Below are 71,216 nucleotides of genomic sequence, written 5' to 3'. Positions count from 1 at the left end.
TGATTTATTTATTTATCACTGGGTATTGGGATGTCAAACATTTGGTAATTCATACATATAGTCTTAAGGAGGAAGGGATCTTTTATATGCACCATCCCACAGACAGGACAGCTGCAGCACATACCACGGCCTTTAATATACCAATCATGGTGCACTGGCTGGAACGAGAAATAGTCTAACAAACCGACCGGCGGGAATCGATCCTAGACTGACTGCACATCAGACGAGCGCTTTACAAGGTATATATATATATATATATATATATATAGATATATATATATATATATATATATATATATATATATATATATATATATATATATATATATACTACTTCAAAAGAAGAAACGCAAAAACCACATTGTCGTAAATTTGGAGAATTGATTTAATTATTGAATGGTGAGTCCGATAATTACCAAATGTTGCAGGATTGTTCACAATTCACTCTAGTCCATTGTGAGTAAGTGATAGGACACACCACCAAGGTCAAGGTCATCTGGAGTCAATACCGGGTGTGGCCTCCGCGTGTGTTTGACAAACTGCCTGGCACCGCCTGCCCATTGAAGCAACCAGAGTACGGATGACGTCCCGGGGGATGGTGGCCCACTCGGCCTGCAAGGCTGCTGCCAGCTCGGGCAGGGTCTGGGGCTGTGGTTGTCGCTGTCGGAGGCGTCGGTCCAACTCGTCCCATAGATGCTCAATTGGGTTCAAATCCGGTGATATCGATGGCCAAGGAAGGACATTAATGTTGTTGTTCTGTAGGAAAGCCATTGTGAGACGTGCTGTGTGAGGCCTGGCGTTGTCATGTTGGAACACTGCGTTGGCGTTGGCCATAACTGGAACGATGTGTGGCCGGAGGATCTGGTCAATGTAGCCCTGTGCATTCAGGTTGCCCTGCACCTGGACCAGGTCAGTTCTGCCAGTGTGTGAGATGGCTGCCCACACCATGACACTACCCCCGCCGAATCTGTCCACTTCCTGCACGCAGTTTGCCGCATAACGTTCACCACGACGCCTATACACGCGACATCTTCCATCATGACGTCGGAGCAGAAATCGGGACTCGTCACTGAACCACACCTGTCTCCATCGCAGTTGAGGCCATTGTCGATGAATCTGGCACCACTGCAGTCGGAGTCGACGGTGTTGTGGTGTTAAGATGACACCTCGAACTGGACGTCTGGCACGAATTCCTACCTCACGTAGGCGGTTCCGTACGGTCTGGTCGGATATCCTGGGCAAACCTGGTATTGCTGCGGCTGTGGAGGTGGCAGTAGTCAATCGTTCCCGAAGGTGGCGTACCCGGATGTAGCGGTCCTGCCCGGGGGTAGTGACCCGTGGTCGACCGGATCTAGGGAGGTCACGTGTTGATCCATGTTGCTGGTAACGGTCCCACAGTCTGGAGATGGTGCTTGGGGACACATGGAATGCCCTGGCAACAGCCTTTCTGGATTCGCCTGCGTCTAGTCGGCCGATGGCATTGTTTCTCTGCGGTTCACTGAGACGTGGCATGTCCTGGATTGTCAACTGTCGGCCAGATACAGAGGCCAGGCAAGCGAACACCCTGCACTTTTATACTGTCGGTGTTCATGTTGCACGTGCAGACAACGCACGTGCAGTGGTGACATGGTTTGCACGTGGCTGCGTTTTTGCGAATATTCACATTTTGGAACTTTATTGTACAGTAGCTGCGTTTTATCGAATGTAACCGTGGGAATGTGTTTGGGACATGCAATGACCTTATATTCACAAAGCATGAACCGGTAGGAAACATAAAACCGGAGTTATAACCCATTTTTACCCTTTTGCGTTTCTTTTTTTGAAGAGTATATATATATATATTGTTTGGCTACATAGCAATATATATATATATAGAAAGAACTTCGTTCAATTTTAGCTGACGCTAACTGTTTATAGTAACATACGTTAGTTGAAGAGGAATGTGCACAGCAAATGATAGATGAGAGATAGAGACTGCTTATATTCAATTACGGTTCAAGCAGGCTACGAAGCCATCTTAGTCCTAAGATCATCTTAATTCCATAACTATCTTATACACTAAGGTGATCTTAGCGCTAAGATCGCTTCGTGGAGCTGGCCCCTGGACGGTGGGTTAGTGGTTAGTGAAAGAGAAGATGGTGTAGTGGCCTTATACCACTGTCCATTGAGTCATTAAACTAGCTCTGGTTAACCTCGACATAACCGAGGCCGGTATTGGAATATCACTAGACGAAGCTGTAGGTTGGACCAGTTCCCTACCATCTGCTTCGCTTGCACTAGCTCGCATGTCTTCTCCGAGACTCCCATAGTGCCATTGAGTGTCAGATTGTGTTCCAGATCGTAGAAGTACTTGTGGTCGACCATGCTGACAATGGCGATACTGAGGTCCCCTCGTTGAGCACTCATACAGATACAACCGAAAAACCAAATAATGGCATATCGGAAGCGATACGAGGTCCAAAATGGCACTGAAGGTAAAGCAATATACTTGACATATATATGTATACATACATATATATATATATATATATATATATATATATATATATATATATATATATATATATATATATATATGTATGTATCTATGTGTGTGTGTGCGTGTGCGTGTGCGTGTGCGTGTGTGCGTGTATGTGTGTGTGTGTGTGTGTGTGAAACTTCAATAACTTCACCTTCAATCTTTCCAAAATTTCGATCTTTTGACCTGAAGCGACTGTCCCGGCCGAATTGCTGAAACATTTGCTAATTTTGATATATAGTCTTAGAGGATACCCGCTACATTTTTCTATGAATAGCGAGGGATCCTTTATATGCACCATCCCACAGACAGAATAGCACACACCACGGTCTTTGATATACCAGCCGTGATGCACTGTCAGGAATGTGCAGATAAAACCCGCTGCCGCCACTTCATGAGGGGGGAGAGAGAGAGAGAGAGAGAGAGAGAGAGAGAGAGAGAGAGAGAGAGAGAGAGAGAGAGAGAGAGAGAGAGAGAGAGAGAGAGAGAGAGAGAGAGAGAGAGAGAGACAGAGACAGACAGAGACAGAGAAACAGAGACAGAGAGAGAGAGAGAGAGAGAGAGAGAGAGAGAGAGAGAGAGAGAGAGAGAGAGAGAGAGAGAGAGAGAGAGAGAGAGAGAGAGGGTGAAGAAGAGAGGAAAAAGAAACACAGCCATATAAAGAGAAATAAAGATACCGTTAGAGAGACGGGGGAGGGGGGGGGGGAACAGAGCTAGAGAAGATCTATACAAGACAGAGATACACACAAAGAAAGCGATACCGACAGAGTGATAGATCTATACAAAAAAGTGAGAAAAAGATAGATATTAAATAGACAGTGACACAGGCATAGATAAAATACCACGTATTTTGATACTTGAATGAAACAAAAATCGCAGTGGGACAACTGAGTAAATGTTTCAACATGGCGTAGCCGTTAACTTGTCTATAATGACGATGCCGACAGTTTTGAAGTAGATTTGCATAAAGCATGATCAGACAGGGCGAGACACTTACACTATGTGTGTACACATACAGCACTACATACATATATATGTATAATAAAGTGGGGGTTTTTTTTACAAACGTTCCATTTCCTTTAGTTACATGTATGCATTTTGGGGTCTAATGTGCTCTGCATAACTTCATGAAATTACTATCTTTCATATGTTGTAGATTCATAACTATCAGGTATCCTCTCCATGAAGAGATTTTCGTACTACGATCACTTTAGGTGCATATAAGGTAGCAATGCATTTAAGGTGATCTTAGGGTTAAGATCACTTCCTGGAACGGGGCCCAGGAGCGCTCACATTTCGCTTTGATTTCATTAAATATGATATCTTAGGATTCATAATTCAAAAAAATATCATCATTTGAAAATACTTAAAATTTTAACCCTCTGGTTGACAGAAACATCACATTATAATATTTTAATCAACTCCATATAGGTTGATTTTTTAAAGGTTTTTTTTTTAGTATTGCAAATATGTTACACGTTATAGATCATTACATTCTTATACATGTAGTATTTAGGATATTGTGACTATAACATCAATTGGATGTGATTAAACATACAATGGTATTGTGACTATAACATCAATTGGATGTGATTAAACATACAATGATATTGTGACTATAACATCAATTGGATGTGATTAAACATACAATGTAGTGCAAACTGAATCTTGTGTACGAGGACGTGACATTATACATATTGATACACATGCACATATAAACTGGGAATTAATTAAATAAACTTACCTTCTTTAGGCCGCTCTCCATCCGGTTGGATTATCAACTTTTCACCTGTTCAAAACGTTAAAGTAAAATATGTAACACATTATATAATACATTATGAATGGAAAGGCGGACGGATGCATGCATGCAAACTGAAATGTATTCAACAATAAAATGTATTAATTAATTTGCACAGAGTGAAAATTACAGTAGGAACTGTTGCATTAAAGTCATGTGACACATGTTTTAGTAATGCATTAAAGTCGTGTGACACATGTTTTAGCAATGCAAACACCGACAGGTGGCGCTGTGGACAGTCTCTGTTAGTAGGTCAAGTAGTTTCTGGATGATCCATGCTTCATTATGCATGTGCATACTTAGCTACAGATTATTGTGACCATCTTAAACGTGGAAATATACTGTAATACACTGCGGAGGAAGTCTTAGTTTGTGGGCAATGTAATACATTTCTTGTAGTTAGCAGAAAAGACATAAAAACTAATTTTTAAATGAGAGTAACTTTTAACGGCAATAAAGCATTTCCTATAGGGTAGCTATCCACTTAAGGTGATCTTAGCGCTAAGATAGCTTCGTAAGACGGGGCCTTGGACTACAATACACTGCGGGGAAATCGTAGTTTGTGAGAAATGTAATACTTTTTTGTAATTAGTAGTTAAGACATAAAAAAAAATCGAAGTAACTTTTATAATTGCAATAAAGCATTTGATCGCTGTTTAGATAAGTATTATTATATATAAAATTTTATCGTTTCCAATGATGTACCTTAGTTTTTAAAAAAGGAGAAAGAAAAATGTATTTAAAAAAATTTGCAATTGTTTTACTAACAAGGGATACAAAGTCGCTTGTCAGAACTCTTGCACCAATGAGTATTGAAACAAATCAACTTCAAGTGTGTGACTTATAACATTAAAACTATAATTAAATTGATAGTATTTGGTGTTTTATATCATGATTTATCCTATAACTTACCAATAATATCCATGCCATAAACCCATGTGATATATAGAGATTATTAAATGCGATCGTGTGTCGTACTTATTTTATGAAACGAGTGTCAGGATTCTTGCATTGCCCGAGCGAGAGCGAGGGAAATACATGAATCCTGACACGAGTTTCGTAAACACGCAAGTGTAATACTTTCTTTATTATTCACATTATTGTTTCTTGTGAATAACAACGACTGTGTCAACACATTTCCAACGTAACTATAAGGAGATTACGAAATGACATTACTTTCAAAAATGGTGTCTTTTTGGTATGCGACGAAACCTTCACTTTATAGGAAATTGCATCTGATAACCAACCAATGATAAACCACACAAAAGTTACTATGAACTTTACTACTTTAATGAAATATACAATGTAATTATAAATTTCACATACTCAGAGCTACAACTGTGGAAGCAAGGCCATGTTATGATGTCGCTTCCTAAAATTACGTCAGTGGTCACGTGATTACTTGTTATTACACGTGTCAGAATTCAGATCATACACTCGAAGACTGTGAACACATTTCAGCACTGCCATTTCAAAAAAAGAATAAACTTTCTGAAAACAAAAGGAGTCTGTTTTAGGTGCTTGAAACAAGGCCACCAGAGAGAGAGAGATGTGTCTTCGAAAGGCCACACGCAGTAAATGTGAAGGTCGCCATCCTACAATGGAGGTGCATACACTAGGGACTTTGAATCCAACATCTCATCGGATCCAACGGATGATACAATATTAAGTACTGTATGTTCACATGTTGATGTTCCATTTTGCAAAGCCTTCATCAAGTGCAGTTCTTCAGAAAACAGAACGTGATAATAAGAGTGAATTCGATTCAGTCACAACAAGTTTATAAAAACTTCTATGTGGATGACTTTGATATCTGTCTATTCTTGAAAAAATGCTATTTGTCTGGTGGATGATGTTATGAAGCTCTGTAAGAATGGAGGTTTCCACTTGACAAAATGGGTCAGTAATGATGTTACGGTCATGGAGTCGGTACCAGTGGAAGAAGGAGCAAAAGGAGTAAGACATTTGAATTTAGACTATGAGGCTCTGTCATGAGAACGTGTTCAGTGGTCAGTGGACTGGGATTCAAAATCAAGGTTAAAGTATAATAGGTCAATGGGAAGAAATATATTGTCTATTATTAGCTCAACATATGATCCTACTGGGTTTATGTTCCATATATATTAACAGCTGAAGTGATTCGTCAAAGGTTGTGTCAGCAAGCTACTATTACCATTGACACACAAAATACGGTTCTTTCCAATGCGTGTCAATGTGTATCATTGCATACTGATCCGCATCAGGAATCGCTGTTGACACACTGCCGCTCAATGCAGATCAAAACGGACAAAATATGCTTGTGAGAGGTCGTATTGTGGGGAATTTACGTCCTACAATAAATGACGTTATACATTCTACAGGGTTGTGGGACACTGGGAAGTTCCTTCTCACGTTAAAAAACCCCATAAAAAATGATGAGGCACTATCCAAATAGAGCATGTCGATAACAATTCCATCATTATGAACAACACTAGCCTTCACCTTCACGTACAAGCATGGTTTCTATTTTTTTAAATTATGAGCTTGGTGTGTCACTTCCTTGTGGCATAAATATTATGTAAAAAAAAATCAGTCATTTTCCACTTCACACAATGCCACCAATTTTTCAAATGAAATACCACATGACTTGCATCATGTGATCTTAATGACCCAAACTGAACCGTATTCGCAAATGTTCCGTACTGTCCTGTAAGCGTGTTGCTCAATCCACATACATATGTGAATTGAGACAAAAACAGATCGACACGGTTTGGTACCCATATTTGGTGTGTCATGACCTGTATCCTATCCGGATCAAAACGAATTGATTCGTTTTGAAGTTTGGTGTGTCGACGCTATAAATATCCGGTAACAAATTAAAAGCTTAGTTACAGTGGCATTCAGAATTATCTCTTCTATCAACTCTTGAAATACCAAACCTAAAGACTTTTGGAATTTGGCTTCTTCTCAGATACATGTTTTCTAGGCTGCCAGTGATATTGGTTACGGTGTGGTGGTTTATTTACGATTGACTGATGATAGAGAACAAATACATTGTTCATTCTTATTGAGAAGGTTAAGAGTGGCTTCTATTCTCTCAAAGGGATAAATATTCCACGTATGGAGCTTACTGCAGAAACTCGAAGTGTACGGACAGCTATGTTAATTCTTCAGTCGATGATGTTATATGTTGGACTGATATCATATCAGTATTATGTTATATCTTGATTGAAACTTCCGGGAAAATATCTGCCCGGTTCCCCCTCCCCTAACCCTAACCCACACCCTCACCCTCACCCTCACCCTAACCCTAACCCCTAAACCTAACCATAACCCCCTAACTAAACATAATAAGGGGGGGGGGGGGGGGCGGATATTATACCAAACTTCCAGATTTCATACATTTGTAGCAAATCGTCTGGCTGTCATGCGAGAAGCTTCTAAAACCCATCAGTGGAAGTATGTGGACTCGAAGAAAACTCCGTCAGATTGTGCTTCACAAGGTACCACTCAGTAAGCTTTTGAAAAACAAAAACTTGGTTTTCTGGGCTAGACTTCCTGTGGCAACCTGATACAGAATGGTCGAATTCTGATGAAATTCCTAGTTTTAAGTAATGAAGACCCAGAAATTAAAAGGGGTGTGCATACAGCAGTGGTGCATCAGTCTGTTCAAACTATGAGTTATCTCATTTAGCTGCCATACGTAATATTCATGTTCAAAAGTCGGCAGCAAAAGGAAATTCTTGAAAATATCAAGGCAAATGAGTCAGATTCAAACAAGCACAAGATACTTGATGAAGTGAAAATACAAGTTATAAAAGACAGTCTATTCAGTTGTCCAAGGATACATTTTATCAAGCTGATCCAGTACGAAACAATAAACGTTTCTTTAAGGAAGAAATATGTGCCCTGACCTGTGATCAAGATTGTGAATCAAAGGTGTATCTGAAACAGATCTATTACAATTTATAGCTCAGATCCAACAATTGTGGATGATCTTGTAATAGTCGTTGGCCGCCTTATGATTCATTTGTATCTTAGGAGGCGAAACATCCAGTCATTATTTGTAAAGAGCCCCATCTGTCAGAGCTGATTTTGAGACTCACAAATCAGGGCCCATATTTTCGAAGCGATCTTAGCCTACGAAATCGTAAAACCATCGTAAGCTATGACGTCACTATGGCAGGTGCTGTAGTGGTGTCACAACCTACAAAGTTTTACGATTTTCTAGCGATAAGATGACTTCAAAAATATGGTCCCTGTGGAAGATCTTGAAAAAACAAATGTTATGTTGACTGTTATTCGACAAACGTATTGGATAACTGGTGTTAATTCAGCTATAAAGTCGCTTGTTTGAAAATGTATTGTGTGTCGCAAGTATCAATTATTATGCAGTCCGACAGAAAATGGCAGACTTGCTTAATGAAAGAGTAACTCCAGATCAACCGTGCTTCACTAGTGTCGGAATGGAATATTTTGGTCCAATAGAGGTAAAATGGGGATGTACTCCACAAAAGCGTTATGGTGTTTTATTTATTTAGTGTATGAAACGTCATCAGTCAACTTCATTGCTGTATCTGTGACCTATGCAATTTGAAGATAATTTGTTCAGGAACTTTTTTGTTGATATGGAGATTTTTATTAATACGATGTATTGGTTTCAAACATAATAGTATGTATTTATATGAGTTTTATCATTGTTTATTATAATATGTCATGTTCAGTTTGAGTTACACACACATTAAATACAGACTAGTGTCTTAATGGTGTTCGCCGATTCGTGTTCAGGAGAGGTGTTGTCAAGAGAATTTTGTCAGACAATGGAAGAAACCTTGTTGGAATTCATTGTGAAATATGCCAAGAAATAGAGAAATGTAATCTGTGTAAAATATATTCGAGTCTCCAGCAAAAGGGCACTGATTGGGATTTTAACCAACCTTCCGGCTCATGTTGGTGGTGTTTGTTCGCTTTATTCACTTCTTCAGCAACAAGTTATCAGACTCGATGTTGAATCTTTGCAAACCCTGTTACGAGAGGTGGAAGCTATTCTTAATGGACGCGACCCATTTCAATAGTACCAAATTAACCAGAAGACTTAGAAGTACTTACACCTAATCACCTATTACTTTTAGTACAACGTTCTAGTCGGGATTCTCACAGGGCAGGGAGCGGGGTTTTTAACTTACACCTAATCACCTATTACTTTTAGTACAACGTTCTAGTCGGGATTCTCACAGGGCAGGGAGCGGGGTTTTTAACTTACACCTAATCACCTATTACTTTTAGTACAACGTTCTAGTCGGGATTCTCACAGGGCAGGGAGCTGGGTTTTTAACTTACACCTAATCACCTATTACTTTTAGTACAACGTTCTAGTCGGGATTCTCACAGGGCAGGGAGCGGGGTTTTTAACTTACACCTAATCACCTATTACTTTTAGTACAACGTTCTAGTCGGGATTCTCACAGGGCAGGGAGCTGGGTTTTTAACTTACACCTAATCACCTATTACTTTTAGTACAACGTTCTAGTCGGGATTCTCACAGGGCAGGGAGCTGGGTTTTTAACTTACACCTAATCACCTATTACTTTTAGTACAACGTTCTAGTCGGGATTCTCACAGGGCAGGGAGCTGGGTTTTTAACTTACACCTAATCACCTATTACTTTTAGTACAACGTTCTAGTCGGGATTCTCACAGGGCAGGGAGCTGGGTTTTTAACTTACACCTAATCACCTATTACTTTTAGTACAACGTTCTAGTCGGGATTCTCACAGGGCAGGGAGCTGGGTTTTTAACTTACACCTAATCACCTATTACTTTTAGTACAACGTTCTAGTCGGGATTCTCACAGGGCAGGGAGCTGGGTTTTTAACTTACACCTAATCACCTATTACTTTTAGTACAACGTTCTAGTCGGGATTCTCACAGGGCAGGGAGCGGGGTTTTTAACTTACACCTAATCACCTATTACTTTTAGTACAACGTTCTAGTCGGGATTCTCACAGGGCAGGGAGCGGGGTTTTTAACTTACACCTAATCACCTATTACTTTTAGTACAACGTTCTAGTCGGGATTCTCACAGGGCAGGGAGCTGGTTTTTTAACGCTAATTTATTTTTGGTCGAATATATTTGACATTCAGTTAAAAAAAAAATGTACGTACAGATATCGAAGCAGAATGTGTTGGGTTTTTTTTTTTTTTTTTTTTTTGGGGGGGGGGGGGGTCGGGGGGGTTGTTTTCGTTTCTTTGTTGGTTTTGTTTGGGGTTGGGGTTTTTTTTTGGGGGGGGGGGGGGGGGGGGGGGTTGGATTCGGGGTGAGATGAGGGAAAGGGGATCAGTTTCCAAAACCAGTTTTATTATTCTTAAATTTGGTTTATTGACGAAAAGGTACATCCATAACCATAGGTATAATTATTGTACCAATGCATAAAATAAAAACAATAATCTATAAATGAAGAAATGATGAAGAAAAAAGAAAGGAACAAACAAACAAACCAGTAAATAAATAAATAAAATTATACCTGCAGACATTTGCAACAAGTTACCCATTGCATGCAGTTGTTGACACTTTAAAAACGACTATTATTTAAAGTAAAGCTTGATATCGATTTTATTAACATGTTTTTTGGACCGACAGTGTTGCTAGTATGTGTTGTGCCATATCATAAGGATGACATTAATGTTTGATCCTGCACTGGGATACGAACTCGGCACCTACTACCAGCCTTAAGACCAGTGGCTTAACCAGTACGAGAACAGACTCACCTGTCGTCAGCTCCACTTGTCTGACAATAGGCAGAATGGGGGTGTCCTGCTGCAGCATCAGGCTGAGGGACGATCGGCGCCTTGGTCGTGTCTTCGGAAACGTGTCAGCTAGCGACATCGGCGACGGCGTGCGCATGACCTCGATGTCATTAAAGACTGACATCATATGTATCGATTTCCTCGGTTTGCTGCCCCTTCTGGGGCGGTCCACTGGAGATCTGGGGGACTTTGGAGTCTTGAACTCGGGGATCGGACACTGTGGTTTGGTGTCTGACTCCTCCTTAGGCTGGACGTCTGCCTGGCCTGGAGGAGACTCAGATTTCCCATCAGACTCTGGGGGACGTTTCTCCGAGTCATTCTCTTTGGCTGCTTCTGTGCCGGATGGCTTGGTCTCGCTGTTTTTGGTTTCATCTGGGGATGACATTTCGATGGACAAATTATGCAACTGTTTTTATTGGCTGCAAGAAACAAGTTTTGTTGCTGTTGCAGTTGTTGTTTTGAAACACATTTTTTTAATGAAACATCGATAGTTATGAGAGGTTTGAGGGAGGGGTGTGGGGTTGTTTTATTTTATTTATTTTTTAGAGAGAGAGGGGTGGGGGTGGAGGGAGGGGAAGATACAGGACAGGCAGACAGACGGACAGTCACATCCTACTCTGCCAAGTATCACACCTTGGCACCGAAAACAAAAAGACAATACAAGCACTGGCATAGCCAGGATTTTATACTGGAGGGGACACCAACATTGGAGACAGGACCACTAACACCAGGGGCGTGTGCCTGGGTGGGGTTTAAGGGGTCGAACCCCCTCCCTCTCCTCGCTAAAATATTTTTTCCAAATCATTTCTGGGGAAGCATTAGTCGCTCACCTGTCTCGACCACCATCTCTCCCTTGCATAAATTCCGTCACGCGTGCTTACTACATGTACGCAATGTACTCAGTTGCCTACACCATTTTTCTATTTATACGAAATGTTTCTATTTTTCACCACCAAGTCTGAAACTTGAAACAAACGTTTAGGTCTAAATCAGTTCTCTCCATCTTATATAACATCGTATGTCAAAACAAAATATAATTAAGTTTAAATAATAAACTGGTATACTTTCACTATCTGAGCAATTCCACAAGGACGTATATTTCGCCCAACTTGAGGGAGAACCACATAAATATTTACACTTAGACTGATTATCGTTTCATTATCAATGTATCCTAGCTTAAATGAGAAACATAATCAGTATAACGATCTGGGGTAAATATTAATCAATTATTCACTTGTTGGGCTTAGTTTATATGTATGATGTCGAACGTACGCAGAGGATTGCCATTTTTAAGGTATCTTGCATTAAAATTAAAATTTCTGTGAGTATTTAAGGATTTGTCACTGATATCAATCCCAGTTAGACTTTTATAGAATATTAAACGAGCTTACATTTCGTAGCATGTTTTTGTCCCGAGTGAAACAAATGATCAACTGTCATTAGTTTTAGCGAGTGACACTGAACATTATTTCTGCAGGGACATCTGGGTGTTTTGTCCTATTCCTCTTGTTACATCTTCAATACACCGTTGGTGTTGCCGTTGCTGGCAGTACCGGTTTAAGGATCCACGGGGCCTGTAGCACAAATAACAGCGGGTCCCCCTTCCCAGGAAATATATTTGCAACCCCCTCGGGGAGATGGAGGAAATTATCTGGGGAATATAAATTTACACATCACCGCGGGGTCCCCTGAAGAGCGTGGACGGTAGCACGTGTTACATGTGCCACAACAATAAACCGCGCCCTAGCCCCGTGCTTATAAACCTTAGCTTTAACGTAATGCTATTTGAATGGCGTTGCCATGTCGTTCAAGTCTGAACTTTATTAAAGTCTAGACTTTAAGTTTTATAAGCACGGACCCTGGTTGCTCAGTCATATCCTACACAGGTAAAAGGCATTGTATCCTTAGAAGCCAATAAATAAATAAATAAATAAATAAATAAATAAATATTGCCTCTTCATCAGTGGTATTGGTAAGAAAACAAAATTGGTAAGCGAAAAATGTGTTGGTTTTGTCTTTGGAAATATTTACAAAATATTTACAAATTGTAAAAAAAATACGGAAGATGGTTGGGGGGGGGGGGGGGCCTCTTCGCACCATTATTCAATACGTTTCACTCTCTAATAATATTAATTAATTAATTGTATTTTATAGCATAAGAGTACGAGATGGGTGGGTGGGCAACTACCCCACCCCCACTAAACTAAAAGAGATAACCGCGACGAATTATCTAAAGAACAAAAATAATACAGTTGTCTCCCATAATTAATCTGGCGGGTTTAGTAAAGAACTAACTAAATAAAAGTAAATACTAGTAAGTAAGGAAAGAAAGAAAGAATTTTTTTATTTAACGACGCACTCAACACATTTTATTTACGGTTATATGGCGTCAAACATGGTTAAGGACCACACAGATATTGAGAGAGGAAACCCGTTGTCGCCACTTCATGGGCTACTCTTTTCGATTAGCAGCAAGGGATCTTTTATATGCACCATCTCACAGACAGGATAGTACATACCACGGCCTTTGATATACCAGTCGTGGTGAACTGGCTGGAACGAGAAATAGCCAAATGGGGCCACCGACGGGGATCGATCATAAACCGACCGCGCACCGAGCGAGCGCTTTACCACTGGGCTACGTCTCGCCCCTTACTAGTAAGGAAGTTAAGTGAAGTTAAATTAATCAAGGGGCGGTGCCAATAAAAGAAACGTGGGCAGGCATTACTTACTTATAAGTATTTGACGTTCCTATATGATATAGTATATCCAATTAAGGTTCAAGCACGCTTTCCTGGGAACATAGTCTGCCTCTCTCCCCCATCCCCCACTCCCATCCCCCCCCCCCCACCCCCAATTTGATTAATTATAGTTCGATTGTTTTCTAGATTGCACACAAAAATAGTATATTTTTGTTATTTCCAAAACTTTTACTTTTCTTTTTACGTCAAACCAAACCGAAATTTTTTTTTTTTTATTTTTGGAAGGAGGATGGGACGGATTATATATTATATAGCTGTATTACAATGTTTTGCCACATTAAAATAAAATATGGTCCACTAATTTGGACGATTTGTACGGTCCATCAAAAACAAAACTGAACATAGCAGACATGTTTATCATCAAGGCAGGCAGGCATTGAATTAAAATCTAGGATTTATTTTATAATCCTTTGGTAACAAGCTGAAAATTATGTTTAAAATACTATAAAATACAATAAATTAAAGTTCACCTGCAGTGTTTCTATCACTTCCAGTGGACAGTGACCAGTTTTGCAAGCAATGATGCCATCTTTCTGATGACGTCAGCAATTCATCATGAAATAGCAAAACGAAACTGCGTCATAGTTTTTATGGCGGTAAAACCACGTCTATAAGACGTAATTTCTGTTGGTTGGGGGGGGGGGGGGAATTGGGTTGTTTTTTCGTTCAGTAGCGAAAGGGGGGGGGGAATTGGGTTGTTTTTTCGTTCAGTAGCGAAAGTTGCCAAAAGAACAGACAGTGGACACGTTTTATAATATTAATAACGATAAGGTACTTCACTTAGATCATGTTTAGATAAGAAAACATAACATTAACTTTATTGCATATAAATTTTCCACATATGGAACTGGATACATCATAGGGCCCATCTGTGTCACCAAATAGTCAATGTATGTTTGTGTGCCGCGGTCTTGTTAAACATTCATTCATTTATTCATTCATTCATCCATCCAGTCACTCATTCATTCATTCTGCCATTCCAAATGGTGTTCATAAACGGGAAAACGGTAGATCGAATACGTCTATCGACGAGACTATATTTTTCAAATATAGGTAAACAACAACTTCAACCCATGTTTAGGGGCCGTCCATAACTTTCAACATTTTCACAAGTGTACAAAGAGTACACTTTTGATCACCCCCCTCCCCCCTAAAAGTGTACATCCACACATTTTTCATTTTCAAAAAAGTGTACGCTAGCCCCTTAAACACACACACACACACACACACACACACACACACACACACCTGCGTACGGTTTGTACGCTCGTGAAAACGTTGAAAATAATCTTTTAATTTTTCAATAGGTCCATGTCACGGGGATCCTATAATACCCGTAACTGAATGAATACATTTTTTTATCCAAATATCTCTCCCAACTGTATATCTATTAGATCTCTCTGTAACGGGCAGTGATACCCGCGTGGCTCGTCTAGGTATGATCAGAGATAAGATCTTATATAAAGTATATATTATTATTCACTAGAAAACACAACAAAAACACAATACACTTAGGAATCTGTATTAACCTACGCTGACAAATGTACTGCCGCAGTAGTTAATTAACAACAACAAATAATAACAACCCAGAACTGATCACTTAATTAGTTCATCTCTAGGTGTCTAGTTTACACAATATGCTAATCATTTCACCGTGACACAACACCCATACGTGTGATAATTGAGAAACGCTTCCATGAGAACTTAATTAATAAAGGAATTACAACTCTATTCCTAACTGGTAAATTTTTAATTAACCCTTATCTACTCATTCAGTAACCTTGTAATACAGAATTAATACTGGTACCTATCACAATAAAGACAATAACCTACAGTTTACTAGGTCCTTTAGGATGACTGGTTAAGCTTTATATATATTAGACAGTGAGCCTACAGTTTACTGCGTCAGACTACCGGCAGCACCGTCTAAATAATATTGGTATAATACAGTATTAAAATATTTAAAGTCACATCAATCACATCAAGGTTATACAACAGAGCAGAAATAATATTTACCAAGTCCAAACGGACTAACGTTCCCCGGAGCCGTCCAATATGTTTCTCCCTAATATCTCTAAAACCCTAGCTATTTATTATAAAATCCCAGTATCGCCTGGGGGTACATCGCGGCACCGAATACCTACAAGTGATATTTTCACAGCGACCAAGACGACAATTTTCCTTAGATGGCCAGACTTGCTGACGCCTAGTCGCCAAAATCACGGTTGTAAAAACCGCACTCGCGGAGGTATTACGTAACTACTGGCCACATGGCCTCCGCACCTGGGCTGGGTGTGTTTTAGGCACAGCTCGACCACGGTCGCGCGGAGGTATTACGTAACAAAGTGCTCACCTGGTCTTAAGTGCATATTGGAACTGCACACGGCCCTCTAAAACAATTAATATCGCCACACGCGAAAACAAAATTAAGAGCATGTTCCGTCACAGTTCACTACGACGTACTTCTACTGTGAACATTTTTTACTGTACTGTATTGGTAGACCTAAGACGCTACTGTGGGACTTAAAATTTGGAACATTTAACGCACACGTTCTCCCATACAACAATATCGAGTGCTGTGATCGTTGTATAGGCCTAATAGAGATTGTACCACGCTTTGGTGTCGGTCCCTTTGATTTTACCCGTGGACCTAACGTTTAGCGATTGCGTATCCCATAGTATAGTTCACGGGAACGTGTCTGACCTAACGTTTAGCGATTGCTGAATGGCTGAAGAAAGTTACGCCTACAGGTCACATATAGTTCAGCAGGAAGTAAATTAGAACATTGTTTTAAAAGTAACATGTTCACTAACATTAGAAATTTTAAAAAGTTACAATATAATGAATTGTACCACGCTTTGGTTTCGGTCCCTTTGATTTTACCTGTGGTGTATCCCATAGTTAGACCACGGGCGTGTCTGACCTAACGTTTAGCGATTGCTGAATGGCTGAAGAAAGTTACGCCTACAGGTCACATATAGTTCAGCAAGAAGTAAATTAGAACATTGTTTTAAAAGTAACATGTTCACTAACATTAGAAATAAAAAGTTGACTAACATTAGTAATAAAGTTTACAATATAAATCTGTAAATAAATAAAATAATTATTTAGAAATTTTAAAAAGTTACTTTAAACCACATTTTTTTTTAGTTAGACCACGGGCGTGTCTGACCTAACGTTTAGCGATTGCTGAATGGCTGAAGAAAGTCAGGCCTACAGGTAAATACAATGATAACAAATTAAATATTAAATAGTTTCGATTTCTTTTCCATTACATTACTTTATCAGTTGCAAACGTTTAAAATGGCTGAAGACACCTCCTGTATTGAGGGAGCTAGCCGCGTTAAAATATAAAATAATTATTTTCAAAACATTTTTTTTTTAAATACAACAAATTAAATATTAAATAGTTTCGCCTAGGTCATGGTTGCAACATCACCCACTTTTCTATGTTACACTGCTCAGAAAGCTTGAAATATATGTTAACACCTAAAATTCAAACGTTTCTCGGGGAAGCATACCCGGGCCCACAAATACATGTATTTTGATCCACAGACATTCGCCCCACCCCGCCCAGGCCCGTGCGCGGGGGGGGGGGGGGGGGGGGGTGCGTACGCACCCCCCCCCCAGTCTGCCGAGGTTCTTCCGTGGATGTGTAAAAAAAAAAAAAAAATAGTCCGACGATGTGAACTGAGGCAAAGAAACATTTCAAATAAATTACTTCCCAGAATGCAGGAAAATGTATCACCTGCATTCTAGATTTAAAAACATTTGGGGGGGGGGGGGGGGTAGGGCATGCCCCCGGACTCCCCTAACAACTCCGGCCGTCTTTGGGCCGTCGATTACACACACACACACACACACACACACACACACACAAATTTCTGCATACGGGCCTGCTACGCCCTCGATCATTACTCATTACACCCGTCACTCAACGGCCGCAATAACCGTGGTCTAACTAGACGAATCTCTCGGAAAAGGATGCTGTAATTATAACGAGTAGGCCTGGGTTAAAAAAATATATAATTGAATAGTCAAATTAGACAGTTTTTTGTCCCATATGTATTTTCCCTAACCTAATCATTTATTATGTATTTTAATAATGTACAATATCACAAAAATGTGTGTGAAAATAAAATAACACTTTAATTCACAATTACACTTCGGTTTTTTCTAAATTTAAAATAAATAAAAAATGCATCTCATGTACTTTTTGGTCATTATAAAATGTCCCAGTAATGGATTCACGACTTCACGACTTCAGTACATATTTATGGGTTGTTTGAAAGCTCAAATGTTACTATTTATGATCAGTGACATGCTTATGCAAGGTGACTCTAGAATTATTTTTAAAGTCAACTTTTGTTGGTGTCCCTTATTACTGACTCAACTCCGTTACACATTAAATAAACGAAACTTGGGCAAATCTAGGAAATTGTATTCTGCTTGAAGTGATACCGCAGGAAACATTTTGATGGGAAAGTTTTCATGTAGGAAAAGGTGCCACAGTTTGGAACAAAAAAACAAACAAATTAATTAATATGCAAGATACATCGGGTAAGTGAGTAGGTTTAATCAGTTCACTTAGTTAAAAATATATCATACATGTCAAATACAAATCGGTTTCACACCTGCAATTAACTCACAGACTACGTGATATTGAATAATCAATTATTCAGTCACTAGTATTATGAGTTATCTGTCCATAATGGTCATGTCCCTCAACTCCGTTACCATATTTAGTGTTGTAATGGGTGTCAGTCCAGGCCCGTAGCCAATGGGGGGGGGGGGTGTCTTACTACCCCTTCCCCCGCTACTGGTGTTGTTGTTTTTTCAATATACCCCGGACCCCCCTAAGCAACTCGTGCCTCACTATAAGCCTAAACTGCCCCCCCCCCCCCCCACACACACACACACACACTCAAAATCCTGGCTACGGGCATGCAGTCGTGGCGGAGTTGAGGTTATGCATGACTCTGTCAACTTCATTACGTTTTTTTAATAATGTCCTCAACTCCAAGACGAGTAAAGTTTATAAAGTTCACTATGTACTAATTATTTGAATATAATAATAAAATTACCGTATATGAAATTCAGTGTTCATAGTTTTGTTTATATGCTTCCCAATAATCATATATTTATAATTCAAAGTTGACACTTAATAGAATAACACTCAAAAGGAAATAAACAAAACCTGTGACATATTTGGTGGTGGTTTCTGTTTTGTTTTGTTTTTGTTTTGCTTTGTTGGGTGTTTTTTTTTTTTTTTTTTTGTTGTTGTTTTTTTTTTGGGGTTTTTTTTTTTGGGGGGGGGGGGGGTTTTTTTCGCATGATTCAAGAATATATTTTTTTTTCACAAAGTATTAGATTCTAAGCTACACTTTATACTAGATCCATCTGCCACCACTCTGCTCATGAGCATCAGCATATCCAGACATTTTTTTTTACTAAGAAGTAGAATCTTTTTTTTATTGTAATGTCAAATGTGTTTTGTACCACAACAAAAGGTCTTTACAGAGGGGTCTTATCTGAGAAGGACTATATAGTACATTGTGCAGTGTGTCTGACTGGCCTGTCTAACTGACCACCACCTAGGCCTACATGGTATTACGATTATGGTGTTGGCATGGAGGGAGGCGGCAAAAATATTAGTGGTCTAGGGGCGACAAATACTCACATACGTCTCTGCTTAAATAGGCTACGCAATGTTCCTATTTGAGCATAATTTTCCTCTCCAAAAGCCTGAAATTTGAAACATATTTTTTAAAGAGACATTCCCGAGTTTTCTGCATTGTAAGATGTTTCCGATTAATAAAATATTTCTACGATTAAACTTACATATTAAATATATTTTCTTGTTTAGAATATCAGTGTCTGTATATTCAATGTGGTTCTGGTCGTCTTAATATTTGTAAGAAACCAAAACTAGATTTTGTCTTCAAATAATTTCGTAAGTACGAAAAAATCATTTTTAGGAAATAAAATGAAATTTAACCTAGTACAAATATTAGAACGACCAGTAACACGTTTAATATACAGTCACTAATACAGAAAAATATATTTGATATGTAATTAAATCGTCAAAAAGTCTCTGTTAGTCGATAACATCTTTAAAATTGCAGCAAACTCAGGAATGTCCCTTTAAGTCCATAATTTTTTCTCTTCATAAGATAAGATAACATTTTTTTGTAATAGGGGCGGTATTTTTAGCTCAGTCGTTTGAGTGCTCGCTTGAGGTGCTTGGGTCGCAGAATTGAACTACTTCGGCTGATCCATTCAATTGATTGGGTTTTTTCTCGTTGCAACTAGTGCACCACAACTGGTCAAAGGCCGTGGTATGTGATTTCCTGTCTGTGGGGAAACTGCATATAAAAGATCCCTTACTGCATTAGGAAAAATGTAGCGGGTTTCCTCTGATGACTACGAGTCAGAATTACCTAATATTTGACATCCAATAGCTGATGTTCAATAAATCAGTGTGCTCTAGTGGTATCGTTAAACAAAAAAACCTGTTCCTAATGTAAAATACAAACACAAATACGTTTTAATACTTTCGCTATACTATCAACGTGCATATGATCAAATGCCTTGATACAAATGTAAAACTGTCGCTACCTTTGATTAGGTTTTTTTTAAAAGCTAATATTAAAGTTAAAGTTTGTTTTTGTTTAACAACACCACTAGAGCACATTGATATATTAATCATTGTCTATTGGATGTCATACATTTGGTAATTTTGACATTTAGTCTTTGAGAGGAAACACGTTACATTTTCCATTAGTAGCAAGGGATATTTTAAATACCCCATTCCACAGACAGGATAGCACATAGCGTGGCTTTTGATATACCAGTCGTGGTGCACTGGCTGTTAAGCTAATGAGTCAACGTTGTCTTTCTTTCTTCTTATTTTCGTGCTTATATCCAATTAAGGTTCAAGCACGCTGTCCTGGGCACACACGTCAGCTATCTGGGCTGTCTGTCCAGGACAGTTCGTTAGTTGTTAGTTGGTTAGTGATTAGTGAGAGAGAATAGGGTGTAGTAGTCTTACACCTACCCATTGAGCCCTTAAGAACTCGCTCTGGGTTGGAGCCGGTATCGGGCTGCGAACCCTGTACCTACCAGTCTGTAGTCCGATGGCTTAACCACTACGCCACCGAGGCCGGTGTCAACGTTGTTACGGGACTATAATTATAGCGTAAAAGATACATCCTTAGCATGGTTTCAATATAGAATTCTGCACAGAATCCTGGCGACTAACAAATTCTTACATATGATTCATTATATTGATTCTAATGTTTGTAGCTTTTGTAGCAATTATCCAGAAACACTAATACATTTATTTTTTAAGTGTGACAAAGTTCATAATTTATGGAAAGAAGTAAAATCATGGATTTTATGTAAAACAGGAAACGAAATCAACTTCAGCAAAGATATAGTCATATTTGGTATAACTAATAACAAAATCAGTAGCTTCATAAATTGGTTAACTATAAATATCAAGTATTATATTTACAGTATAAAAATACAGAAAAATATATTCTTTTTAAAAATTGTAGCTATGAAACTTTCCATAAAAAAAATGGAATCCTTGGCTTGACCTTTTTATTGAATGAAACTTAACAATACCACTTTTTACCAACAGTAAAAAAAGCTGAAATTTAGCTTATCTGGAAATAGATTTCATCCAAAGCAAACCTTCTTAATTGTTTTTCACAATAAATGTGTACTGCCTTCTTTCAATGTTTTTTTTTCTCTTCCACACACAACATGTTTCTTACCCTTCCAAGCACTCTTTTTTCCATCCTCTTTTACTATTCTGTTTTGATTTTAAGTTAAAATACATCTTATACATTATCCCTATACGTGTGAAATAATAATACAGTAGTAGTAATGGTAATGGTAATGACGGTAGTGGTGATGATGATAATAATAATGATACATGTACTATTTTCTATTGCAATTTATCCTTTAAATTAATTTAATTGTTCCTTTCCTTCAATCTTTCAGTCTTCTTTCTTTCTCTCCTTCCTTCTCTTTATTTCTAGCTTCTGCGTGTTAACCCCATAAAACTATGAACTATGTTTTACATGTATCTATGTCCATTAATACTGTTTGATTAATGTGCTATATATATATACAATGTTTAACATATTATATGATTGTAAAGTAGCGATACTAGGGCCCCAACCCTGGCACTACTATATTTGTTTTCTGGGGTCAATAAACTTTATAAAAAAAAAAAAAATTGAAAATTGAAAAAAAGATATGTATTGCTGGACGGTCAGGGTCGAATCTTGTGATCACATAACTGGTTGCGTACAGTTCTTCGTGACTAATTGAGCTTATCTCAGGGATGTTTCGGGATGTCAGCCTTGTTTCCAAATGATTCCGGGGGTGTACAGCCCAATACAGACGCTAATGTGACGGTCCACTGTGCTTTTTACCAAATAGGCTAGACTCTAAACATGGAGGGGCGGGATTTAGCTCAGTCGGATGAGTGCTCGCTTGAGGTGCTTGCGTCGCAGGATCGAACCACCCTGGTGGATCCATTCAGCTGATTGGGGTTTTTTTTACGTTCCAAACAGTGCACCACAACTGGTCAAAAGTCTGTGGGAAAGTGCATATAAAAGATCCCTTTCTGCGTTAGGAAAAATGTAGCGGGTTTCCTCTGATGACTACGAGTCAGAATTACCTAATGTTTGACATCCAATGGCCGATGATTAATTAATCAAAGTGCTCTAGTGGTGTCGTTGAAAACAACAACTTTTAACTCTAAACATGGAAGATCACTAGCGTTCCTAAACGGTTGATATCTCCGCAGACACTGGTTATTGGTTTTTCTTTCTTTTCTTTTTTTTGTGTTTTTTGTTTTTTTGGGGGGGGTTAGTTTGTTTGTTTTGTGTTTGTTTTTTAAATGGGAAGGGGGTAGGGTTAGCAGCAGGGGATCTTTTATATGCACCATCCCACAGACAGGATAGTACATATCACCTTTGTTACACCAGTTGTGCAGCACTGGCTGAAACGAGAAATAGCCCAATGGGCCCACCGACGAGAATCGATCCTAGATCGATCGCGCATCAGGCGATAGCTGTACCATCGAGCTACGTCCCGGCCCCGTATAACTAAATCAAAGGCCGTGGTATGTATGTGTTTTTTTATCTGTTGGATAGTGAATATAAAAGATCTCTTGTTGCTTATGAGAACATGTTGTGGATTCCCTCTAGATAAGACTATTTCTGTATTACTTGAATGGTTTACATCCAATAGTCGATAGTTAATAAACCAATGTGATCTAGTGGGGTTAAACAAAACTAACTTTAATAATAATAATAATAATAATAATAATAATAATAATAAATTTCGTAACAGGGAAAGCTGGGGGAGGAGTACTGACGGGTATTAGGGTAATTTTAAAGGGTGGAGTTAAAGTGTTTTTTTTTTAACGACACCACTAGAGCACATTGATTTATTAATCATCATTTGGTCATTTTGACATTATAGTCTTAGAGAGGAACACGCTACATTTTTCCATTAATAGCAAGGAAAAATTTATATGCACCATCCCACAGACAGGATAGCACATACCACGATCTATGAAACGGTGGTGATCAATTTGGTCGGAGCATTTTATTTCTAAACACTGCTACACACCGACCGCGCATCAAGCGAGCGCTACGTCCCACCCCGAAGGGTGGAGTGGTCTTAGCTTTAGAGGTTATCCGGCTAAAATAAATGCTAAATGTTGCGTTACATAATTGTTGAACGGCCATTTGGGCGATACAGTAATACCATAATTTAAATGCTTAATTGATTTTCTTTTGGGTTTTGTTTGGGGTTTTTGGGGGGAGGGGGTGGTTAAGGGACGGAGATGAAATTTTAAACTTTATTTTCAAGACATTTGGAAATACCACACATCAAGCAATTTATCTCTCTTTAAAAATAATAATAAACATTATTAATAATAATAAACCGGTCTCGGTGGCGTCGTGGTTAGGCCATCGGTCTACAGGCTGGTAGGTACTGGGTTCGGATCCCAGTCGAGGCATGGGATTTTTAAACCAGATACCGACTCCAAACCCTGAGTGAGTGCTCCGCAAGGCTCAATGGTTAGGTGTAAACCACTTGCACCGACCAGTGATCCATAACTGGTTCAACAAAGGCCATGGTTTGTGTTATCCTGCCTGTGGGAAGCGCAAATAAAAGATCCCTTGCTGCTAATCGGAAAGAGTAGCCCATGTAGTGGCGACAGCGGGTTTCCTCTCAAAATCTGTGTGGTCCGTAACCATATGTCTGACGCAATATAACCGTAAATAAAATGTGTTGAGTGCGTCGTTAAATAAAACATTTCTTTCTCTCTAATAATAATAATAATAGGCATAATAATAAATAATGATAATAATAATATTAATAAAACGTGGACAGGCGCGAATGAAAATATAGGATCTATTTTATTATGGCCTTACCGGCCTCGCTGGTGTCGTGGTTAAGCCATTGACATAAGGCTGTTAGGCACAGGGTTCGCAGCCCGGTACAGGCTCCCACCCAGAGCGAGGTTTTTTTTTACCACTACACACTCTTCTATCTAACTAACCACTAACAACTAACAACTAACATCCTGTCCTGGACTGACAACCCAGATAGCTGAGGTGTGTGTGCCTCCAAGACAGCGTGCTTGAACCTTAATTGGATATAAGCACGAAAATAACTTCGAATGATTGTGATGAAATAATTAATTATGGCCTTTTAGTGACTTTACGAAATCCCAGAAATTCTTAGATTAGGAAGAGGTCAGGTCAGGTAATAGGTTTTACATTTTTATCACAAAAGTTTATTTATCACATTACTTCCCTTGGTGTACTATATTTAGCTCATCTCGAGTCAGCTGACTGTTGTGTACTGTTAAAATGTTTACGTTTCCAGAAGAGTTTATGTTTGTTATTGTCATCGTGGATATTTGGCGGGAGGGAAAAAGAACAGCCTGGTAATAATAATATTATCTCAATGACTGATACTGAATACGACTTCTGTTGATAGCGAAAGAAATGTGCGTTCTAATACTAGTACACCTAACAGACATGGCCCAATAGTAAAGCGCTCGCTTGATAAGCGGTCGGTTTGGGATCGATCCCTGTCGGTGGACCCATTGGGCTATATCTCGTTCTAGCCACGACTGGCATATCAAAGGCCGTGGTATGTGCTATTCTGTCTGTGAGATGATGCATATAAAAGATCCCTTGCAACTAATGGAAAAAAAAGTAGCGGGTTTCCTCTCTAAGACTGTATGTCAGAATTTGACATTCAATGGCTGATGATTAATAAATCAATGTGCCGTCGTTAAACAAAACGAACTTTAGTACACCATACAGGATATGGGACAGATTTTTATTTTTGTAGTGGAGTTAATACAAGAGAGTCAAAAATGTTTGGGGGGGTAGGGGGGTTGGTTTTGGGGTTTGTTTTGTTTGTTTTGTTGGGTTTTTCGGAGGGGTGGGGGGGGATATTATTATTTCAAAACAGTTAAACAGCAATGTATTACGCACACAGATATAATACTAATTGGATTTGCCAGTGCTATTCAAAGCAAAGCAAAACAGAGTAAAACAATGTACAAGAAACACCTATAGACCAGGGGCCTAATTCACAAAGGTCTCTTAGGCTCTGCTAGACAACAAAGCATCCTCTTTGCAAGTCTTTTAGCATTGCATTGCGAGATCGCAAAGTTGCGAGGGTTTAGTGAATTAGGCCCCTGGTGAGTACTGGGCCAAGATTTTAAAAAAGATAATAAGACAGGAAACCCGCTGACGAAACTCTGGGCTACTCCTACCGAAAAAGCAGCACGGGATCTTTTATGTTCACTTTCCCATAGACAGAACAGTACATACCACTGTCTTTGATACACCAGTCATGGGGCACTGGTTAAAACAGAAAGAAAAAAAGCCTAATGGTAACATAGTTCACCGAGAAGAATCGATTCGATTCTGCGAACTAAGCTTCTAAAGATGAGCGCTCTGCCGACTGAGCTAATTCCCGCCCCCGAATTGGGATTATGTCTGTATATATATATATATATATATATATATATATATATATATTCTTTATTCCTCTTAAAGAGAGTTACAATAGCATTAATAGTACAAGAAAATAGCACACAAAAAAGACAAGTTATTGAAAATAGGTAAACGTCAGAAACAATTACAGGATTATGAGAAACAAGTTATATAACACACGCACACACGTACTCACAGACACACACTGAGGTGTACATATAGTAATATCTGAGGTATGCAAATATTTAATTAGTTAGTAATGCTTTAAAATATATATTTACTTAACAAGTAGATGAAGTGAATAACAACCTCACTATACAATTTTGCGGTATTTTCGTCAACATTAATAGGAGAATTACATGACAGTAGCTGTACGATAAATTAGTCGTCAAGGAGATTATGCAATTCAGTGCTTAGCTCTATTGGACCAATATCAAAGAGAGAACACCAAAACTTGTCTCTAATTTCTGATAAATACTGACAGTAATTTATGTACAAGAAGATCAGAGTATTGCACTTTACAAAGAGTTTACCATCCTTGTGATGACTGTGGTCTTCACGAAAAGCAAACACTAATGTCATGATGGGCCTGCTCTTTCAGTTTTATAGAATGCGTACAGGGTATTTGTTTCCTATATAAAAGGAGATGTGGGTCTGTCTCTTTACAGAAATTAATCATCTGACTTTTTAGCGATGAAAACGTAAATCTCCATTTCAGACTCTATTGTTGACAGATTAATAGCATAGCATAGGAGGTGTGAGGGGTGGGTGGGTGTCATCGATTCTATTCAAATGTTTTTGGTGGGTGGGATCGATTCTATCCATTTTTTTTTTTTTTTAGATTATTGGAATTATTTAAAATTGATAAAGCCCCTAAAAGAGTTCTCTCTCTCTCTCTCTCTCTCTCTCTCTCTCTCTCTCTCTCTCTCTCTCTCTCTCTCTCTCTCTCTCTCTCTCTCTCTCTCTCTCTCTCTCTCTCTCTCTCTCGTATCTCGTATCTCCTTGACGTAACGCTAAGACCATTTCTTCCTATAAAATTACGCAACGCTCGTGAATACCACTACCCCAGCCCGCTTTTCTTGTAATTTGACCTGTTTTATTTGTTCGAGAGAAAAATAATTTGTTAAAAGCAAATAATGATCTGTTGCATTTTACTTTATTAATACAAATAGGATATGTTTTGAAAACGTATGGCTACATAGGCATACCTCTTGACGAATATGCACCTCCCTCACCCCCACTCCGATATCAAGTTGAACTGCCGCCCCCCCCCCCAACTCTGAAAATGGGGGCCACAATATGCACAAATGAACTCGCATTTAATAAGTCCCCCCCCCCCCCCCCCCACCAGTTGCTCCCATCGTCTGACGCCTATGCAGTTCTTAAAGGGACATTCCTGAGTTTGCTGCAATTTTAAAGATGTTATCGACTAACAGAGACTTTTTAACGATTGTAATTAGGTTACATATTAAATATATTTTTCTGCATAAAATATTAATGACTGTATAGTAAACGTGTTTCCGATCGTCCTAATATTTATACTAGGTTAAATTTCATTTTATTTCCTAAAATATGTTTTTTTCGTACGTACGAAATTATTTGAAGACAAAATCCAGTTTGGGCTTCTTACAAATATTAAGATGACCAGAAACACATTGAATATGTAGACACTGATATTCTAAACAAGAAAATAAATTTAATATTTAAGTCTAGTCGTAGAAATATTGTATTAGCCGGAAACATCTTACAATGTAGCAAACTCAGGGATGTCCCTTTAAGGGCTCAATGGGTAGGTGAAAGGCCACTACACACTCTTCTACTCACTAACCAACTAACAACTAACCCACTGTCGTGGACAGACAGCCCAGATAGCTGAGGTCTGTGTGCCCAGGACAGCGTGCTTGAACCTGAATTGAATATAAGCATATAACTTGAAATGAATGAAAGTTAGATAGGGCGTGTGTTTGAGAGAGAGAGAGAGAGAGAGAGAGAGAGAGAGAGAGAGAGAGAGAGAGAGAGAGAGAGAGAGAGAGAGAGAGAGAGAGAGAGAGACGGTGGGGGAGATGAGGAGAGAGATGGGGGTGGGGGCAGAGAGAGGTGGAGGGGTGAGCGGGTGAGTGTCTTCACCTACACTCGCACTGACTCCAACGGTTTTATTAGGTGACGTCACGTTAACGTTACCATCCAATGCATTTTGCCGTACGCCTTATTTTAATATCAATAATTTATTTCGATCTAATTTAGTCTACATTATTAAGTTTTATTACCCTGTGTTACATCACTTCTACTACAGAAAATATATCATAATATCAGCATTTGCAGATCAAATATTAATAATTCGTATTATTTTGATCGTTGTTGGTTGAAGACACAAAACGTGATTCTGGTTTAGAAGATAGTCTTAAGCAATGATTAGATTCATCAAAATGAACGTCAATGGCTCTCTCCGTCCAGCAGAAGGAGAGTAAAAAATATGATAATTTCCAGGTAGGATTGATGAGGTCTGCTGGGGATAACCACCGCACCCAACAGGTATAATGGCTAATGTTTTTCCTTCATTTTTTCGTTGAATCATGTATTGGTATTTTTGTAAACGTAAAGCGGCTGTTCGCCTGGAATTTGCCGTCTGCAAATGCTTTGGTCCGTTTGCTTTGACATTTAAGTCAGAAAACTGTCAAAATATTTACACTTCTCATAGATTTTATTCAAATAATGTGAACATGACATGCGTATTTTCGGTAAATATAACGTAATATGTTTCATCATTTTTGGAGTTAAGTCGTATTCTGTTAACGAAGATGTCATTTTATTTTATTTTATGTTTGTAAACCACCGGAACTTATTTGTGAATGGCGCCATGCCAAAAGTACAAATAGGTGTATTTAAATGTTGACATGTGAGTCGCAAGGGGACATACCAGATGTTCGATTGTGCTACATTTCTTTTACTTTTAAAATATTTTTTTTCGACTTTACGTTTTGTTTAATGTGTTTACAATTCAAACAGTCAACTGAAGTTATCAACAAATTGTTTTAACCTGCTTTGGTTGTGGTCGTCATAACGGATCAACATGTGTTGTAGCAACTCGCTCGTCTAATCAGTGCATTCTTTGTGTATTTTCCTAGTATAAAATTTATAGAAATTATTTCCATCTAAAAATATTTTACTTTGAATCACAAACAAATAACACAGTCAAAAGCTGGACATTATTATATTATAATTGTCAACAGTACAGTATGTTTTAATGCCGTTTTCTAGCTAAGAATAGAAAGGAAGAAAAATCGTAAAATGTTTCATTTAACTATATACTGAACACATTTTTCATTTATGGTTATATGGCATCAGTCATATGGTTAAGGACTACACAGATGATTGGAAGCCTGCTGCTACTGCAATATGGGTCACTTTTTACTTATAGCCCGTACCGTAAGGAACACCTTTTTTTATACTATGGAATTTACTACGTTATTTATTTCTGAGCCGATTTATTTGTGAATTGCACACAAAAAATAGGACTTTTTTTTTGTTAATTCCAAAACACTTTTACTTGTCTTCTTAGTCAAACCAAATTGAAATTATTTACAACAAATATTTTTTATAAAATGGTGGGACTAAAGCAGCAAGGGATCTTTTATATGCACAGACAAGATAGTACACAATGATGTCTTTTGTTCAACTGTTTGTGGAGCAACAAGAAATAGCATATTGAGCAGTTCTAACAATATATCTACACATATTGTCAGAGTGCAATTGTAGTGCTCAGGATTCCATTCTTCTGCAGATACAATAATTTTAGTTTGGAAGTGTAAGATTATAAGGTGGAATCTCAAAATATCTGGATTACAACCATAAATTCAGTAGCTGGTCATGATAAACAATTTGGTTGTGTTTTTTTGTGTGTTTTTTTAAAGGTGCTATTTCAATTTTGCATAATAGCAATATTTATTAACTTTTGCTTTAAAATGTAAATATTATAAACTCGGGCCTCCCAGACCTATATTTCCTTTATTTCCTATATTTTTTATAGGATCCTATAAAACTCCTATATTGAGATTCATTTCCTATATTTGACTCGATCGCTTTGCCAAAATGCCGATAAATAAAATATGTTACTAAGTTATGCCAGCCTGTCAGAAATTCAGAAGATGCTTTGAATGTGGGAGATCTGTATCAAGTGCCAATCAAGATCCTGCTCACCTGATGAGGTGAGGAGGATGTATTACTGATACAAGATGCACCAACTTTCAAAGTATCCTGGATATCGGCATGGACTGATGGCAAGCCTTGGTATATATTTGCTGAGGTAGTAGATGGTATCTTGTGTACATACGCAAGGTAAGAACATATCATTAGTAATGTAAATGTCTTTAGAAATCTGTGTAAAATGCCTATAATCATGATAATCGGTCCAAATTTTCCTGTAAAACTATATTTGACCTCAAAATTCCTATAAAAACTCCTATATTTTGGTATGCAAATTCCTATATTTCCTATATTTTAATATACATGTACAAGTGGCTGGGAGGCCTGTAAACTGTATACAGCCACAACTTGTTACATGACCACATTTGTCCTGGCCTGGGTCACGTTATTGTTGTATCAAATTTGCCGTTGTAACAAATTAGTAACCGTGAGTACAGCCTAATTCTAGATACTAGCTGTTCAAAGTAGCTAATTCTAATTGTTTTTCTCCGTCCATCTTTGGCAACACAGCGACTTACATACAACGGTTCAATATCAGAATCATCATCGTCGTTTTCCTCCAGACATACAGTGTGTTCATTCAATGATTGGTGCATGTAGTTGGTAGGCAGCAATTGTTGGTGGCTATTGCTGCTTCTATAATGCCATTTATTTTTCATGCATACAGTTATAAATCTCTTTGCATTCAGTAAATATTGCCACCTACTTTCAGAGGTAATGGACACCCTGATTATAATTCAATTTACTAGTAGAAATTTTAAAAAATCTTTAGTGTACAGGTCAATTTGTCAATACTGCATTAACTGGGTTTCTGCCAGAGGGTAAAATGGGTATGGTGCCATACCCAAATTTTTGGCAGATTTTTTTTTTATTTTAACAAAATTAATTACTCTTATCATTACTGTATGATTTTCTAAACCCTGACCCTAAACTTAGCCTATTTTCTTTCTGGGGGAGGCCCCCCATATCCCCTCAGGGCTCGAAACGACCTGTGGCCAGGTCGCCAAATGCGACCCAAAGTCTTGTTTGGGCGACTTAAATATTAAAAAATAATGGCGTTAGTCGCCCAAATAATATTATTTGGGCGATCTTTTCTCTGTAATATATGAGCTACTATTAATAATTGTATGGCATTTTGGTTCGCAAAACTGAACGTATATCGGCTTACCGTAATTTGCCAACATTCATTTATATTAATTATAAACATTGATGTTGTAGACCGAATGCAGTTAGGTGTAATTTTTATAAAACAAAGACATTCGGATCCAGTTCATAACCATTCAGAAAATCTCGGGCAGATCATTCCCAAATGCTGTCTTAGTTTTATTCATCTACTTCATGGTGTTCTGAGTTCTGTTTTTTTTTTAAATCTTGTTTTAATTTGGGGGGGGGGTTTGATTGGCCAGTCAAGTAAAATCACAATCATGATGTCATCCGCCGGATGGAATTTTCTTAAACACACATCAAGAACCAAAGGGGAAAAGCAAGCATAGCAAGGAAGTTTACTTTGTTTTCAGTTCTGTCTAGCACAAATGAAGGTAGGTTATGTTAGGATAAGGAGAACTTTACCCCCACTTGGTTTGTATCTATTTCTTACAAATACTTATACTATTAAACACTGAACATGTGAACAACACTTCGCTAACATGTGAACATTTATGTAGCCCAGTTGGTTGTACATTATGTTTTTATATTATATGTGAGCTACCCCTGGGAGACGAGTCACGCCATGCAATTTTGTGTTAACGATGTAAACAAAAAATTATTAAATTCAGACATTTTGTAAAATTGTACAAAATAAGTAAATAATTTGCTCAAGTCGTGTTTTCTTTTAATTTTTCATTTCAATACTATGTATTTTGGTATCTTTGCTATGTAGAAATGGTTCTTCAAATCAATATTATTTTATTGAAGCACATTTCATATGCTTACTTAAATATTTGGCTTAAAACCTGGAATATGAATATTTCATGTTTGGGCTACCTAAAGCAAGTTTGGGCCACTGAAAATGAAATTTTAGTGGCCCAGATATTTGTTTTTGGGCTACCATATTTTTTGACGAGTTTCGAGCCGTGCCCCTGCTGACTGTGATTGCATTCAATTCCATGGCGCCATACCCAAAAATTTCTTTCTGGCAGAAACACTGATTAACATCATGGTACCATCTCCAACCCAGAGCAAGTTTCAGTGGCCTGGTTGGAAGGTTTCTCACTATCACAAATCTTTAGATCTCATTAATTTGGGCATAACAGGTTTAATTGTTGTCTGTTCTAAGTGCAGCAATGTTTTTTTCAGTTAGTAATGTTACTAACAAATGGTGAAGAGTTGTACTTGTAGGTATCCAGAAATGCATATCAAGTTATTTTAATCTAAAATATAATAATACTGGTTTTGGGCTGAAATGTTTTGTACCGGTACTTAATTTGAGCATGATTATTTTGGGAATACGTATTTTTGGCACAGCATCTATCATTAATCTAAATCCCTGCTAACAACTAGCCATTAGCTGACTGTAATCAACAGATTTCAAGTCAGTATTTGAGATTAAAAATTGTGCACAGTATCCCAGTTGGATACAAACATTTTAAAATCTGGTATCCCACCTGAGAATTTAGTATCCCACTTTTGGATGTGGTTAGCTGATATTCAAATATTAAGCAAGCCATTTTAATTTTAGTAAATAGAAGAAGGCTGTATTGGTTGAAAACATTTTATAATGGCTACTTGCCTTTTTGGTATATTTTAGTGAGAAAATATTGTTATAGTGTAGCATTAGGTACAAGCTTGAAACTACTGTTACTTAACTTTGACGGTAAATGATGACTTTATTGTTTCAACGAAAATTTAAATTTACAAAACAACATTATATGGTATCCCGGCGGGATACTGGTTTCTTGAAGTCTGGTATCCAAAATTAAAATCTGCTATCCCTGGGATATTGGGATACCATTATCTCGAACACTGCATGTTATACAACACTTAATAAAAAATGTATTTAATGAAATAAATTTGAATAAATGGATTTTTTTGATATTTTTTTTCTAAATTTAATGCCACTATAGGTGATTTGACTTTAAAAATTGAATTTGACTGCAAAAGGGTTAAGTATCTAGAATTTGTTTTGGATATGGTATATGTCTTCATTTTGCAGTACTGAATCCAAGAACTGTTTTACTGGTAATTAATATAGTACAGTGAAACCCCCGCTACTGTGACCATTGGCAGGACTTGTTAAATGTGGTCTTAATAGTGGGGTGGTCCTAATATCGAATTGGACAGGCCTCGGTGGCGTTGTGGTTAGGCCATCGGGCAACAGGCTGGTAGGTACTGGGTTCGGATCTCAGTCGAGGCATGGGAATTTTAATCCAGATACCGACTCCAAACCCTGAGTGAGTGCTCCGCAAGGCTCAGTGGGTAGGTGTAAACTACTTGCACCGACCAGTGATCCATAACTAGTTCAACAAAGGCCATGGTTTGTGCTATCCTGCTTGTGGGAAGCGCAAATAAAAGATCCTTTGCTGCTAATCGGAAAGAGTAGCCCATGAAGTGGTGACAGCGGGTTTCCTCTCAAAATCTGTGTAGTGCTTAACCATATGTCTGACGCCATATAACCGAAATTAAAATGTGTTGAGTGCGTCATTAAATAAAACATTTCTTTCTTTAATATCGAATTACCAACTTATCAGTCAAAATGATGATTGGTAAATATTGATTGTGAATTTTACATCCCACCCTCCTTTTTGGTTGCCATCAGTAATGTGTAAGCTGATAAAATTACTTGTTGATGACGGTGTATTAATATATTTATTGAAATGCAAGAATAATCAAGTATCAGACCTGCTTCAGTTATTTGTGAGCTTGGACCCGGTCTTTTTCTTAATCACACAATAGAGATTAACAAATGCCTGGACAAATGACATCCTCCTGACGGTTTAGGACGCCCACTAAGGTAATACAAACTTGTGAATTGACGTGATTTAAATCGACGAAACCATTTTTACTTCAGTAAATCGAACTCGAAGCACAAGAACCCGGAAGTGACAAACGTCGAATGCAAGCAAAAGAAGATTTAAAACATCCTGTGCTAACTTTTCTTGTCAGGACTGATAAATTAAAATGTCTTGTTTGTTTCTTTTTTCTTCTTCTTTTTCATCTTAATTTTTGTTGTTGTTGTTCGACTTTTATATTAATGGAATCCCGATATGCCGAGGAACAAGAGTATAGAAGGCGCGGCAGCGACCCAGCCTCGACCTGTTTAAAACTGTGGCATCTTTATTTTGGTCGGGTTGCGTTAAATGTTTTTGTTTTTAAAAAATGGGAAAAAAAGGGTGGGGGGCCGTGAGCAGTAACATTAAAATACAAGGCATGTGGGAATGCTATCAGTGTACCATAATTTTATGAATGAAAGGTTACAAAACTATAGCAGGATACAGTCGCCTGTGCAAAAATTATGCAGGCAGTGGTTTAGATTGTGGGATTGCGAAGTTTATGGGGGTGTATTCTTACATAGCTGCACTGCTTGAATCAACCGATATATGGCACTTGCCCTATTTATGAAACCAAAGCCATACACAAAATTTATAAAAAAAAATCTAAAAAATCACAACTGGCATAGCCAGAGGAAGAGTTGGTGGGGATCATATCTTTGGGCCTCCAGTTATGTATACTAACATATTGGCCCGTCTTCGTTCTGACAAGACCTATTAGGCTGTGTATGTTTGGGTACCTCATCCCCTCTATAAAATCAAGCTGTCCAGCACACCCTTTTAAAAAAGTTGGACACAATTAGGAATGAAAATATAGGACAAAAATAGGAAATTGTAGAACAAAAGTAGGACTGAAACAGTACATAGCGACATTATTCATGCTCATATTGAAAAAACACCTTTTTATGTGGCGCTCAATTTGTACATGCATTTTGTGTTTTATCAGAAATAAAGTAAATCTTATGTAACGGTCACGTTATACAGTTATTTCAAATTACTGTGCACTATATTAATCAATATACATATTTACTTCCATAGGAATGCTGATGCACAGTAAAACCGAGTTAACATGATAAATTATTTCCATAATGTATTTTAGATTCTGATGTCATTATAATCATGTTAATCATTGGAAAATATGTTGGCTTTAAGAGTGTACTTTTAATATGTTGAGATTATATGGTGCACAAATTGGGAGATATATCTTGCTGCCAAGAAAAATAAAAATAATTCTCATAACTGTTTACTTTTATAACAACACAAGGAATATGCACACTTTAACAGCAACTCGCAGCATTTTCAAACAAACAAGTAAGAAAAACTAGGTATTTTGAAGAAAAAGTAGGAAAAATACCAAGAAGTATGAAAAAGTAGGATCACTGGACAGCCTGTAAAATATTTTCCAATTAAGCCAGTACAATACAGTGATTAAATAAATAATAAACTCATGTGTTGTGGCAACAACTGTTGGAAATCAAACAAAGCTTCTGGCTCACACAACTCAATCTCACCCCCACCCCCCACCCCCCACCCCCACCACCCCATTAGTTATCCTATTGTACTCAAAAAGATTTATCTGTTCTAGAGGCCAAGGCAGATACAAATTAGTACTAAATATTATAAGACAACCTATGCTTACAGAACAATAATAATTATACAAAATAAAAATTTAATTTAAAAAATGTATGTAAAAAAACACAAAAAAAAACATATTTATTATAAGAATACTTCCAAACATTTTCTTTTTTCTCAAAGAGAGGGTCTTTACATATTAATCCCCATGCAGTCTGGTACAGGTAAATATATTTATTCAAAAATGTATCTTTTTGTGGCATCCATCTCCAAATCCTTGAAACTTGTACAGTCAACTGAGCAATTAAGGATTACCATTTGATGGGTGGTGTCAAACTGAATCCCAAGTCTTGGAAGTCTGAATTACTTCTTAGCAGCAATATGTCAAACACAAAAAAACCCTACAAAATATTGTATTAAATGAAATTGTTGAAAGTGTTTCATTTTCAGCAGCAATTTCACCCCCTGCCCCAGTTTTTCTTTCACATATCAGTTGAAACTGTTCTATTATTTCTATCATTATGTTCTCAATATTAAGATGCAATGTAATTTGTTTAATACATGTGTAGTTTGTCTTCAGAATCTCATTTTCGACATCTAATCAATGACTCCACATCCATTGGTCCAGTTGCTGAAATATATAAAAACAAACATGTTAAGTATTTCACATCCATTTGAAGAAGTACATTAGTCTGTAACTTAATTACATATCGTTGTATTAATTTAAAGTTTAATTTAATTTTAGGAACAATTTTTTTAACAGGAAACAAATTCAGTGTGACTAAACAAAGTATAAAATTAAAAAAGTATAGCAATAAATTAAGAAAAGTAGTAAACAATGTATTTAACTTTGATGATGTTATTTGATTTGTATTAGAAAGTTGCACAAAGCTACATATAAGATGACATGTGGAAGAAGAAAAATGCCTATGCTTTGCTAAAATTTGGGGTATAAAATAATGATGAAAAACAAAACTACTGTCTCCAAAAGAAAATCATATTTAGGGTAGGTAATGAAAACAAAAGAGATGTAAGTGCCTCATATAGGTGGTTATGGGTTTGAAATGTTTTGAAATTAAGGTTAGGACATTACATTTCAAGCACATGACCATTTATAAACGGCAGTTCTTTTACTATCATTTATTTAAACATTAAAAAATATATCTATTAATTTCCAACATTTTAGGGTACAGAAGTTTAACCTCAGTAGCCTCTGACAGAAACCATTAAGTTGAAATTCTAAGAATAACAATAAAGGAATAATAAAATGTCTTGCCAGTATTTATTATAAATTACCCAAGATTGGTAATTGATCTGCTGTTAGGTGAGGAATTGTTTTAATATTAGTGTTTTCCCTAGCTTGTTTTAGCATGGTGCAGCACCATGCCTCAATAGTCTAGTACCATCTTGCCTTAATCAGCACCATGCTGCCCTGAGATTAAGTAAGCCTTTTTCAGTAATTAATTCTAAAATTGCCTGTATAAAACACCAAAAAAGGTATTATTAATCAATAATTATATCTTTTGCCATTCATTTATTAAAGCAAGCACATAAATTACATTAATGTTTATTTCAATTAATTTTTGTGTATTTTTAATGAAAAACAAGTGTCCTGAAAATGGTGAAAATGCCCCAAAAGTGTTTGGTCTACCATGCCATGCCTAATTTCTAGGGAAATCACTAAATATATATTATGGTAAAATTGGGTTGTTTTAATTGAGGGGTGGGGTGGAGGGGGACTAATGGATAAGTTTGTTTTGTTTAAAGACACCAATAGAGCACATTGAATTATTAATTATCAGCTACTGGATGTCAAACATTGTGTACTTTTGACATGTATAGTCTAGAGTGCAAACCTGCTACAATAGTAGCCAGGTATCTTTTATATATATATATATATATATATATATATATACATACACACACACACACACACCACCCAACAGACAGAATAGCACATACCACAGCCTTTGATATACTAGTCGTGATGCACTGGCTTAAATCGAATGAAACCGTAACCGGTAATTGTTTTTTCTTTTCTTTTTTGCTTCAAAACAGTTCAGGGTCCCTACATAAAATTTGCCTAATTTATAACTTTCCAGACAATACTTCCTTATCCCCCTAAAGCTCACAACCATATAGGTTACTCCCCTCCCCCCCCCCCCCCCCCACACACACACAAAAGCACATACACACACTCGCGCCAACATACATGCAAACAAAAAGAAAAGGAAAAAAGCTAAGACTTCCAAACATTCCAGCATGCTTGTTAATACTATCACTAACCCTAAACCTAACTTAAGCCTGAATTAACTGAATGCTGGAACGATCGGAAGTCTTGCCAAAACATTTATTTTGGCCATTCGTCTGACTATGTGCAGTTTAACGACGGATTCTTAACGACAATATATACATCGAAGACTGATTAAATGAGTCAGTAAATTCCATTACATTAGAGGGAAAGTGATTCTTAAACTCTTACCTTTGTAGAATTTATATATCAGTTGAATTTTGATGGATTTCGGCAAAACTTCACTTTCAATACCATGTGACGATTTCACAGGAAAACACTGATTTTACGTCAATCGTAGGCTCCGCATAGTTGTCATCGCTGTTAAAATATGTCAGCAGAAGTATATGTTTACTATGATTATAATTCAGTTGGAGGAGACAATTATTTTAACTAATTTTAATGCTAACTATACAAAAACGTTACAAATGAAAAAAAATTATGTTGTCTAACCTAATGGCATCCAAACAAAGTTTGGCCCGTGGTTTTTGAACCGCGAAACATGATTGGTCCAGCGCGGTTGTCAGTCACGCCGTACGGAGGGGTCAATTCTGTCTCACTTGACTAATTGCAACATTTGTCAGGATCTGTGAAAAATAAGTCATAAAAAAAACATGTTACTCTGTGTAACTTACTTTTCAGCATTATTATGTACAAGTTATACAATAAAATGACTGTGTCATACCTGCCAGAAATTAACTGTGACTTCCTTGTTTAAAAGTAATACTTAATAACCTTTGTGTTTCAAGCTTGTGCAACACATATACCTGCAGTTAACTTTATCACCATAGAGTGGACAACTAGGCAAGATTTTACAGTGTTGTCACTTATACAAGTAAATTCGGTGGTCTCATTTGTGGGGTCAAAATGCAATGAAAACGACCATTGGGTCTGACTTTACTGGTCATAATCAGTAATAGCGGGGTGGTCTTAATACCAGGGTAGTTTTACTATAAAATAATAAGGAAATATTCCGGTCTTTAAAATATCGGTTTTTATAGTGAGATAGTCTTAGTACCGGGGTGGTTGTTAGGTGGGGTTTTACTGTAGTTAGTAATAATATAAAAATCAGTTTTTGATGTGTTGATAATTTATTTGACTATCTTAGATACGATGTAATTTAATGTAGGGTGGCTCAGTTAGCAAGTTGGCCAATACCAACCACTAAATTGATTTTTATTTTTATTGCCTACACCGAATGTCAACACACCAGAAGCTAAGATCATTGAACAATACTGGTTCACAATAAACAAGCCAATAAACAGCTGCTGAACCCATTACAGACATTTTGGAAGGGTAACAGGTGTTCACTGAATGTACACTGTTAATGGTCAGATTTATAGAATCTGTTAAGGAAGAATAAAAAGCCATTTAAGATCTAAAAAAAACCCTTAAAAACCCCCAGCCCACAAAACAACAACAAAAAAGAAAAAAACACCAATTTCCCGTTAAAAATACTCTAGTTTAGGTGGTTGCTTAATAAGTTCTGCTGACTGTGTATGTTGGGTATCATTCTGTAAATACTCAGCCAGAGGCCAGTGGTTTTTACACTCGGGCCACCAAATAATTACTTAGGTCAAGCTTGATGACAAGTAATAAAATTAAATTTTTTTAAAAAGAAGAAAAAGACCAAGACTGCGATCACACAAAAACAAAAGAAACAGATCCACAAGCCACTTCTTTCCATTTGCTTTCACAGGCAACATTTCACGAAATAATATTTGATCACAAGAAATCTGTGATCCCTCCATGACATTAATTTATCTACCACCGGCCTCGGTGGCGTCATGGTTAGCCTATCGGTCTACAGGCTGGTAGGTATTGGGGTTCAGATCCCAGTCGAGGCATGAGATTTTTAATCCAGATACCGACTTTAAACCCTGAGTTAGTGTTCCGCAAGGCTCAATGGGTAGGTGTAAACCACTTGCACCGACCAGTGATCCATAACTGGTTCAACAAAGGCCATGGTTTGTGCTATCCTGCCTGAGGGACGTGCAAATAAAAGATCCCTTGCTGCTTGTCATAAAAGAGTAGCCTATCGGTGTTCGAGATTAAATTTTTTGGCCAGTATCCCAGTTGGATACTAACATTTCAAAATCTGGTATCCCACCTGAGAATTTAGTATTATATGGCATCCCGGTGGGATACTGGGTTCTTGAAGTCTGGTATCCAAAATTAAATTCTGGTATCCCCGGGATATCGGAATACTGTTAATCTCGAACACTGCCTATGTAGCGACAGCAGGTTTCCTCTTAAAAACTGTCAGAATGACCATATGTTTGATGTCCAATAGCCAATGATAAGATATTAAAATCAATGTGCTCTAGTGGCGTCGTTAAATAAAACAAACTTTTTTTTTTTTAATTTATCTACCAATGCAATTTTATTCAAGTAGGCTTATTTTGCCATCTTTTTTTTTTCTTCTTTACATTGGCACCCCAAGAGTTGCTATTCTGATTGTAATCATTGTTTAGGCTGAAGCCCATAAAATATTAGCAATTAGGCAAAATCTGTCGACAAATTCAAGTTAATTTAACCAAACAGCAAAATGGCAGTACATCTATAAACGACAGACAGTTTTCTAATTGGCATTTGGGTGAATTAGTAATGAAATAAATGCACCATATTCTAACTTTAATTCACATTTGGCGATTTGATGAGCGACAGCTTAAACTCTGAATAAGGTGGTGTAAAGCATAATGCAGAACAGTAACCAGTCTTTTAATGTGGGCATTAGACGTTTCGTCCCCATGTCAGTCTGCCCTAAGTCAGTTCACCCCCACATGAAATACATGTAGTACAATTTAGTAAAGTTCTAGCCTGAGTACTCTGCCTTTTGAGAGCTAGACGGACATTTGGACAGTTATTGTCACTCTCTTAGAGATACATGTATAACTATGATGCTGATAATATGTAAATACTAATCATGAATACACACACTACAGGATTCCTGAAGAAGCCCGTCAGCACCGACACATTTAACCAAAACATTATTGTAGTACTGGGGCGGGACGTAACCCAGTTAAACCACCCACTCGATATGCGGTCGGTCTGGGATTGATCCTCGCTGGTGGGCCCATTGGGCTATTTCTCGTTCCAGCCAGTGCACCAAGACTGGTATATCAGAGGCTGTGGTATGTACTACCCTGTCTGTGGGATGGTGCATATAAAAGATCCCTTGCTGCTAATTGAAAAGAGTAGCCCATGAAGAGGCAACAGTGGGTTTCCTCTCTCAATATCTGTGTGGTCCTTAGCCGTAACCATATGTCTGACGCCATATACCGTAACCGTAAATAAAATGTGTTGAGTGCATCGTTAAATAAAACATTTCCTTCCTTCCTGTAGTACTTGACTTAAGTACACAATAACCACACAATGTCATGTACATTTATATTAGACGCCAAAGAGCTGTATTTTAAAATATTTTGTTCCTTTTTTTTCTATTTCAGCCTTACAAGCACAATGCTGGTGCCCGAGGGTTTGAGCTCAGTGCTTACGACTACATCTACCAAGACGGGGGTGGTGGCGACGTGCCAAAAGAAATCAAGGACTTTCCTAAGAACTTAGGTCGATCGTACATGCACAGAAATGGACAGGTAACAAGAAGGTTTACATTTCTTACATGATTTCAGGGAACATTTTGTTTTCAAAATCTTGAATATCAATGTTCTTAGTCAATTGAAAATTGATTAGCAACTACTGTTTAATGTTTTAAAATTGTGTAAAGATCTCTAAAACTTCAGTAGCAAATTGCGACGTGATACTGAACAAAATATTCCCTGGATATATCAGTGGTAGAAATAGGATTCAAGTGCTAACATATGACATTTCCAGCGTTCTGAGCACAGTAACAGGGAAAAGTGAGGTACATTTCACAAAATAATGACCACTTGGAGAGTGAATTTTAATTTATTTATTTTTTCGGATTTTGGCAAATTTTGTTTCCTCCTGTTTTACTGTTTCTCTAAAGTTTCCAATTTTCAAACAGTTAGTCTGCGCCAGGAAAGGTGGATGATCACTCCCACACTCACCTGGAAATGCCTTGCAATAAAGGTTTTAATACATTTCATTTAAAACTTCAGGTGAAACGGTCAGGGTTGGCACTTGCCAAGTTCGTCAGTTGCAAATTTTAAAAACAATTTGCACATTTTATTTTTATTTGGCGAAATAATTTCATGTAGTGATTGATATTTTGTTAGAAAATAACTGGGTTTTAGCCATGTTTGTAGTTTAATAGATAATTTGGCAAATGTTCTGGCCACTCATAACTACACATGTAGCCCTGAATTTCATGTAATAATTGTTATTTTATTAGAAAATAACTGGGTATTTGCAATTTTTGAAGTTTAAATAGATGAGTTAGCAATTTATTTTGCTCACCCAGAGCTAGTTCCAAGAGTGATCATCAGTTTGCCTCGATTTTGTTCAAGATAAAGACTGAACAATAATTTTTAATTTTTTTTAAATTCACCCATACGAATTAATAAATACATCCAAAGTTTTACAGATGTAAGATTCATGGTTTAAAAAATGTGGTGGACAGTACCTCCATAAACAATTCTTCTACTGGCAGTCTTTATAGTGTCCTTGGTCAAACCAGTTGTTTTCAACAGCAGAGGACCGTCATATGTTTTTAAAAAACAAATTTATTCAAATAGTGTATTTACAGTATTGAACAAAGTTTTCCATTTTGAATCTGCAGTCAGGCATGGATTTTAAGGAGAGTACCGTTATGTTCCCCCACCCACCCACCCCTAATAAATCAAAGCCTGTTCAAACACATCTTACCATGCCCTGGATCTGCGCCTGGTAGTCGTTATCAGTTTTATTTATGCAGTCTTGCAGTTTCATCTAATATAATTGTTGTATCATCTGCAAACTGATATAATAAATATTTAATATTTCTAATTTTAATACTTTTTATTTGTTTTCATAGATTCAGATGCAGTCGTTGGCGATCGGTGATCGATTTCATTCCAAGACGCAACAAACAAGGTCAGCTCACTCTCAGGACCAGCAAGCCTACCCTCAGTGGAGTCACATGACGTACCAGACATCGACGTCGAAAGAGACGGTACCAGTTTCCATGGCAACTACAACCTCCTCATTTCCCGACAGTGCCAGTTTCGGTCTGAACAGCAGTTGCTCAAGCGATAAGTTTGCCGCGTTTGACGATCTCGTCAACAAGATTGTGGAGGACGATGCAAATCTTTTCTCACCGCAGTTTGTGACGGATGCACCAGATGAAACACATTCACAACCAACTTCAGATATTTTCTCTTTTGATGGGTAAGTCTAGATTATTCACAACTTAGACATATTCTCTTTTGATCTGTAAGGCCGCATTATTCACAACTTAGATATATTCTCTTTTGATCTGTAAGGCCGCATTATTCACAACTTAGATAATATATTCTCTTTCGATGGGTAAGTCTAGATTATTCACAACTTAGATATATTCTCTTTCAATCTGTAAGGCTGCATTATTCACAACTTAGATATATTCTCATTTGATCTGTAAGGCCGCATTATTCACAACTTAGATATATTTTTCTTTTGATGGGGAAGTCCTTTTTCTTTTTTTTCTTGTCTTTTTTTAAGATATATTTTCTTTAAATAGGTCTAAATAATGCATAATTTCAGAAATGTTCTGATTTGATTGGTAAGTCTAAATTATTTACAGCGTCAGTTATGTTCTCTTTTGATGGGTAAGTCTAAATCATTCACAATTTCAGTAAAGTATTTCATGTATGCCTTTAAGAGAGGGTGAGGCAGTACTGAAAATTAGTATAGTTTTTATGCTTGTCAAAATGTTAATACTAGTGAATGTCTCCTAATAAATTAAAGTATTTTAGGTTGGAGAGCACGCTACGGTTTGTTCCTTTTACCTGTTTTTTAAACCCAGATCGCCAAGTTTTACTGGAGGAAGCGTTTGGTCGATGGGCAGTGAAGGAACCCCCTCAGGAAAATCGGACAAGAATTCTGTTTCATATGGCAGTTTCGAGCACATGTCGACATTCACGCCACACCTCTGGGATGACAAGTATGTTGAGAACCTGTCACCTCAGATTCCTGAGAATTCGGAGCAAAATTTTACACGCACATTTCCGACGCAGGACGGCAGTAGCTACAGACAGACAGGTGCCCGGAGTGGTTCGGACAATGAATTATTATGTCAGTTTTCCGCACTTGGGTCGGCGGAATATGTTTCAGAACCTCTATCTAACGACGTCACCTCTCCTAGTAACGATTCTTTCCCAGACGCGCCAAACAACCTAACAACCTTGCATTCCCATTTCCAGACTCAGAAGAGTTTCACGGATCACGGTGGCAGTTCGGAGGGTTACTCGGAAATGACCTCTCAGTACCGGTCTCCGAAACAAGACTCCTCCCAGCAGGACGGTATGTTTGTCACACAGAATGCCTTCCAGCAAGCTGTGGCACAGCATGTGAGCGAGTCCAAAGTCATCTACCCGGGATCCGAGATGTATGTGAACAGATCACAGCTGCAGCAGCAGCAGAAATCATTCCACAAGTCACAGGCAGAGGTGTTTGGAGAGAGAACATTTTCTAACATTTCCGGTCTGACATCGGCACCGGGGAGCGTCCAGGCGGCCATCAGCTTTGCTCAGAGCACCATCAAGCAGCAGCAGCAGCAACAACCTCAGACCCATCAGTTGCAAATGGGAGACTTTATGCACCCGATTCATGTGAATACGCAAAACCACCACAGCAATATGCAAGGTAATTTCACCTGGTCTGACCCTAGCACCCCTAGTTCTTGTGGAGATGGTAACCTAGCTGCTGGGGGTGACCGGCCTCTTACAAACTGTGGCAGTGTGAACGGTTTTAGTGTGAACAGTAATCCACTTTCTAGTCCGGATATTGGTAGAGTGTATCGCAAACGAACTGTGTCCATTGACTCCTCAGTGCCTGTTGGCCGGGAGAAGATCGGCTTTCAGAAACTGACACCTCAGAGTTTCCACTCGCGGAAAATCAGTGGATTTCCATATGACCTGAACTCATCTCCGCGCTACGACCGGTGGTCGGCAGACTCGACGGGACTGGATCTAAACCAGCCTCCCCCACCGAGCATGAACAGCCTCGACCAATGTCACCAGCTAGACCCTTCGCACAGGGCAGATCTGCATCCCATTCATTTTGACATGTCGCAACAGCCGACTGGTCGCCATGCCGATGAACACGCCATGCACGACCAGGCGGGTCTCGCTCATCCTCTGTCTCACCACGCAGTGCTGCACTACCCACCGGGCCTCCAGGCCGCTCCTCACCCTCTCTTCAATCCTTCCCATGGTGCCTTGCCCCGAGAGATGTTCGACTACTACCGTGCCGACCCTCTCTGTCGGGTGCCTCCTGCAGCGGCGTTCATTGGTGAAATGCTGTATCACGAGTTTCCACCGTACTTCTTCAGTCTTCATCCATCATGGTACCCTGGCATTAGACATTTCAGGTAAAAATATTAACGAGGTTTTTACCGTGTATGTTGGTGTGATAATTATCAGCTGTAGATCGCATATTACTGCGGCCCTTGCAATCAGAAAATTGCCACTTCTAAAACAAATGCTGAGGCAAAACGTTTTCACCTCGGTTAAAATACACTGTGCCCTGGCATTTGTTTTCTTTAGGAAGGCAGGATGTAGCCCAGTAGTAAAGTGCACTCTTGATGTGCGGTCGGTCTGGGATCGATCCGTATCGTTGGGCCCATCGGGCTATTTCTCATTCCAGCCAGTGCACCACGACTGGCATATCAAAGACCGTGATATGTACTACCCTGTCTGTGGGATGGTGCATATAAAAGATCTCTTGCTGCTAATCGAAAAGAGTAGTCCATGAAGTGGCGACAGCAGGTTTCCTCTCAATATATGTGTGGTCCTTAACCATATGTCTGACAACATATAACCATAAGTAAAATGTGTTGAGTGCATCATTAAATAAAACATTTCCTTCCTTACTAGTTTGTAGTAATATTATTAAATAACAAAGATAAGAAATAAAACAGGAATGTATGCTTTAAACAATTGTTAAGCAAAATATGGGAATTTGTTCAAGGGCCATAACTGCTCCAAGAGTTAAGGACCTTAGCCTTTATGGGGCCAGGTACGGGACATGTATTGCATTAGCAATACTTTCAGGATGCCTGTTAATCCTCAAAATTAGGAATTCCAAATATATATATATATCTGGACTACTGTCAGAAATAAGATGGAAAAAGAAAGAAATGTTTTATTTAACGACGCACTCGACACATTTTATTTATGGTTATATGGCGTCAGACATATGGTTAAGGACCACACAGATTTTGAGAGGAAACCCTCTGTAGCCACTACATGGGCTACTCTATCCGATTAGCAGCAAGGGATCTTTTATTTGCGCTTCCTATAGGCAGGACAGCACAAACCATGGCCTTTGTTGAACCAGTTATGGATCACTGGTCAGTGCAAGTGGTTTACAACTACCCATTGAGCCTTGCGGAGCACTAGCTCAGGGTTTGGAGTCGGTATCTGGATTAAAAATCCCATGCCTCGACTGGGATCAGAACCCAGTACCTACCAGCCTGTAGACCAATGGTCTAACCACTACACCACTGAGGCCGGTAAAATGAGATGGAAAGCAAACGTTGCTTGTGAAACTGGTCCTGTATTTTCAAAGCAGTCTTAGCGCTACAGTCGTAAAACGATCGTAGGCTATGATGTTGTAGATTATGATGGTTTTATGATTTCATAGTGCTAAGATAGGTTCGAAAATATGAGCCTTGATTAGTATCTATTAAGAAAGAAGATTGTGCATTTTGAATAGCATTAATTCTTTTTTTACCAGTAGTTGACAGAAATTTCAAAACCAAGTACTGAATCAGTACAAATAATAATTGAAACGTTAATGTTGTAGTATTTCTTCAAAAGTAATTAAAAGAAAAATATTAAGACTAACCCAGGATTAATTTAGAATAAAAATCTGATAGTGTATTTTGTTTTCCGCAACTGTAATTATTGATTTTCAATTCTTGATTATTGGTACAGTGTTTTATGTTTATTTGGTATAGAAGAAGTGGACCATCTAACGAACTTCACATTAAGCTGGAAGAGGCCTGTGAGCAGTTTAAGGCAATAGAAAAGGAAAGGAAGAAGGTAAGAGTTCTATAGTGCTTGATTATTGTGTTGTTGAAACTGTCTGATTAGAGCTGCTAAAAAAAGCACAAAAAAACACTTGGCAGGCAAATGGGACTCGGTGGTAGAGCACTAGGGTTTCTGCAAGATTGTTCGAAGGGTACATCGCCCTAAACTCTTGGAAATTAATGGATATATATTGTTTTTAATTTTGAGATAGATGGTTGTAAGAGAAGTGCAGTTTAAAATTTGTCCGGTGCATGAAATCCAGTGTTTAATTTTAAAACATTTCAAATCCATAACCACATCGTAGGATGGTCTGTTTTGGCATTGAATTTAGGGTTTAAAAAAAAAATTTTTTTAGGTTCATCACTATCATAAACATGATTTAATAATATAGATCTTTTGGGATTCTGTCTCATAATCTTTTGCTTCTGATCCCAAATCTTGAATTTGCAAAAGCACGGAATGAATGAATGAATGTTTAACGACACCCCAGCACGAAAAATACATTGGCTATTAGGTGTCAAACTATGGTAATAGAAACAAACAAGGTGATGATCAACATCAACAGAAAAATTCAAGATATAAATAAAAACAGTGTAAAGAACTGTGCAAAAATACAAATACAAATATCACAGATAGATACTGACTTTTACTCTAAACTTCAATTTGTGCTGTATTGGCCATTCTCAAAGAGAATGTTACACCCCTGCACCACAGTGAGGTTACAGCACGCGCAGGGGCGAAAGCACAGCAATTGTGCTAAATTTGCAGCCAGTGTAATGTATTTTAAACAAGAATCGTACAGTTTAATATATGCTGAGGTTTTGTTAAACTTGTTTGACATGAACTAGACATAATTTAATGTGAGGTGATGTGTCATAAATAAATGTTGCTTCCCTTTTTAGTGTGGTTGTTTCTGCTGCGTTATTTACATGTAGGTGGTTAACTTATTTATATTGTGTTATTTAATTGTTGTGTTATAGACTGAGGCCGAACTTGCACGACAGAACCCCGGGAAGAAAGTCTCCAGTACGAACAATATCGTCATTTCCCGACTGCCGTCAAACCCATCAAGAGTCGACCGCCTCATTGTGGATTCATTCAGGGAACATGCCAGGGTTTGTTGTAGACATGCTTTATATTCCTAGATGCTGAAGTAGTTATAATAAATAAAGCTATGAGGACAGTACATTGTTAGATACTGATCAGAAATACTTGTAATAAATAAAATTATAACAACATATTTTAGAGATATATTTTCCATAGTGCATAGATATTTTGGGATTCTGTCTGAGAGTGATTGATTTCTAGATGTTGAAGTAGTTAGACTAAATAAAACTATGACACAACACATTATTGCTAAATAAAGTAGTTATAATCAGTAAACCTATGGAAACTACTTATATAGTGCTATATATTGGTAGATGTATGCATGCATGTGTATATAATAAGAGTAAACTATAAGTCGTAGAACTATTTCTTGAGTTTATCTTAATAATTATTGAAGTAGCAGTTATAAGTAAACCTATGAGAACTAGGGATTAAACCACTAGGTGTGCGTCGGGGGAGGTGGGTGTTCAAAGAATTATAAACATGATGTAATCTAGGTATTTTGGAATTGTCTTGAAGTCTTGTGCTTCGGACCCAAATTCTGGAATTTGTCAAAGCATGTAATTGTAATAAATTCACTTACCGGTATCATATTATCAGATATTAAAGGGACAGACCCTAGTTTCAACCCATGAAACTTAACACTAAGTTTAGTTCATCTACAAACCTGCAACACATTTGGATACAACTGAGTGATATTAAAAACACCAGGATGACCAAAAACACTTCGAATGTACGGAAATGGATAATCTAAACAATAAAATCTAAGTAAAGTATGATTTCAGTTATCAAAAGCGGCTCTAATAGTAAAACATATGCCTTAGTGTTTAAAAACTAGGGTAGGTCTCTTTAAAGTAGCTGTAGTAAATACAACTAATAGAACAATTTGATTCAAACTGGTACTCTGTGCAGTTACACTCCCAAATTTCTGGTATATATTAACAGGCCTAGACCAATGGAGATTTTCTTAGGGCATTACAGCCAGCAGGCAGGGAAACAAGGCAAACTTCAACAAATGTCGTAATTAACACCCATTTAAAAATAACAATTCAAGCCCTGTATTAGTAATCAGCAGTAGTTTTTGCAGGTGATATGTTAGCTACTTAAGAAGTCATAGATTAAAAATGTCCTGGTAGAGGCAGTGCAGGAAGAGTAAAATGGTCTTGTGTCATGCTCGCATTGGTTGTACATCTTTACGCATTCATTTGTTATAAAGAAGGATCCTCCACCTGAGTGTGAACATTGTCCGTGTACACTGACGCTTCACCATATTTTGGTGGAGTGTATCATCTTGGATCAACAAGGAAAGATATATTTGTTGGACAGAATGTGATAGAATTATTTTGATTCCACACTGAACTTATCTCTAAGTTTCTACAAGATACTGATTTTTACTCAAAATGTAATGTATATACTTTTGCACATACTTACCTGTGATACATATACTTTTGCACAGCTCTTTACACTGTTTTTAACTTTATTTTAGAAAAACATTTTTATTGTTGTTAATCATCAGTTAATTTATATATGTACCATTGTGTGACACCCAATACCCGATGTATTTTTTTGTGCTGAGGTGTTGTTTAACATGCATTCATTCATTCATTCATTCATTAATGTTAAATATTCTTTTCATTTCAAAATAAATTTTCTTGATTTAGATTATCACACTTGTGGACAAAATGGAAAAACTGCGCACCATCACAATACACTCAAACGTGCACTCATCTCTTGAGAAGTGGTTGAAGGGGATTCGTAAGGTTCAGGCCCGTCGGAAAGAGGAAATTGTTAATGCAGCCAACCGACACAGAGCTGGCATGTCGAGACACCAAGAAGATAAAGGTGAGATAACCGATAGCAGTTCTCTCAAACATTACCTACAATGCTGTCAAATATTACCTTCAGGAAAAAAGGAAGGAAATGTTTTATTTAACGACGCACTCAACACATTTTATTTACGGTTATATGGCATCGGACATATGGTTACGGACCACACAGATATTGAGAGAGGAAACCCACTGTCACCACTTCATGGGCTACTCTTTTCGATTAGCAGCAAGAGATATTTTATATACAGGATAGCACATACCACGACCTTTGATGTACCAGTCGTGGTGCACTGGCTGGAGTGAGAAATAGCCCAATGGGCCCACTGACAGGGATTGATCCCAAACTGCCTGTGCATCAAGTGAGCACTTTACCACTGGGCTATGTCTCGCCCTCCTATTACCTTCAGAGCTAACCTCAAAACATTTCACGTTAAAATCAACGTTAAGTTGTAATTAGATTAAAATAACGAAGTGCATTTCTGAATATGTACAACTCTGTATGCCATCTATTATTAACATTACTGCACCTAAAATACCTTGGTGTGCTCAGGAAGACAAAAAGCCTGTTGGGCCTAAATTAGTTAGATATAAAGCCCAGAATGCATGTACTAGTGACTAAAGATTAACCATTAATCTGTCCCTGAGAAACATATTTGAAGCTTAATTGGATATAATTATAATTTTCCTGCTGTTACATGATTTACTTTATTCTAACTGGATGTCACTAAAACCCTGAATGTTTTCCTTTGATAAAATGCAGAAAATGATGTCATTAATAATAATGAGACATGATAAGAAAAAAGCACACCAAATTAATGTCTTTTTCAATCGATACAAGTGTTGATGTTTGTAGTTGTATTGAGTTTTATGCAATTTGTGATTGTTATACATTGATAAACTAACACAAAAAAAACAAAAAAACAATATGTATATAAGCATGAGAATAAAAACAAATTTTCAACTATCAGTAATCACTTTAGTGGCCTAGTGTGTGCTTTGTTTATGTAGCTGGTCATCGTGTGATATTTTGTTCTAACAGATGTGTTGGCACTTGCGGCTAGTATTGGTGAGTTGACGGCTCACACTAGGAGTGCCCGGACCGGCACCTGGTCAGCTCTGCAGATGGCCGACAAAGAAAATCCGCGCATACAGAAAGCTGGCATAAACGTGGACAGCCCAGTCAACCTCAGACCGTACACTGTTGCGTCGGAGTTGACCTGTCCTACAAGTGGTGATGGGAAGGACACTGAAGATGGGGCACACACGTAGATGTACGTAACAGAGCATTAATTAGAGCATTGTGGACAAATGTAGAAGAGCTAGAGCGGTGTGGACAGATATGATGGGATGGACATCAAAGACAAGTGTGTACTGCAAGATTAGCAAGCAGCTAGTGTGGCATGAATGCAAGTGTGATGGGAAGGATGTTGAAAATGGTACGCACACACAGGGAGAAGAAGTTTAGTGTTGTGTTCAAAACTATTTCTATTTTACAAATTTATCAAAAGTTAATGATTGTAGAGTAAAGAATGTAGGTACTTAGTTTAACTTCAGAGTTGTTTACGTAGTTTCTTTTAGTATCATATGTTTTAGTATGGTCGTAGATAGGTGTTACTCACGGCTTTGCTAATTGGTGTAGCAGGCTGACAAAAGTTACTCAGCGGTTTGTTTGCTAATGGTTTAGCAGGCTGAAAGACTTGTGGAATCTACACGATTAAGCATTCAGGTTAATTGGTGCAGTAAAAAACAACTGCTGTCGGCATGGCAGCGTTTTACATAGATCTAGGTCTTGAATTTTGGTAGCATCGTTAGATACTGAGAACCAAATATTCAACTGGAGGATTGTTTGGTTATCAGTCATTAAATCAGTAGAAGACAAAATACTTTGATGTTTTGGATCAGTGCTTGTGTATTTTAGACTAACTCTGACGCTAATGTTTGCATTAAAAAATATATATATCACAACCCAGTACGTGGGCTACATGGCAGCTGGACTATTTATGCTCAGAACATCTCATTAGTGTGCCAGTCAGCTTTGTTCTTTCATTAAGCAATAATCAGTGAAAGAAGCAGTATCATTTTGAATTATTAAGTAATTAGTCCTGCTTTTAAAAACCAAACTTTAGTGTTTGATTAATTGAACACAATGATGTTGTTTTGTTTTATAATTCTCTAAAAATCAGCCTGCTAGAGCCATAAAATGTTATTTACATTTGTGTCAAAGTTGGAGTAAGCACATTGAGATGACTCGAGGTGCTATTCTAACCTATCTTGCTGACAGGTAAATTGTGCCAGCCAGAAAGTTCAGAATCTGTATTTATCAGGGGTTGAAATAATAGCGACCATATTTTTTTATAAAGTCTTTTAGAAAAATAGTGTTAATTTTATGTGGTTCCTAACTAGCCCTTCGTTTAATTTATCATTAACTTCTTCAACCCCTGTTTATATGTCAAACTCAGAATCAAAAAAAGTTTAATAAAACATTTTCTAGTATAACAGCACATGCTGCCCCCCAAACACCAGTTGGAAAATCACTGATTTGATTGTAAACATTTGGTGCCCGAAACTGATACCCAGGTTCTCTCGAATGTAAGGCCTGATCCAAGCGCTATAGCCCATTATACACAAGGCTTTTGATCACCTCCAACCCTTCATTCTCTTCAATGATTGTTCAGTAGGCATGCCAATGATAAAAGTTGTTGAAGGTAATAGGTTAACAACATTAAATGGCATTTCTTGCTTAAAAATAGTCACTTTCCAAATCTAATCATGTGCAATTTTATTTCTGAGTGTAATATAACCTACAATTTCGTCAGTTATCCCAAAACAATATTTTCAAATCTTAATTCAAAGTGTTGAATGTTTGATCTGTTGAATTGTCAAATATCTTGACAATTCACTAGGGTATATTTCTAAGAGGTACTTACAGAAAGGCAGTATTGTCAGAATTATGGTGTGTGCCATACATTCACATTATAGACTGTTGAATTCTCTGGATGTTTTGGCAACCAAGAAAACACTTGGTTTAAGTTGTCATTCACCAAATACAATTTAAAGTTCAATTTGGCGAATATATGTCATTACCTGAAGAAAAAAAAATTCTGTTTAGTTAAATGTTACTTGAATTTGGCTACATATTTTCTGGTGAAATTCGCCAAATTACATTACTCGGAATCAGTTCACCTTGCTAATAATGTTCTCATTTTCTAATAAATACTTACATATTAATTTTTGGTGTCCAGCCTGCTTTACATTGATGCGATTCTGTGCATGATTTATGGGTGCATGTTTCCACAAATTTGCATTTCCATAGATCTGTGTTTTTGCAAGTGGATTACTAAACAAAATATGAAGTCGTTGAAGTGTACTTTTAAGCTACTAGTAAACACAAGCGCGAAGAAATGTCATTCCTTAGATTAACTGGGTGTTTTTTTTTTAGCATGCTGAATGCCCGTACATGAACCTTGTATGTTGAAAAAATACTGTACATATGCAGTATATCAATAATCTCACGCGTGAAATCGTGTTAATGAAAAGCAGACCTTAGTAAGAAAGTGTAATACAGTAAATGCCATTCTGCTGTGTACCTTTAGCAAGAGAAGCGTTACTTTTTGTCAAAGTTAAAGGGATCATCAGCAATACATACAGTTAACAAATAAGGATTTTATTTACGAACACACCTGTTAAAAGAGTTGTCTTGGCTCTGGTTTGTTTCCATGGTGACAATTTTCACAGGAATTTTGCTCACATGCCTAATGTTGAATCCTCGTGTGCCCTGTGATTGGTTCTCATGTGGGCATACGCCATGTTAGTCAGGTACGTGTAGGACTCTTTATTATGATCAATTGACTGTTTATTATGCAAGGCCCAATTTTTCTATGGCAAAAGCTATTTTCCTGTTTTTAAACCAATTATTTATTTTTGACAAAGGCTCAGGTTGAAAATTGCCATTTTTCTCCATTACTGTATGGAAAGCATATAGAAGAACAGCAGTTATTGTGACATACTGATGATAATCAAGATTGATTGTTTGATATTTAATGAGTTGTTGATTGTAGTGATAATTTAATTTATTTGTTTAGATTATAGAATAGTATTAGGTACTGGAATGATCACACGTCACTTGCAAGTTTGCCCTACCTTTCATGTTTTCAAGTCCACTTCATATAGTTACTTCTACGCTAACATAAGTTGTTTGTGGCACTGATAAAATAACTAAAGCTGAAAATTACATCAAACATTCAAGTGATTTGTGATCATACATGTATATTTTGATTACATTTTGTGTGTGTTTTCAACAAATTAACTTGCCCATCATATGAAATTTAAATGTATTTATTATATTTTTGATGATAACTAGACATGAACAAAACCAATCCGAGCACCCCCCAAGTTTTAAAGTGCAAGTACCTTTTGTAGTTTATCTTACATTAGCCTGTGTGGATTTGTAGCTGGTAGTTGCAGGCCGTGGAATTTCAAACCAAAACTAGTTTCTGCTTCGTACATGTTAAAAGTTTGTGCCATGTATAATATTTGGTGGATGTGAAGATATTTCACAATTTTTTTATGACGGTGGATATGTTGTTTTGTTTACCAAAAATGGACAATGGTTGTCTCTTAACTTGCTCTCGTGAACTGTTCGCAGAAGTGAAATACACTTCTCAGGTTTCTGTGCTTCAAAGCAGGCTCGCCTTTCAGTTGACTACTAAAGGCAAGAGTCACACAAATTAGGTTACTTGAAATATACACTGTGTACCTTCCTCTTCAAATAACACTCATTATGATAAGCCTTTTTACAAACATTTTAAACAGCTAGCTTTAGCTAAAATTAACAGCCAAAAATACCCCAAACATTCCTTTCTTTTTCTCTCACTGATTTATGGTTATAAATACATACCCAAATATAGATAATACGTGAGACTTGATAATGATGTGTCTGTTTGAATAAAGTACTTGTTGAGGGAAGTCATTGTATATATATTATCGGGCACTATTTTGTGGGCTATTTAGTAGGTCCACTGCCATACATATGCGAACCTGTCTTTGAAGCAGTCCTGCGGAAAGTAAACTTTGTTTGGAGAGCCAAAAGTAGTGTTATGGTTCAGAAAAACAAAACTTAAATAATTTTAATTATAACCTAACCTAACCTAACCATGTGGCAAAAGTTCACGTCGTCACGGAATGGTGTTAGTTGATGTCAGATTTACGAAGGGAGAGCCTTTATAGGATAGACATCTAAAGTGAGGGTGCCAGGGGGGCACGGACCTTTCCCCACCCCAACACTGAAGATAATGCTTTGCCTCACTCTCCAGTCGAAAATCGAATTAATATACAGCTGGCCTCCCCAATCAATGTTATCTTCCAATACCTCTGTGAAGTACAAGTGAAGTTGATTCACATTGGATTGTTTTAAAATCCACTTTTATATTCTTGTGCTGGCAGGTGGACAAATCATTGTCATGCCCTGGTTGTGATAACTTGAAATCCTCAGGCCTGTGGTGAATAGATTTTCAAGGGGTATCTTGGAATAGTTCTCTGTAGCATTAGTTGCATTTTTTATCAGATCATGGTTATGTGTCTTTTTATGCTGATTAAAAGTAGTTTGAAAATCTATTTTCGTATCCTCGTGTAGTTTGCATGGAATTTGAATCTTGTTGTCATCGCCTGTTGTGAGAGTTTGAGAATGAAATTAGATCTGGTCATGTCATTATTATTACTATATTATTATTTTTAAATACATGTAGAATCTGTGATAATGTGTATGTCTCAACTATTTATTGATTGAATATTGTAATCTCAAGTCCTTCAACCTATGTAACAGGCTGGATGGCTTAAAGCATATGCTAAATGTTTGCTTCAGTGTAGACATTTAGTATATACTAACTAATTTCATTAATTAAGGAAGAAAATCATTGGTGCATGAAATGCACGGTATTTTTAAACATTTCAATTCATTGATTCATAATAGTTGTAGGCATTCAGTATAGGTCACACTCGCTCAACTACGATAATAAATCAAAATGTTTTAAAATAACGGAACATTTAATGACAATGTTTTAACACACATAAATAATCAAATGATATGGTGCCCTTGATACACATTTTATTTTCTTGAATAACATAAAAAAAAATATATATATATAGTCAGCACCAAACTAGTGTATATTGATGTAAACATTTTTTCCGCATACTTGACCCAATCTCTGTTACGTATGTTGAAGGGCTTGAATCTGTAGAAAAACAAAACAAACGAACCAAGAGAGAACCTCCACATATTTATTCATTTTACTTTTGTTCACATTTACAGAGTACTTAATTCAGGTGACAACATTTTCTCTTACATGATGTAGTGTACCATTTGTATTAAAGTATAAACACAAGACTACTTGTAACTACACAAATGTATCTTGTACATGAGATATATGTAAAATGTTATTTTATTTATTATTATTATTAAAAATTCTGTATGATTTTTCAGTCATAGACCAAATAAAAATAACAAATAGTTTTTCAGGCCCTCCCATTGTTATAGGTCCCTCTACACTCCCTCCAGATCCTCATGTACAGTCATGTTCCATGCTTATAAAACGTTTAGTCTTGATTCAAGACTATTTGAATGTAAGACGTCATTAAAGATTTGAGAAGAAACAGAAATGACTATCTTCTATTTTAGAAAATCCTTCAAATAGTCCAGTTATATTTTATTATTATATGTTCAGTTAAAAGTTTATATACTGGACAATAAAAGGAAGGTGAATATTTGAATAGATCTATTTTTCCTTCATGATATAGTTAATTTGGTAAACAGACCGTCTTCACAAGACACTGATAAATTTAAGACACAAAAACTAATGGAATTCAGACTAAATAATTATAAATAAATGAAACGAAATGTAATTAATATATGCTTATTTTATTTTGTTTAGTATATAATAATTGAGCTTGAACTAAATTCTTTTTAGACCAGCTTTGATGAACAATTTGCCATTTTCATTATTTTAATTAAAAAAATAACATTTAAATATTTAAGTAAAAAAAACCCACGATATACCTCCCTAGCTATTTTATTTTTCTTCGTAAATTGCCTGAAAAACCATTTGTTAGTTTTATAAGACCTAGGACAAAGATAAGAGGCCTAGAAGACTTCAGAGATAGAAATGTATATAGTGTGACGAGTCTAAATATTATTTAAAAAAAAGGAGAGTCACCTTTTCAGAACTGTCTCATTTAAAGTACATGTACATCAGTGGCTTCAAAACAGTTAAGATTGTTCTAATAACCACACCAGGAAGATTATAGTGTCATATATTAACTTACTTGAATCTACCAAATATATTTGTTTATTCTTGAGTTGGGTTTTTTAACATTCAGCCATAAAGTATTAAATTACACTTACATACATTTGTGTTTGCTGTAACTTGGCTCTGTTAGTGAAAATAACTAATTTTCGTTTTCTGGACCAGGTTTTTCCTTTAGTAGCAAGTGTTTGTGTGTAAAATAGTAAATACACTGCTTACCACATCTATAACATGAAGATGATATTTATGATAAATTAGTATTAAATAGATCCAACACATAATGGTTGTATAATCCATTTAAGAATTGTTTGTGCAAATGGCGAACAGTAAAATATGTCAAGTAACATTTTATGGGAATGTAGATCAAAGTATAGTATTTACATTTCTAAATAACAAATAATTATTATTTTTAATGAGTTGCAAATTTGAGGCAACCACTCTAAAATAAATTAGTTTTCACTATAAACTGGTTGTTAATATTAAATTATTCAAAATTCAAATTGATCCATGAAGTGAGAAGAATCTAAAATATCTCTTATGCCTAATACATTGTACATATAGCACCGTGAGAAGAAATTTTTACGATCATATTAAATATTTCACAAGGTGACTGAAATCTTCACATGTATTGTAAAGAAGAAATCATAATATTAAATATATCTACTGTCAAACTGACGGCTAAGTGAGAGAACCTGGTTACAGCAAACCAGAAGTACTTTAAGGACGTCTGTATTTTATTTTCTCACCTTTTATCATCTAATGGACAGTTCTGTCATCCAGCGTTTTCTACAATATAGATAGTATGTTATGAATTGTTATCTTGGTGGTTACGATATCAAAGTGCAATTTCTCTGTACAATAATGTTGTTATTTATATATATATAACTATAAGAATACATATAAATATATATAGGTTAATTGTTTTTATATATATATAAAGATAACACTAGCCCAAATGATGGCATGTGCTAGTTACATGACTGAAAGAGAGAAGTATATTTTTGCTTTAAGAGAAGATGATGATTAATGTATTTAATTCTAGTAGTCTGTGATCGTAGAATTTTTGGTGCCTGTAGCCTTGCTAGATGGTTAGTTCTCTGTGCCATACAAATTATTATTAATATTATGATGTATATGTATGTTATATGTTCGAATATATATATATATATATATATATATATATATATATATATATATATATATATATATATATATACACATGCTTCGACAAATCAACCAGGGTTGGTTATTACTGCAGTATATTTTTATATCTGACGACTGGTGTGACTTCCTGTCACATGGTGTATGCATAAAGTGATGCAAAAATACGTGCTCACCCTTTTTACGTCTGGCCTGTTTCGTAAGAGTAATACGAATGGTTTTGTCAAAGAATAAGTGAACGAAAGACAAAAGTCTTTGGAATTGCTGGGTGCTCACATACTCTTTCAGTTTTTCATTTCTGATCCTAGTCTATTTATTGAATATTAAAACTGTTAACACAGCTATATACAGTAACTGTTTTTAACAACTTGTGTTATCTATTGTATATTATATGTGACTGCATCTTTGAAAAAGGGTACAGGTGAGGACAAATGATTTTAGCTCGAGGATATATACATACATGTATGTGATGTCCGTAATCTTGAATATGTAATTCTAATGAGTGTTACTATTTTAAATATAGTCAACAATGTTATGAAGTTTATTGTTGTATACTCAACAAAATTAGATCTTTTCTTCTGTCCCATGCCTAGCCAATGGAGCTGCCGTAGGGATGGGCGTGCTTGAACCTAAGTTGGATATAGGCACGTAAATAAAATAACTCGCACTCGCACTCAGATATGTTCAACATTCCAAGTAGATATTTACTCAAACAACGTTTAGAAATAATCTCTTATACAATTTTTACTAACATACAGTAATTTAACACTAGCAAAAACTGACCTAAAGGTCTGCTGTCTCTTAATTAATTTTGTTGAGTATATTTCAGAAATATGGATAGACTAGAATAGTAAAAAGTAAAGTAAAGTTTGTTTTATTTAACAACGCCACTAGAGCACATTGATTTTTTTGTGTCTTATCATCGGCTATTGGACGTCAAACATATGGTCATTCTGACACTGTTTTTAGAGGAAATCCGCTGTCGCCACATAGGCTAGTCTTTTACGACAAGCAGCAAGGGATCTTTTATTTGCGTTTCCCACAGGCAGGATAGCACAAACCATGACCTTTGTTGAACCAGTTATGGATCACTGGTCATTGCAAGTGGTTTATACCTACCCATTGAGCCTTGCGGAGCACTCACTCAGAGTTTGAAGTTGGTATCTGGATTAAAAATCCCATGCCTTGACTAGGATTTGAACCCATTACCTACCAGCCTGTAGACTGATGGCCTAACCACAATGCCACTGAGGCCGGTAGACTAGAATAGATGCTTAATGACATCCCAGCACTTAGAAATATAGAGAAACCATCATTTATCGATAATATAATAAACAAACAACTAACAGGAATACACTTGGTCTTTGATGTGATAAATCAAATGCTTACGTGTTTATAACATTTCAAACAAACAGGAGTATGAACATGTATGACACTGAAGTTTGAGGGCTAGCTCTCGGTAAGCAAAACATTTTGCAAAATTACCTTGGAAAAAATGCTAAACCCCAGTTATTTTCCAACAAATATCAGTTATTACATAAATTTTGTTCGCCAAATAATAAAATTATTCCTAAAATTTGCAATTGGCGAATTTGGCAGGTTGCCCTGAGTCCCACATGACATTATTTAAAAAATATTCTGTGAATGATGTCAAGCTGCATCTGTACTCTTCTTCCTCTTTTTTTTTTTTTGGCAGATGTTGTGTCATAAGATATATGATAGATAACACAAACTGTTTAAAGCAGTTACTGTAACTGTAGTTGTGTTTTGTACCATTTTATAACCTTTGTAATTGTATTTCCAAACAAGATTTTAGTGTGAGAAATAGTATGTACTTGGTAACTATTCGGAGAAGATGATATTGCACCCCGTGTTATACTGTAGATTTAAAAAAACATAACTCCTTTTGAAAATGTTGGGCACCCAGACGAAAGCATTGCCAGTAAAAAATGTGATGGAAATTGTTGTTGACAAGGTTGGCCAGGATATCAAAAAGGTGATTGCATGAGGTGGCTATTGACTAAAATTATTTATTTTTGTATTACGATATTGATATTTTTCACATTCACAAATGATCAGCAATTCCATATGTACATTAGGTTAGCTATTTATAGTTGTTATTAGAGATTTATATTGAGTCAAGTTTGTGGCACTACACGGGCCAATTATGCTTTTTATTGTTACATAGTTGAGCTACTTAGTTTTTGCTCATTATTTATGGTTGTCATGGTTACATAAAATATTTACATAGTTACATATACATGTATATATATTTTTTTGCACAAAGTGTTGTATGTAAGCACACAGTAGTACCCGGCTCTAAATCGTTTTGTTTTCTTCTGTTTTTTTGTGGTCACATTGACGGTCATTGTTTAGTTACATGTAGTGTTAATCATTGGGTTGGGCTGAAAACACCCAGATTGGCAAAGCATTGAGGCGTGTGTGTTTTTAAGCAATTTCAAGTTCTGCAAAAGAAATCCAAGAGAAATTGCATGTTGCATGTGTTTTGGGGGGTGGGGGGAACTTATATGAAGGGTCCATGGGACTAACCTGTGTTAAACTTTTGGTAATGTGATATGTTTTAATTTTAAAGTTTACAACTCTGCAATCTATTTATACCTAAGCAAACAAGATTTACCAACAACGGGTAATAGCCTACCATAATTATAAGGCTTTTATTTTATGGTATCATTGCGACCTCGACATACACTACCTTTTATAACACTGACTGTCTCTTTGGACATCATAGGTTCTTCCCTTGGACCCTTCATATAATAATAGATTCTTTCCAAGTGAAACACGGTCAAATACGTCTTCTTTTTTTTTTTATACCTGTTCTTGTCAGCCCAGGGTATCTCAAAGTCTCTTGACCTAATTTTCACAAACAACTATTATGCTTATCTCAAGCCATCGTTATTTTGAGCTATTTGGTTTGGTCCCTCCCTTTAAAATGTTAGATAATGTCCTATGTATGTAGTTAATTTTACTTTAAAATGATTAATTAGTATGATAGTATTGACCTGGGGTTTTTTGCTTTCCAGTTAGTACAGAATTAGTGTTCTATCTTTGACAGAACTTTACAAACCTCAGGACTAATATGATTTTAAATTTAGTTGTGATATATTGTGTTATTGGACGGGTTTTGCTAGGCTTAGACTGTCAACTGTCACCATGAAATTGGCCAACTCGACGGATGCATTGTAATTTCCCCCACTCCCGACTTACGACAGACGCTCTCAGATTAACAACTAATCGGTTGTAGGAGTTGTATATGACTAGAATCGAGTTGTAACAGTGCTCAGACTAGCATTTGGTATCACACCAACCCCGAAAACTGGAACCTTCGTAGCAATTTATTATAACAAGTAAATACTCTTACATGTCATCTTTATGTGCACTGTTCACATCTTGTTTCTCAATTAGTTTCCATGATATTGTACCTTGAAAAATGTTTCCATGAACTGGAATAACAATAAGGATGCAGTATTAATGTTTGGAGATTTTATTTTCCTGCTAACTTTGTTTAGTAAACGTATTTTTCAGTGCTTCTATTTAAAAAAATAAAAACAAAAACCAAGAAGCCAATTTAATTGGTCTTTCAAAACGAGGAGTTATACTCGTACATAAAATACTTTGTTGAGATGTTGCATGTGAAACTGCATCTGATGGCTGTTTGTGGAGTACGTCTAGACGTGTTTGTTAGCCAGACAGTGTGGTACACACCACATGTAGTGTCTTTAGCACCTTGTTTCCCCGTGTAACCCAGATTATTTTTGATAATTCTAATGACAATTCCATGCTAATGGATGAACATAAATTAACATAATTTTATGTACTTGTATTGCTATGACATAATGCAAGTTGATTTCTAGTATTTTGGGACGTCTGTACAGGTCTGTTGTGATTTTTTTATTATTATTATTATTATTATTATTGAGACCCAGTCTCGAATTAAGGCAGGATTTACGGTACCTTAAATATATTAAATCTCCTTATATACTTGATTTAAAGCAGTAGTATATACACAAAATAATAATTGTTTGAAACGTAATGCATTGTTTTTGTCATATTTACATCACATTGACTTTAACAAGATTGTGAAAACACTCTTAAGTTGTTCCCATTAAGATAATTTGTTTTAAAGAAGTATGTTGTGTACTGGTGAATGCATGGATGGTGTGTAATACTATTAATAGTTCACGACTGATACTTTTGAAACCAATCAGCTGGGACCAAGTTAGGATTATGAATTGATTTTCAAGAATACTCATATGGGGGGGGGGGGGGGGGGGGGGGGATTTACAAGTGTAAATTTTACATGTTATTTTCAACTCTAATGAATATCCAGATAGATTTGGTTTACAGTTTGCAATAGGACTATTGGTTTCTAAATGCCTTCACCCATTGTGCATGTGGACTGTTGATTACAACAAACAGTCTAGTTTAAAACCAGTTTTATCATTTATCTTTTTATTTACTTTCCTGATGAGGTGCTTCAAATAATGTATCTGAATGATTTATTTTTCTGCTTTAGTAAATTACGAATTGCCATAAATTCTCTGCAGACTGTTTGAACTGACGAAGACAAGTTGCAAATATGTATTTCTAAAGGATTTCACATATCGGAATGGCAGAGGCAAACAGTATAGTGTCTAGATCAAGTAGAATTGTTGATGGAAATACTACTGATATGGGTTAACATTTAAAACTGTCAGACATCATTGGCAATCGTATGTTACTTTGTACAGAATTGTGATAATGATTTAACACTTCAGTGGTCATTTTATGTTTTATTATCAGTGCAGTTTTTATTAGCTCTGAGGTTTGTTTGAAAGCCTTATTTTTACCTGTAGACGAACTTATTCTGCTGACAATCAAAACCAATGCTGTAATGATTACTAATGATTATAAGAGACATACTTATCGTTTTTTCTCACATTCCGCAGTACGTTCCTGGTAAGCTGGTTTTCGTTGTCTCAAATTATTGCTCATGTTGACCGGGCCTACATAATACAATTTTTTTATTATAATTATTATTCTAATTTTATATTAGAAACTTGTCATTTTTTATAAAAAGTTTTTATTGAAACTGGACATTTATAAAAAAAAAAATTTTATGTACCTTCTATCTCCCACTTTGCATACTCCTACCGGGGTACTCTTAATAATAAAAATTTTCACACAAGAAAATGTAACATGCAAAACCTCCAACAACACACAATTCAAAAAACATTCATAGTACATCATATTCTTGAACAAAGGGAGCATATTTCAAAATGATTTAAGTCTATGGGATTAGCATCGGTAAACACATTCCAGGGTTTGTCCTTTTTTTCTTTCTTTTTTTCTGCTTTTGTTTTTGTTTTGGTGTGGGAGATGAGTGGGTTAGTATGTAAACACACCTTTGGCAGAAATATTAAAATACCAAACATACCTGTGCTTGTTTATATTCTTTGTGGGTTATTTTTTATGTAGTTACATGTTCCACATATCTAATTTTTTATCAAGAAATGAGTTTGATCATTGTATTTGTGATGTATCTTTATGTTTGTATTGTTTTATTGTTGGGAGTAACCTGTGTTTTTGATTTTCTGTCTCCACAACTGAAAATATTCAGTCTCACTTAATAATGTCTCCACAACTGAAAATATTCTATCGCACGATCTGGTGGTAGAAATCTTATATTTGTTGAGATAAATAAGTACGTAATTTTTTCACTTTGTTGTTAGTCTGGAGTTACCGAGGTGGGTTTTTTTCTGGTTTGTACACAGAATCATTTTGAAATGGATATCAGATGTAATTACTTCTTTTTTTTTTTTTTTTAAGGAATTTTTTTTATGTATATATACCGGTACTTAAAAAAAAATAGTTTGAAAGGTGTAATTTTTAATTATTAGATACCATGTTAACACTTGTTACGATTATTGTTACTCATTGGAAATTATGTGTTAGATTTATGACAATCTCAAATGTGAAAAACCACTGTTGTGATATATTATTGTATACACATATACACTGCAATAACAATGAACTAAGTTATTAACGACATTACAAAAAATGCCATGTATTAAATAATATTACATATGTACAGTATATATACATACCTTACCCCTAATAATTTATTGATATTGCATACGTTTTGGGGCAATATTTTGATTTACAGCAAAATTCTTAATGTTGGTATATTTGTATATTCTTTTGCAGGCCCATAGGAATGATATGTGAAGTTGGAGGGGGAGACACACCCTATAGTGTGGGGTGGGTGGGAGCACAGGACATGGTTTTGGTTTATACACATAGTAGGACAAAAAAGTAAATGTTTGGGTTTTCGGGGGGTGGGTTCACAGCCAGCCTTTCCATCCCACCCACATACCACCCATGCCCAGTTCCTATAGGCCTGTTTTGACTTGTTCGCAATATGTTTACCCAATTAACTTTCAGAAAATATTACGAACTGATAAACATGTTCACCTTGCTCTGATTGTTTTGCAAGCAACCGCGTATAAAAGATTAATACTAATAAAATGTTGAATCTCATTTTGTATATTCTGATTAGATTTCTGTGTAGCATTAATTGATCTGTGGCTCTGATTTGTTGGGTTCGGTTATCATGACGGATGATGTTAGGAGGATTGCAAATTAAGCTTGGTGTTTAAGATGGGTTTTAGGCTTCTTTCTTCTTCTGTTTTTTTTTTTGCTCGCATGGCATGTCTGTAAAGTTACTTTCTTTGTCTGTGTATCTGGGCCTGTGCTTATAAAACGTTTAGTCTGGAATCAGTCTCTAATGAAAAGTTAAAGTTTGTTTTGTTTAACAACACCACTAGAGCACATTGATTAATTAATTTTTGGCAGCAAGGGATCTTTTATATCCAATTTCCCAGACAGGAAAGCACATACCACAGCCTTTGACCAGTTGTGGTACACTGGTTGGAACAAGAAAACAATCTCTTATGACATCACACATGCCATGGTATTAGAGTCTCAGACTGTTAGAGTCTTTGAGTCTAGACTTTAAACGTTTTACAGAGGCGGGACATAGCCCAGTGGTACAGCGCGGTCGGTGTGGGATTGGGCTATTTCTCGTTCCAGCCAGTGCACCACAACTGGTATATCAAATTCTGTGGTGTGTACTACCATTTCTGTAGGATGGTGCATATAAAAGATCCCTTGCTGCTAATCGAAAAGATTAGCCCATGAAGTGACTACAGCGGGTTTCCTCTCTCAATATCTGTGCGGTCCTTAACCATATGTCTGATGCCATATAACCGTAAATAAAATGTGTTGAGTGCATCGTCAAATAAAACATTTCTTTCTTTCTAAAGGTTTTACAAGCACCAGGCCTGTCCATTGGGTGGCTTTTATATTTGGTGTATCACAGCAGTGTGAACTCTTTAGCAAGGTTAGGGTAATTTAGAACTTTGACATTTGGGTCTATTCCTGGAAGCCACTAATCGATGACCACCAGCCTATGTTTGTAAAGGAAGAATGGTTGTGGAAAGGAAGAATGGTTGTGGAATGTATTGCAAAATATAGGAGTGTGGTGTTAAATGAGGTCAGTGCTTCCAACTGGCAACAAAGAACTATCTAGTTCAAAACAAATGGATCATTATGGTTGTGCTAATTTATTTGTACCTGTGTTATTGGGCTTTTAAAAAGGAAAGTTAGGCTGGGTTTCTATAGAAGTTCACTTTTCACCATTCACATGTTGACAGAAGAACAAACAAGTAATTTTCAAAGTGCAGGCCCCATAGGCGTTCACGTGTCACTTTACACCTTCATGTCATGGGTCACGCGTGAATAAAGAAACGAACATGCTAGTGGGTTTTTTACATTAACAGCGAAGTACCTGTACAGTTACACTAGATTTGTAACAATGCCTTTTAAAATCATTTTGTCCTTGTTATTTGGCAAAAATAGCTTGGAAGTTGCGAAATGAACGTACATAATGCAAAAAAAATAGTGTTACATTGTGTTGAAAATGTAAATACTGTAGTTTATTCCTGCATGGATTTTGGGTACATTTTACAAAAATCTTTTATTTTTATTATTGGTTGCTAACTGGGTTGAAATGTATGATTAGATTATGGTATGGTATGGTGACAAATGAACTCGTCTATGTGAACTTGGTGGAAACCGTCTTGAAAGTGAATTGTGAAACATCAATCATGACACGTGAAAAATTAACTTCTATAACAACCCAACCGTAACTAGGTACAAAAAAGTAGTTTTTTTCTAAACTGGTTAATCCCAAACCAAAGTACAAACCAGAGTTGGCCCAGCATCCCAGACATTTTAATACTAATAAAGGAGTTATCTATTCTTGAGTCAGAAAATTGTGTTGGCAACAGTGTTGAAGGCAAGTGCTGGTATATGACTAATAGTTTACTTGGCAGACTGTGCTTCATAACGATATGGCCTTGTCAAGATTTGCTCATGGTGTAATAAGAAAATACAATTATTTTTGTGTCATAACATATTCTCTTCCTCCAACTTTCTTTCTCTTTCCCCTCCCTCACACCCTCTCTCTCTCTCCCTCCTTCCACCCTCTCTCTCTCTCTCTGTCTGCCTCCTTCCCTCGCTCTCTCTCTCGCTCTCTGTAACTAAATTTTGCAATTTCATCATTTGTTTTTACATCATTTCATTGTGTTATCCTGTTTGAAACCTGTGTACAGTCTCAGAAACATGCACAATTGGTTTTAAGAAATTTCTATTCAAATCTCACATTGCTATTTTTATGAGAAATTATTTTTAATGTTTATGAATAGGAGAGAATAGAAGACTAGTTTGGTAATAGATTTCGTAAAACTAGATTCGATATAGTGAATATATACACGTGTGTCGCTGTGAAAGTGACCAATAACTTAACTATACTGGTAGGAAAGCACTGAAAGTAGACAGTTTGCAGGGTTATTATTTTATTTTCGGACAGTAAAATAACTAGTGACATGTCTTTTTAATCGGATGGGTGAGGAGGATAAAAATCTTGAGATTTGTTTTATTATGGTCTTAAGATAGTTATCTTTTTTTCTTTCTTTTTTCCTTTTTTTTTAAATTATTATTTTCTATTTTTTTAATTATTGAAAAAGCTTCCTTATTTTCCCATCAACACATACTCTCGTTTTACATATGTTTTAATGTTAAACAGTCATAAAGCATATTATATTACATTTAAAAATGATCAATAGATTGTATTTCATTGACATACAGATTATATTTCATTCATTAAACAAACAGCTAAATGATTGTGGGGAAATATGGAAGACTTTCCTTATTATTAGTTGAATTATATATTTTATAAAATAGCTCGCCTGCACATTTATTCAATAAGTCTGTGATAAAGAGTAAAAATTATTTTCTTTTTATCATTTCACGTTTCGTTCACTGGTCCCAGTTTCGAAATGTAACACAGGGCTTCTAGATTAAGGTAGTCCCACTCCTATGGCTAGTGATATTCAATGTTGGGCTAGTAAATAACTACTATTACCATGCCCGACAGCTAGTGACTTCTTTGTGTCAGATGTTGCAGTTAAGTCTGTTTTGTAAATATAAATATCCTGACCTCACCCCAACCCCCAATCTTAGTATTTATAAGCTCTATCTCCCTCTTTAGGTGACATATCTGATTATTATTATTATTTAGTAAAATTGTTTTAACTTAAAAGTAAAGTAGGGCTAGTGAATTTTTAATCATGGCTAGTAAAGTTTTAAAATCACTGATCCCATGGCTAGTGGATTTTAAGAAATTCTAGAAGCCCTGTGCAACCAGTAGTAGTAAGTAGTGTTTTCCCTACAAATTGAGCACTTTTGGGTCATTTTCACTATTTTTTTGGCATTTGAAATCGGTTGAGAATAGTTGCTCAGGTTACCACATGTTGAGAACGGTTGGCACAGAATTTTATATCTTTAAAAAACACCATCACTAAATCTTGATCCGTTATTTGATTGGCTGTTGCATTGTTTGATGTATAATATGTTAACTGTGGAAGTTAACATTAGCAAATAAGTCTTATTTGGTAAAGATGTTTAAATGTCTTTAAACATTTTTTTTTTTTTAAAGAATATGTTAGATAAATAAAATACTACACTTTGGTTGTTACATACCATTTATATTACAAGATGTTTCAAAACGTATCTAACAAACAGATGAGAGTTGAATTCTTTTTTTTCACACACACCCCCCCCCCCCCTCCCCCGTTTCTTATTTTAAAAACAAGTTGTAAAATAAATGGTATCAGTTTTGTCTTTTGAATTATTTTGTAAATAGTGTGCAGGTGGGCTATTTCGTGTTACTATGCTGGCATGTTTAGACAAATCGGGGTTTTTTTTACACTATTTTTCTATACATATCTGGGTAAACTGAAGGAAACTGCGTGGTTTTTGTGAAATGTTACCGACACAATGATAGTATTGGTGGGTTGTAACAAATGAATGTAGCTTACAGAGTTTTGCATCATGTTGCAATTAGAAATTTCATGCATATTTTTCTCAAATTTATGTCAATAAAGATCTGGTTATTTGGCAGACTTGTGTTTGTGTTCTCTGTCTTTAACTGAGAATTAAAAAAAAAAACGTCCCTCATTCGTAAGGGCTATTTCTCCTTAAAACCATTGCTCCACAATTGGTGTAACAAAAGCCATGCTATGTACTATCCTGTCTGTGGGACTAAACAAGCTTCCATTTTGTATCATGTTTATGTCCAGAGTGAAATAATGTTCAGTTAACTGCTTTAGTAAGTGATAATGAAAATTATTTCATAAATGAACATGATAGGAAATGGTAGCGAGTTTAATATCCAATTTATTACCTATAATCAATCTTCATTTATATCACTCAATTCGTTTGGTTGACATTCCTGTACGGTTGTGTGCTAATCGATGACGTCACTAAGTATTGTGTCCCACTTGGCGTTCTAGTGGGAAATATCACCGATACGTACCAAGATATTTTTAACCATACGGGTAATAAATAAAGATTCCTCTCTCACCTGTGTGGTCCTTAACCGTATGTCCGTATGTCCAATGCCATATAACCATAATTAAAATGTGTTGAGTGTTCATTGTTAAACATCATATTCATGAATGCAAAGGGTGGGATTTTCACTGGGTACAATATTGCCCAAGTTGCTTAAACAGTAGCATGGAACAGTTGAACATCGGTAGACCCAGGCGTGAATGCAGGATTTCTGAAAGGGGGCAGGTGGGTGGGGGGTCCAAATGTGATGATTGATCTCTCCTTTTACACAGAACAGTTAATATAATCACATTTCCGCTTAAAGGTTATGGTCGGTTTTCAAAGGGGGGGGGGGGGGGGGGGGGGGGGGGGTCCGGACTCCTGGATCTGCTATCGAGACCCACTGTCCCCAATCAGTGCCTCATAACTGGTATATGAACATCCGTTTTGTCTGTGGGAAGGAAGGAAATGTTTTATTCAACGATGCACTCAATACATTTTATTTATGGTTATATGACGTCGGACATATGGTTAAGGACCACCGATATTGAGGGAGGAAACCTGCTGTCACCACTTCATGGGCTACTCTTTTTCGATTAGGAGCAAGGGATCTTTTATATGCACTATCCCATAGACAGGATAGTACATACCACAGACTTTGATGTACCAGTCATGGTGCACTGGCTGTAGCGAAAAATCTGTGGGAAAGTGTATATAAAAGATCCTTTTATACTAACTGAAAAATGTAAGCAGGTCTGTTATTTAATTTAACCAAAATCCAGTCTGCTCCCCCTACAAAATAATGGGAGCATGTACACCTATGGCAAGAAAACAAATCACCATTTTTATAACATTTTTCATGTCTGATTAGGGTGGGGAGGGTATAAATTTCTTTGCAATCCAGTTTCTGATTTATAATCATGCCACCAACACAAACTGACCTGTCTGGGCAGTGACTGAGCCCTGGTATGGCTGAATGATGACTAGATACGATAACGTAGTGCTGACACTGACGTCGACACAGTCTTCCGAGACGTAGGCAAAAGTTTCCGTTACAGTACTGTAACTAAATGATGACATGCCCATGAGATGGTCACAGACCACAATTATTTACCCCGTATGTTTCTATACTGATATCCAAAAAAAACTATACCAATACTCTGAGACTACTGGAGAAAAACAAAACAAAATATGTTCCATGTTTAAAACATATATATTCATGAGAGTGGTGTCTTCGCATGTCGGGAACACAATTTTATTCCACAAAAGCAGAAAGATATTTAACCATTTTATTTCGATTATCCAAATTATAAAGGAAATTAAATCAGTTTTTCTTAGTATAGTTTCTTTTGAACGTCAGTATATATAGCATTTTTGTTAATATCAGTAGGCCTATGAATTTTTTTAATGCACCTTTGCCTGCAATGCGAGCAACATAACCTAAAAAGGACAACCCCTGTTGTTCAGCTCTTTCTCCTAGGATATTGGTTTTATAGAAGAAGAAAAAGTTTGTTTTGTTTAACGACATCACTAGAGCATATTGATTGATTAATCATCAGCTACTGGATGTCGAACATTTGGTAATTTTGACCTATAGTCCGAGAGAAAACCCGCTACATTTTTTTTCATTAGTAGCAAGGGATCTTTCATATGCACTGGTATATCAAAGCCCATGGTCTGTGGGATGGTGCATATAAAAGATCCCACATGTTTGCAAACTACATGCTCTCCCTTGTCAACTTCAGTCTAATACTTGCTACTTCAAAGCTGTC

General features: G+C 36.7%; 2 protein-coding genes across 9 annotated transcripts in view; one reads left to right on the top strand and one right to left on the bottom strand.

Moving 5' to 3' along the window:
* The window catches only part of LOC121385606 (sialin-like), a 32,784-nt gene extending 18,385 nt beyond the window's left edge, over positions 1 to 14,399 (bottom strand). For 5 of the 7 annotated variants that reach the window (XM_041516345.1, XM_041516349.1, XM_041516348.1 and 2 more), the window contains exons 1-5: positions 14,334 to 14,397; positions 11,932 to 12,065; positions 11,063 to 11,473; positions 4,263 to 4,307; positions 2,260 to 2,468 (exon numbers count right to left, since the gene is read on the bottom strand). In XM_041516345.1, the coding sequence (XP_041372279.1) occupies positions 2,260 to 2,468; positions 4,263 to 4,307; positions 11,063 to 11,473; positions 11,932 to 11,947 (681 nt within the window). In that variant the 5' untranslated portion in view covers positions 11,948 to 12,065; positions 14,334 to 14,397. Of the gene's footprint in view, positions 1 to 2,259; positions 2,469 to 4,262; positions 4,308 to 11,062; positions 11,521 to 11,931; positions 12,066 to 14,333 lie in introns of those variants that run through there. The other 2 variants (XM_041516346.1, XM_041516347.1) reach the window with 2 other exon arrangements.
* A 13,910-nt stretch (positions 14,400 to 28,309) lies between these two features.
* Positions 28,310 to 59,467, top strand: LOC121385306. 2 transcript variants are annotated; one of them, XM_041515931.1, is made up of 8 exons: positions 28,310 to 28,446; positions 41,415 to 41,561; positions 42,902 to 43,254; positions 43,871 to 45,436; positions 47,030 to 47,111; positions 48,080 to 48,214; positions 49,868 to 50,048; positions 51,075 to 59,467. In XM_041515931.1, exons 1-8 carry the CDS (start codon positions 28,351 to 28,353, stop codon positions 51,302 to 51,304), a joined length of 2,790 nt encoding a protein of 929 aa, XP_041371865.1. In that variant the 5' UTR covers positions 28,310 to 28,350; the 3' UTR covers positions 51,305 to 59,467. The 2 variants fall into 2 exon arrangements, with proteins under 2 accessions (XP_041371865.1, XP_041371863.1); XM_041515929.1 differs by having other exon boundaries at positions 47,027 to 47,111.
* Positions 59,468 to 71,216: the final 11,749 nt, after the last annotated feature.

Source organism: Gigantopelta aegis, chromosome 11 (assembly GCF_016097555.1).
Source record: "Gigantopelta aegis isolate Gae_Host chromosome 11, Gae_host_genome, whole genome shotgun sequence".
NCBI classification, from domain to species: domain Eukaryota; kingdom Metazoa; phylum Mollusca; class Gastropoda; order Neomphalida; family Peltospiridae; genus Gigantopelta; species Gigantopelta aegis.
Note: the sequence above shows the minus strand (reverse complement) of the source record. Positions and strands in the feature narration are given on the sequence as shown.

Coding starts and splice junctions, on each gene's coding strand:
- LOC121385306 (XM_041515929.1), top strand. CDS start 28,351: ATGGCTCTCTCCGTCCAGCAGAAGGAGAGTAAAAAATATGATAATTTC. Junction 28,447..41,414: donor ATAACCACCGCACCCAACAG/GTATAATGGCTA, acceptor TTTCTATTTCAG/CCTTACAAGCACAATGCTGG. Junction 47,112..48,079: donor TAGAAAAGGAAAGGAAGAAG/GTAAGAGTTCTA, acceptor GTTGTGTTATAG/ACTGAGGCCGAACTTGCACG.